We start from the raw sequence: 72,089 nt of genomic DNA on the forward strand, positions 1-72,089 counted from the left end.
AAACTCCCTAGAAAGGCCAGAACCTAGGAAGAAACCTTGAGAGGAACCAGGCTACGAGGGGTGGCCAGTCCTCTTCTGGCTGTGCTGGGTGGATATTATAACAGAACATGGCCAAGATGTTCAAATGTTCATAGATGACCAGCATGGTCAAATAATAATAATCACAGTGGTTGTCGAGGGTGCTACAGGTCAGCACCTCAGGAGTAAATGTCAGTTGGCTTTTCATAGCCGATCATTCAGAGTATCTCTACCGCTCCTGCTGTCTCTAGAGAGTTGAAAACAGCAGGTCTGGGACAGGTAGCACGTCCGGTGAACAGGTCAGGGTTCCATAGCAGAACAGTTGAAACTGGAGCAGCAACGGAGAATCATCACAGTGTTTTTAAATGCCAAAGAATGGGACATGTAGCTGTTGAGTGAAAAGATGTGCCAAGAGTGGTGGGGAACATGATTACAGTGAATGTTGGAGCAATGTGACGGTTAAGTGTTGCAATTGTGTGGAGGACACACAGAGCAGCATTTGGTGGATGCCAGGTGCAGAGAGATGCTCAGAGATATAGAATCCGTCATGATGTATCATATGCAGAGGCTGTAAGACAGACTGGTGGAACTACTGTCAGACTAATGGAGCTTCCATGGTTGGTCCCGTAGTAAGAGGACCTACTGTCAGACTGATAGAGCTTCCATGGCTGGTCCTGTAGTAAGAGGACCTACTGTCAGACTGATGGAGCTTCCATGGCTGGTCCCGTAGTAAGAGGACCTACTGTCAGAGCTGGTCTTTCTACTAGTCCTGACATGGTTTCGAGGGCTTTTCAGAAATCTTGCTCCCATAAATGCGCTGTGACAAAGGATACTTTAATATTGAATAAAATATACTTCATAGCTTTCATTGGTAAGGTCATCAACAACTTGGTTTGTGTAAAGGCATAGGAGGTCTGCATCAACAGACTTCAGTGCAGGTAGTGCCTCATCAGAGAGAGAACATTTCAGTTGCTCTACAGTTTTGAAGCTGAATAATGATTATCAGTCCTTTACATGTATACTAATATTCAGACACATTCAGTTGTTTCTATATTTATCTATATTTCAGGGTTTGCACAAGGGGCTTCAAGTAAATAAATATTAGCACTTGAAAAAGTACTTGAAAGTCCTTGAATTTGACTTGCCACTGTACGAACCCTGATAATTCTTACTATGGTGTGAACGGGAAATACAATTGGTTTTTGTGAGTGAAATAATACAGTGAAGACGAGGTTATTCAGGAAAATAGTACATAGTCCTGCCTACAACATACTGCAACCTTGTACTAAATGGTTTTTGAGTCATTTATACATTTATGTAAATTTAGGAAATCTACTATAGATTAAGTGCTCTTATGTTGTGCAATTTAAATCTGTACTTTGTGTCTAATGTGAATGAATGTTTTGTCAAGGATTAGCTACCTGATCTACTGAAATGAGATAATTGAACAAGAAAAAATAGAAAATATTTTTACATAATAAAGTGCCAGAACTGTCAAGAAAATAACTTTTGTGTCCGTTTGTCTTTATTACTACAGGCCGACTCAGATTAAGTCTGAGGCCGGTAACATCAACAGTGAGGACAAACCCAGCCTGCCACTCTCCTTCCACACTGAGTAGAAACCTACAGTCACTGGGTCCTGATTGTGACAGTGGAGCCCAGTTTGCACTGCAGGATCCAGAGATGGCATCAGTGAAGCTGGAGGACTGCAGTCAAACACTGGAGCTAAATGTCAACATTAAAGAAGAAGAGGCAAAGATTAGGACAACTGTTAGTCATGGTAAGAGCAGGTTCTATCTATAAGTTATCTTCATAAATTAGACCTCCATAAGTTATGACCAGTCTATTGCTAGGTTGAATTCTGTAATTCTGACATCACACATCCCTGAAAACCTCAAGACTTCACAGCGAAGCAAAACATTTTAAAATTTGTAACGCCTGCCTTTTCCCACACATTCTCTCAAGAACGTTGAAAATGTTTAATACCCTCAATCACCAAGTTAGGCATATCACATTTCAAAATAGGCCATGGCATCATCAATGTCAATATTGAATTATAATTTGTTTGCTGCACAGAATATCAGATCTCAACAACGATTGGAGAAGTGTTGAACATAACCAGTAGACTACCACATCCTGATGATATATATCTCATACATATATATTTAATATTTTATATATCAAGTTGTAGAAACATCTCAAGGATGATCAATGGAAACAGGATGCACCTGAGCTCAATTCAAAAGTTTGGGGTCACTTAACACCAGTCTCAACGTCAACAGTGAAGAGGCGACTCCGGGATGCTGGCCTTCTAGGCAGAGTTGCAAAGGCCAGTTTTATTGCTTCTTTAATGAGCACCACAGTTTTCAGCTGTACTAACATAAATTCAAAAAGGTTTTCTAATGATCAATTAGCCTTTTAAAATTATAAACTTGGATTAGCTAACACAACATGCCATTGGATCACAGGAGTGGTGATTGCTGATAATGGGCCTCTGTACGCCTATGTAGATATTCCATAAAATATCTGCCGTTTCCAGCTACAATAGTCATTTACAACAATAACAATGTCCACACTGTGTTTCTGATCAATTTGATGTTATTTTAATGGACAAACAATGTGCTTTTCTTTCAAAACAAGGACATTAAGTGACCCCAAACGTTTGAACAGTAGTGTATATTTAATATGTTTTATATATCAAGTTGTAGAAACATCTCAAGGATGATCAATGGAAACAGGATGCATCTGAACTCAATTTTGAGTCTCTTGTTTTTTTTTATAAATAAATTTGCGAAAATGTCTAAACCTGTTTTCGCTTTGTCATTATGGGGTATTGTGTGTAGATTGCTGAGGATATTTTTTTATGTAATTTTAGAATAATTCTGTAACATAACAAAATGTGGAAAAAGTCAAGGGTTCTGAATACTTTCCGTGGGCACTGTCAGACCCCTTCCCATTTTTCCCATTTTGGTACGTTACAGCCTTATTCTAAAATTGATTACATGTTTTTCCTCGTCAATCTACACACAATACCCCATAATGACAAAGCCAAAACAGGTTTTTAGAAATTCTTGCAAATGTAAAAAAAAAATTGATAAGATTTGCTTATTTACATACATTTTCAGACCCTTTGCTATGAGATGATCCTTGAGATGTTTCTACAACTTGGAGTCCACCTGTGGTAAATTCAATTGATTGGACATGATTTGGACAGGCACACACCTGTCTATTTAAGGTCCCACAGTTGACAGTTCATGTCAGAGTAAAAACCAAGTCATGAGGTGGAAGGATTTGTCCGTAGAGCTCCGTGACAGGATTGTGTCGGCACAGATCTGGGGACCCGGTACCAAAACATTTCTGCAGCATTAAAGGTCCCCAAGAACACAGAGGCCTCCATCATTCTACAATGGAAGAAGTTTTGAACCACCAAGACTCTTCCTAGAGCTGGCCACCCGGCCAAACTGAGCAATCGGGGGAGAAGGGCCTTGGTCAGGGAGGTAACCAAGAACCCGATGGTCACTCTGACAGAGCTCCAGAGTTCCTCTATGGAGATGAGAGAATCTTCCAGAAGGAAAACCATCTCTGCAGGTCTCCACTAATCATGACTTTATGGTAGAGTGCCCAGACGGAAGCCACTGCCTAGTAAAAGGCACATGACAGTCCGCTTGGAGTTTGCCAAAAGGCACCTAAAGGACTCTGACCATGAGAAACAAGATTCTCTGGTCTGATGAAACCAAGATTGAACTCTTTGGCCTGAATGCCAAGCGTCATGTCTGGACCATCCCTACGGTGAAGGATGGTGGTGGCAGCAGCTTGCTGTGGGGATGTTTTTCAGCGGCAGGGACTGGGTGACTTGTCAGGATCAAGGGACAGATGAACGTAGCAAAGTATAGAGAGATCCTTGATGAAAACCTACTTGAGAGCGCTCGGGACCTCAAACTGGGGTGAAGGTTCACCTTCCAACAGGACAATGACCCTAAGTACACAGCCAATACAACGTGGGAGTGGCTTCGGTACAAGTCTCAATGTCATTGAGTGGCCCAGCCGGAGCCCGGACTTGAACCCGATCAAACATCTCTGGAGAGACCTGGAAATGGCTTTGCAGAGACGCTCCCCATCCAATCTGGCAGAGCTTGAGAGGATCTGCAGAGAAGAATGGGAGAAACTCCCCAAATACAAGTGTTTCAAGCTTGTAGCTTCATACCCAAAAAGACTCAAAGGTGCTTCAACTAACTATTGTGTAAAGGGTCTGAATACTTACGTAAATGTCATATTTCAGTCATTATGGGGTATTGTGATGTCATTATGGGGTATTGTGATGTCATTATGGGGTATTGTGATGCCATTATGGGGTATTGTTTGTAGATTGATGAGAATATATATATTTTTTAATTTAACCAGCGCAAACTGGCTTTAACCAGAATAGTAAAAGGAGTGGGAGGCCCCGGTGCACAACTGGGCAATAGGACAAGTACATTAGAGTGTCTAGTTTGAGAAACAGACGTCTCACAAGTCCTCAACTGGCAGCTTAATTAAATAGTACACGCAAAACAACAGTCTCAACGTCAACTGTGAAGAGGTGACTCCGGGATGCTGGCCTTCTAGACACTATTCTGGTTAGAGCCAGTTTGCGCTGTTCTGTGAAGGGAGTAGTACACAGCGTTGTACGAGATCTTTAGCCATTTCCAGCTACAATAGTCATTTACAACATTAACAATGTCTACACTGTATTTCTGATCAATTTGACATTATTTGAATGGACAAAAAATTTGCTTTTCTTTCAAAAACAAGGACATTTGTAAGTGACCCCAATCTTTAGAATTTATTCATTTATTTCACCACTAATGGTAGTGTATTTATTTTAATTTATTTTTTTAACCTTTTTTTAACTTTCTTAGCATACTGGTTATTGTCCGGAATTTCAGATGACTGACGTGCCCAAAGTAAACTGCCTGTAAACTGCCCAAAAGCTAGGAGATGCATATACTTGATAGCATTGGATAGAAAACACTCTGAAGTTTCTAAAACTGTTAAAATAATGTCTGAGTATAACAGAACTGATATGGCAGGTGAAAACCTGAGGAAAATCCATCCGGAATGTTTATTTTGAGGTCACAGGTTTTTTCAGTGCTTGCCTATGGGATATACAAATAGATAGGACCCAGATTGCAGTACCTATGGCTTCCACTAGATATCACCAGTCTTTAGAATGGGTTTCAGGTATTTGTAGTTTTTCCAAGGTGTCCCCCATTAGAAAAGTAGTCATGTTGCGTGCATCAACGACAGTGCGCTCTTCGTTATTTATCTTCGCTATTAAACACACTATTCTCCGTCTACATATTATTGTTTATTTAGATATTAGAATACCCGAGGATTAATTGGAAACATCGTTTGACTTTCACTTTTTGGATTGGTTTGTGTGCATGTTGAATGAGTGAATTACTGAATCAAACGCGCCATCTAAACTGACATTTTTGGGATATAATGAAGGACTTTATCGAACAAAACGACCATTCATTGTGTAGCTGGGACCCTTGGGATTGCAATCAGAGGAAGATATTCAAAGGTAAGTGATTTATTTAATTGCTGTCTGATTTTGTGACACCTGTGCTGGTTGAAAAACTATTTTGACGTGGGGCGCTGTCCTCAGATGGTATGGAATGCTTTCTCCGTAAAGCCTTTTTCAAATCTGACAACGCAGTTGGATTAACAAGAAGCTTTTAAATGATGTAAGACACTTGTATTGTCATGAATGTTTAATATTACGATTTTTGTATTTTGAATTTTGCGCTCTGCAATTTCACCGGATGTTGTCGTAGGTGTCCCGCTAGCGTTTGGACATGCGCCCAAACAGGTTAACTAGGCAAGTCAGTTAAGAACAAATTCTTATTTTCAATGACGGCCTAGGAACAGTGGGTTAACTGCCTTATTCAGGGGCAGAACGACAGATTTTTACCTTGTCAGCTCGGGGATTTGATCTTGCAACCTTTCGGTTGCTCTAGCCACTAGGCTACCTGTCACCCGATATGACCAGAAGAGGAATGGTCACCGCTCTGAGCCTGGTTCCTCTCTACGTTTCTTCCTAGGTTCCTGCTTTCTAGAGAGTTTGTGGCCACTGCTTCTACATCTGCATTGCTTGCTCTTTGTGGATTTTAGGCTGGGTTTCTGTTCAGCACTTTGACAACTACTGATGTAAAAAGGGCTTCATAAAATACATTTGATTGACATGTATATCACACCAACTGACTGGTTCTTCTGATTTTCACACAGGATACCATGTTGAGACATTCTCTACATCCAGAGAGCAACAGCAGGAAGATCACAGAGCTAAGAGGTCTCACCACTGCCCATATTGTGGGAAAATTTTCCCATTTCTATCAAAGCTAAAACTACACCTAAGAAAACACACAGGAGAGAAACCTTATTCCTGCTCTGACTGTGTGGCGAGTTATTCTCTTCTGGGCACCTTAAAAAGACACCAACGTATACACACAGGAGAGAAGCCTTACGTCTGCTCTGACTGTGGAAAACGTTTTAAAACATCAAATGAGCTAAAATCTCATCAGAGAACACACACAGGAGAGAAGCCTTACGTCTGCCCTGACTGTGGGGCAAGTTTCTCTCATCTGTGCACCTTAAAAACACACCAACGTATACACACAGGAGAGAAGCCTTTCTTCTGCTCTGACTGTGGGACGAGTTTCTCTGAACTGTGCACCTTAAAAACACACCAACGTATACACACAGGAGAGAAGCCTTACGTCTGCTCTGACTGTGGAACTTGTTTCTCTCAACTTTCCAACTTAAAATCACATGAACGTGTACATACAGGAGAGAAGCCTTACTCCTGCTCTGACTGTGGAAAACGTTTTCAAACATACGCTCAGCTAAAGGTTCATCAGAGAACACACACAGGAGAGAAGCCGTATTACTGCTCTGACTGTGGAACTTGTTTCTCTCAACTTTCCAACTTAAAATCACATGAACGTATGCATACAGGGGAGAAGCCATACTCCTGTTCTGACTGTGGTGTGAGTTTCTCTCGACTTGATAACTTAAAAACACACCAACAGATACATAAAGGAGAGAAGCCATACTCCTGTTCTGCCTGTGTAAAATGCTTCAAAACAGCAACTGAGCTAATAGTTCATCAGAGAACACACGCATGAGAGAAGCCTGCTTTCGTCTTCCCTGACTTTTCGGTGAGTTTCTCTCACCATAGGAACTTAACACACCAATGTATACACACAGGGGAGATGCCTTACTCCTGCTCTGTGGAGGGGTGCGCGTGTAGGTCAAACGTCTAGCCAAATGCTGCGTGTTTGAATCTCATCAAGGAGGACTTTAGCATTTTAGCTAATTAGGAACTTTGCAACTACTTACTACTTTTTAGCTATGTTAGCATGTTAGCTTAGCATGCAACTACTTAGCATGTTAGCTAACCTTTCCCCTAAACCCATTTAACTCTACCTTAAACCCCTCACCCCTAACCTAGCTAACGTTAGCAACAACAAATTGGAATTCGTAACATGTCATACATATTACAAGTTCGTAACATATTGTATTAATAGCAATGCGTAAAATAACATACGAATTGTAATTCGTAACCTACGATGCGTCCTACAAGTCGTATTATACTGAACAAAAACAATTTCAAAGATTTACAGTTTTTATAAGGAAATCAGTCAATTGAAATAAATGAGGCCCTAATCTATGGATTTCACATGACTGGGCAGGGGCTCAGCCATGGGTGGGACTTGAGGGCATAGGCCCACTTGGGAGCCAGGCCCAGCCAATCAGCTTGAGTTTTTCCCCACAAAAGGTCTTTATTACAGACAGAAATACTACTCAGCCCCCCTCAGACAGGAGGTCCTGGGCTGCCGTGGTTACATGTGATCTGCAGTTGTGAGGCCGGTTGGATGTACTGCCAAATTCTTTAAAAGGACGTTAGAGGTGGCTTATGGTAGAGATATAAACATTGAGTTCTCTGGCAACAGCTCTGGTGGACATTCCTGCAGTCATCATGAGAATTGCACATTCCCTAAACTTGAGACATCTGTGATGTTGTGTGGCCTTTTATTGTCCCCCAGCACAAGGTGCACCTGTGTAACCAGCTTCTTGATATGCCACACCTGTCAGGTGGATGGATTATCTTGACAAAGGCTGAAATGCTCACTAACAGGAATATAAACAAAGTTGTGCACAACATTTGAGAGACATTAGCTTTTTGTGCATATGGAACATTGCTGGATTTTTTTATTTCAGCTCATGAAACCAACACTTTACATGTTTAGTTTATATTTTAGTTCAGTTTATATTGGTAGTCCAATGTAATGTAACCTAACATACTAAATGGAGTGGCATGGATGTTTTTTGTATAATATAATACGTTTTGCTCTGAGACCAGGTTGTCCCTCTGCAGTATTCTGTGGGAATGAGCTAGTATACACTTTTATTTATTTATTGAACCTTTGTTTGACTAGGCAAGTCAGTTAAGAACCAATTCTTATTTACAATGCTGGCCTAGGAACAGTGGGTTAACTGCCTTGTTCAGAGGCAGAACAACAGATTTTTACCTTGTCACCTCGGGGATTCGATCTAGCAACCTTTTGGTTACTGGCCCAATGCTCTAACCACTAGGCTACCTTCCGCCCCTAACATGTATCAGATATAGATGGTGTGATGATCACTTTTCACCACTTGTTTGGGGGGATTGTTTTACAACTTTATTTAATGAGACAAAGTTTATGAAATGAATACATTTCTTTATTAATTGTCTTTAAAACTAGATGAGTTATTTTAGTTACTGATCATGAATGTGTTTGGATAACTGCATTGAATCAAACTTTATTGATCTACCAATGAAAAATAAAGTTACATGAATATGTACTGGTCAACCTCTTCTTCTCTTTAGTATTCAGTTCTTCATATTAAATCTGACAGTATGAATGGTTCTTATGGTTGTATTCAGTTCTTCATATTAGATCTGACAGTATGAATGGTTATTATGGTTGTATTCAGTTCTTCATATTAGATCTGACAGTATGAATGGTTATTATGGTTGTATTCAGTTCTTCATATTAGATCTGACAGTATGAATGGTTCTTATGGTTGTATTCAGTTCTTCATATTAGATCTGACAGTATGAATGGTTCTTATGGGCTGAGTGCCGGGAGTGTTTTTGTATGACTACAGTCAGGAGTTCTCTCTGACCCTGTAATGTCACCAGCACATTAAGTACATTCATCTTATTAAGATAGCCAGGTGAGACAACCACATATCACAGTAAATACATTTCTCCTCAATTAGTCAGTGTCACATTATTATTTGTATTTTGGGGGGGGGGTACTCTTTAAAGACGTAGGGTTTCAGACCTTTTCGGGCAGATGGGCAGGGACTCTGCTGTCCTAGCATCAGAGGGAAGCTGGTGCCACCATTGGGGTGCCAGGACAGGGAGCTTGACCTCCTTTAGCAGTGGGACGGCCATGAGACCAGAGGTCGCAGAAATGAGTGCTTGGGTTGGGATACAGGGTTTGAACATAGCCTGAAGGTAGAGATGGGGCTGTTCTTCTTGCTGCACCGTAAGTAAACACCATTGTCTTGTAGTGGATGTGAGCTTCGGCTGGAAGCCAGTGGAATGTATGGAGGAGCGGAGTGACATGGGGGAACTTGGGAAGGTTAAACACCCAGACTCGACTGCAGTGTTCTAGATAAGTTCAGTGGCGACCCATCATTCAGGGCAGGTGAGCCACCTGTTTTGAGCCCCACAGTTTTAGCGCTAAAAAAGTGTGAAAAAAATGATCTGTTTGCAAACAATGTAAAAAAACATTTATAATTGAGTTATTAATAAAGCCACATACAAAAATGGTCTCTTTTTTGTTTTCTTGAGTTAGGCAGCTCCAAAATGCAGGTCTTTCAGCCTTGCTCAGTGCCTTCTGTGGAGGCCAGCAGAAAATATGGAGCGTTGTGCCGTGATTGGCTCAGTGTTCTGTCATTCATGGGGACAATACGTCACTGCCAAGTCTAAGGGTAGAACTTAAAATTCAAGCCGCTTGGGTGCTGCCATAGAGTTACATTAGAAGTGCCCATCCAAGAAGGCTCAAGGTCATTGTCCACAGAGAAAATAATGTGAAATCATGTTATATCTGCAGTCGCTTTGATTGGACTGATCATGTCAACATCATACTGTCAAAATCTGAGCTAGCAGTCATCATCATGAATCAAGTCGACAATCTACTGGCAAATCCTTTTTAATCTTTGTCATGTGAAGAGAAATCATGAGAAATTATAGATAAAACGTATCGCTTCTCATCGGCCATTGGATATAAACATTACACAACAAGTTGGAAATTGCAAATTCAACAATGAATGGTTTGGAAGGAATCAGTGGAGTGGCTGTGTGGTCCCAAGTCTAAGATTAAGGGTCTCTTTTCCTAGTTTAAAACTGTAAACATTTAACATTGGCCGTGCTGTCAATGAAGCTTGATTTGTGCCGCGCTCAAAACAACTTAACTCGGTTCTGCAAAATCTGACTTGAGTGAGTTCAAGACAACTGGGAACTCGGGGGGGAAACAATCCACGACTGGGAAAATACGTTTTAAACTTTCATCCAACTCGGAATTGTAAATTGGGAACTCGGGCCTCTTTCTACAGCTACGACCTGAAGATCACTGACGTCATCATGATTCCATTATTTTTACCTTTGAGTTGCCAGTTGTCTTGAAAGCACCATAAATCCAGAGAATGCCAGACTTTGATGACAAAGTTTGATGACAAAATATGCCCACGAAGGACTGCCGTGCTACCTTCCTGTTTAAGTGAGCACAACACAACAAGGTGAGTCAAAACATGTCTTGTCTGCTGTTGCATAAATGATGTAACATGCCAGGGAGATGTGTATACTGTAGCTAAGAAAGTAATACTAAGTGTATGTTGTGTAGTAAGATGTTAGTAGCCCATGTGCCTCACCCTTGTCATTTGGTCTATTTTCACCTCTTAATTTTGCCCACTGTTCTGACTTGGTGGTTCACATGTAGCCTATAACCTGTTTTTGAGAAATGTAATCATTGAATATTGTAAGGGTTTTCATTGTCTGGTTATATGCCCCTTTATTTAACCTACGGTTTTGACTTGGCATACAGGGAGAACACTGTAAGAACAGCCCATGTTCTGAATTCTGTTGCTGTACATTTCAAAAGGGCTTAACAAATAGTTATATTGACTATGTCCGTCTGAGCTCGCTCATTAATGTCTTAATAGAAATTACAGATTGCCTTTATCCACTTGTCGTCCCCTTATGCCATAGTTTGTACATCTCAATTGTCAGTAGAAACCACATTTGTTTAAGCAAGTCAGCCATGTTTTTTTTAAAGGCAGTGAATGAGGCTGAATGAACTGTTTCGTTGCCAGACAAGGCTCTGTTGATAGCCAGGTGTAGTGTAAGTTGTTGGGACTGCTGTTGGGACAGCTTTATGTAGGCCCTAACAGTTTGTGGGCACCGTTTTAGTGCAATTAATGTATTGTTTAGTGTCGTGTTGTGTCGTGGCTTTGCTGGCAATGCATCCCCCTTTTTTAAAAAGTGTTTTATTTAATCTTTATCTAGTCAAGTCAGTTAACAACAAATAGTTATTTAAAATGACGGCCAAACCCGTACGATGCTGGGCCAATTGTGCTCTTCCCTATGGGACTCCCAATCACGTCCGGATGTGATTCAGCCTGGATTCGAACCAGGGGCTGTAGTGATGCAGTGCCTTCGACCACTGCGGCACTCGGGAGCCCTTCAAAGGTTTGCGCCCAACGTGGGGCAAGAGTTTGACGGCACAAGCGGGGACCCCAGCCAACAGAGTGTCAGGATTTGGCCAGGATTGTTCCGGTTTTGGCCACTAGATGCCCCTATTGGGCTTTTTTGACCCTTTTGTTTTCCCTTGTTTCCAGTTATTATTTGCACCTGTGCCTCGTTTCCCTTGAATGTATATAAACCCTTAGTTTTCCTCAGTTCTTTGCTCTGTGTTTCAATGTTAGCTCCCAGCCCTAGCGATGCTGTTAACATTTGTTGCTCCAGTTGGACTCTTTTGAGGTACTCTGTTTTTGTTCTCGTTTATTTGGATTATCTTTTGAGGCTTTTCCCTGCTGTACCTACCACCTTGTAGATTTACCTTTTGACTTGGAGGATTACCTTTTTCTCTTGGAATTTCTTTTGACGTTGTGGATTTATATTTTTGCCTGAAGAACTTTCCTTTTTACTTTATTAAAACACCGTCTCAAGTACTGCTGTGTCTGCCTCATCTTCTGGGTTCTGCTGACTATTAGTGGCTCAGTTTGCTAAGTGACTGTTTCTCTCACCGAAGACCTGAGTTTGTAACCGGGTCCAGACACAGAGATTTGAGAAATGTTTTGGTTCTCTTCCCCAGATCTGTGCCTTGCCACAAACCTGTCTCAAAGCTCGACTGACAATTTCTTTGATTTCATTGCTTGGTTTTTGCTCTGACTTGCACTGTCAACTGTAGGTAGAGCAGTGGTTATCTCGGTATTAGTATTATCTCTGTATTGCCCACATTAAAACACCTAAGTAGAGCAGAGAGGACAGAGCATGTGGCTTTGTAACACACAGGTGTTACATCTACACACTGGGATGATTTTAACAGTGCAACGCCACACATTCCTCATGCCTCTCAGGTAGGAGGGTACCAGCAATAAATGAATAAAAAACACAAAACTAATAAAGGAACACACAGTTACCAACAATATATCCCTGGTGACAATACTTTCAACTGGCTCAGCTCGCTGTTACAGTACAGCACCACCAAATTCCATTTATTAAGTAACTGTCTGTCTCATGTAACCATAAAAACGTAATATATCATACTATTTTGAGAGTCCCTGATTTATATTTACTATGTTACGTCTAGTCTATGAGACGAGGCTGCACCTTGACCTACATTATGCACACGCAGGTCAAAAGGTGTGTTTTCCCTTCAGCATCTGCATGTGGCATAAGCTTACCCACCTCACAGCTTGAATCTAAAATGGTTAATAACTTTGGCTGTGAGTGAATGGAAAAAAATCTGACTCTTAAGGCAATTACTTGAATAATTCAATGAATGTTTTGTTAACAAACTTGATGATAAATGTTTTTTTTAAATGTGACTTCGCTATGGGGCCATCAATTGGGAATTGGGCCGTGCTTCAGCTGAACTGCAGTACGGAAAATGCCCTCTGAGCACAGTGGAAAGCATGCTTATAGACTGGAAGCCTGCCCCCTTGATCCGAGAAGGGTGTAATTGCAGACCGCTATTAGGGGCGTTCTCTGATATCGGGTGTTTCATGAAATCAAATTTACACCAATTGATGCTCCCCATTGGTCCGTGGCCGTTTCTTTTGCGTTGGGGACAACAGTTGTTGACAAATGTAACAAAACCATAACCCTTTTCCTAACCTTAATCTCAGTCTCCTAACCGCCATGTTAATTATCATAACCTGACACTAGTTTTCCAAACCTGCATGGTAAACAAATCCCTAACCTTCACCCTTTCCCAAACCTTAACCTCAGTCTCCTAACCTGCCACGCTAATTCACCTAACCTGCCACTTTAATTATCCTAACCTGCCCCTTTAATTATCCTAACCTGTTATGTATGCTATGTGCCTAGTTAAATAAATACTTCTATTTTTTTTACCAAATAGTCTCCATCAGTTTCATAACACCGGAACTGACCAATGGCATGTATCCATTTTTCTTATATCAGGGAACATCCACATTAATAAACTGTACAGGAGTTCTCCTACTGGGAGATGCGGGAAATAGTTGAAAGAGCGATTGGTGCTGAGGAAGCTATGGCAGTGGATGCCCCGCAGCCTGTTGAGATTCATAATGTCGTTTACCAGTTGAAGGATACCGATTGTAAAGATGAATTGTATGTGTGGCTGAAAGGTTTTTGGGAGTTCAGTTATTAACATTGGAAGCATTGCAGGCAGTGGTGGAAAAAGTACCCAATTGTCATATTTGAGTAAAAGTAAAGATACTTGAGTCCTTTACTGTAAAAGTAAAAGCCACCCAGTAAAACTACTTGAGTAAGTCTAAAAGTATTTAGTTTAACATATACATAAGTATCAAAAGTAAATGTAATTGCTAAAATATACTTACGTATCAAAAGTAAAAGTACAAATAATTTCAAATTCAAACCATACAGAACGATTTTCTTGTAGTTTAAATGTACGGATAGTCAGGGGCACACTCCAACACTCAGACTTCAATGCACTCTCGTCTGAGTGTGCCAGAGGGCAGAATAACTGATGATAAACGAACGCTCAACACCCCTTGAGTACGGCCGGTGTCAGTAAACGTCGGCAAAAACGCGTAATTAAATTGTTGCCTGTGTAAGAAATGCTGTTTTTATTGACCTTAACACATAGCTATAATATTGTTATAATGGCTTCCTTATTAAAGCAGACTTTGTTGTGACACTTTGCAGTTGAACACGTTCTGCCTTTAACAGATACTAACCTCACACCCACACACAGAGACAGATGGCTGACTCAGACCTTTCATGAGCACTGATAAGGCGGGGGGGCGCTCTGACCTCGGGCGCCAGCTGCTGGTTTCGGCGGCGGCGTTTTGTGGCTGCAGGGGCGCGCAGGCGGGCGTGCCACTGCACGGGCACGCACATGCACACACACACACACACACACACACACCCTTGTTTCAGGCTGGGTTTCCAAGAACAAAGAACAGTGCCAAGAACCAATGGGACATTGACACCAGCCTGGAGGGGACGGGCCTCCACTTACAACGACCAGTCAGGAGCACGAACTACCAGAATCTACCTACGTCATTCACTGTATAAAATGTACTGCACACCATGTTTCGGGGCTCTCTTCTGCTAGTTCCCTCTGAGCTAAATGAACGAGTCCGTGCACGCTTTGCCAGATATCTTTACCTCTGAATAAACTGCCTTTACTGTACCTTATCCACCTCGTCCAGCGTCTCAACTTGGTCTCATTTCTCAAGTAACGATTCATCAACACCTGTAGCACATTTAAAGTCACCAATGCTCTGGATAACACGAACACAGCCTAAACAGCTCTGCTAAGGCGAGTGAAATGGTCAGAGTTCTCTCATTTGTAGTGGAAGTAGCTAGCAAGCTAGCCAATGTTAACCAGTTAGCTTGGATGCTTGACTGCCGTTGTGAGGTCAGAACGCTTGAATCAACCCTACTCCTCCGCCAGAGCGTCCAGTGTGGCTCTGAACGCTCCGAAAGCGATACGAACTGACAATCTGACAACGCTCTGAATTTACGAACAGCCAAGCGCACTCTGACACTCCAGATTGAATTTAAGATCACACCCATAATTTACTAACAAAGCATTTGTGTTTAGTGAGTCCACAAGATCAGATGCAGTAGGGATGCGTGAATTGAACAATTTTCCTGTCCTGCTAATCATTCAACATGTAACGAGAACTTTTGGGTGTCAGGGAAAATGTATGGAGTAGAAAGTACATTATTTTCTTTAGGAATGTAGTGGAGTAAAAGTAGAAGTTGTCAAAAATATCTAAAGTAAAGTACAGATACCCCCAAAAATACTTATGTACAAATATTTTAAGTACTGCATAAGTAGTTTGCACAACTGATTGCAGGGAATACTGACTGAAGTTGTTCCTCCCTACGAGGCCCATGAGACTGTGTAGGGATGTGATTTGAATAGGACTGTGACTGAAGGAGTGGGATGTTTTCATTTATCTATTTATGTATTTTGTTTTGATGTCGTTGTTTCCGCAATGGACATGTATTTCTTTCTACAGTTTACTAACCGTACAGTAGGTGGCGGCAGACACGTTATATGTGTGTAAATGTAAGTATACCAGAGAAGAAGACGACGCCGTTGCATTGTCGTAGAGGGGAACAGGAAGTTCCGGGTAGAAAACGACAGAACTGTGTTATGTCGATAGTGGTTGTGTCCGTTTCAAATGTATTATTGTAGGTATGTAATAGCACGTTTACAGTTTATAATGTCGAAAGAATATATAATATGATAGGTAACAAATCCGTCAAGGTATTTTCACGTTTGGTAAAGGTTTTAATTGTATGTGTTATTTTGGGGTCAAACCGAGTGAGTGAAGAACGTGATTTAAAACGATTTTTTAGTCACGTAGCTAGACTTTGGATTTGTATGAGTGTATGTACATAATTTCGTCAAAGTAATTTCATAAAGATTCCACTTATTTGAGTTCGGTTTTACATGTTCTTGGTTTTGTGTAAAGTGTTGTTTATGAGCTGGTAAATAGCCTCGTCCGAACCGTCCTGATCTCGCGAGTTTACATACACTGTTTCGTTAATGTAAGCTCGCGAGATCAGGATGGTTCGGACGAGGCTAAGCAAATGGCGTCTTCAACGGTTTCGGTCGTCTGTCTTGGAGTTTGCTCGTGGTGAAATGGCGACATGAGGCTGTGTGATGGAGTGTCAAAATAGAGGGAAGCTAACTAAAATTTTCCTTCACCATTTGGAGAGAGAGGCCAACTGCATGGAATTGCCTCGATTAATGCGGATGAATCGGAGCACTTATCAAACTCATTCCATGGAGGACCAAGTGTCTGCGGATTTTCGCTCCACCCTTGTACTTGATTAATGAATTAATGTCACTAATTAGAAAGGAACTCCCCTCATCTGATTGTCTTGGTTTTAATTGAAAGGGAAAAAATAAAACCCGCGGAGACTCGGTCCTCAATGAAATGAGTTTGACACTCCTGAAACAATGGAAATGGAGAGAGTTTGAGAAGCAACAGCTGTGCTGGAATGCGATCAATGTGGGGGACAGTTCTGATGAAACGGAGTGGGAGGATGAGGGCCTAGAATGTGAATGGTCTGTAGTGGAAGAACAGAGATAATGATACTGGAAGCAGTGGTGCATGTAGTATAGAAACTCTAAAGAGGCCCAAGGTAGAGAGCTAGAGTAATAATGTGTCACAGTGGAAAGTTGGGATGGTGTTTGAGGAGACCACAGGGCCTCATTTACACCCTATCTGATTAACCAAGGCCATAAAAAGAGAGGTGAAGTTAAACTGGGCCGGATCCGTGTAAATGAGAACTTGTTCTCAACTAGTCAACCTGGTTAAATAAAGGTGAAATAAAACATTTAAAATGGTAGATTGTTAATATCGTGTGCTAGTCAGGTTCAGCAAGGGAAGATTATTCAATTGGAAAATCATAATGGGACGAAGCTCAGAAGCCATGACCCTGGAGTTTATGCAAAATTGAAGGGAGTAATCTCTGAGGTCCCAATATCTATGTCCATGGATGATATTGTTAAAGAAAATGTGAAGGAGACAGAGTGGTTGAAGCCTAAAGGTTGATCAGTAGGAAAGAGGGTTAAAGAAGTGAAAGCTTATCGGTGCTGTTGAGGTTTGAGAAGGTTTTGTCTGGAAAAGTACAGAATAGGATTCCTTAGCTTCAATGTCAGAGATTTTGACCCAGCCTCATCAATCAATCAACCAATCAAATGTATTTATAAAGCCCTTATTACATCAGCTGATGTCACAAAGTGCTGTACAGAAACCCAGCCTAAAACCCCAAACAGCAAGGTGTAGAAGCACAGTGGCTAGGAAAACCTCTCTAGAAAAACCTCTCTAGAAAGGCCAGAACCTAGGAAGAAACCTTGAAAGGAACCAGGCTATGAGGGGTGGCCAGACCTTTTCTGGCTGGAGATTATAACAGAACATGGCCAAGATGTTCAATTGTTCATAGATGACAAGCAGTGTCAAATAATAATAATCACAGTGGTTGTCGAGGGTGCAACAGGTCAGCACCTCAGGAGTAAATGTCAGCTGGCTTTTCATAGCAGATCATTCAGATTATCTCTACCGCTCCTGCTGTCTCTAGAGAGTTGAAAACAGCACGTCTGGTGAACAGGTCAGGCTTCCATAGCCGCAGGCAGAACAGTTGAAACTGTTAGCAGCAACGGAGAATCATCACAGTGTTTTTAAATGCCAAAGAATGGGACATGTAGCTGTTGAGTGAAAAGATGTGCCAAGTGGCTGGTCCTGTAGTAAGAGGACCTACTGTCAGACTGATGGAGCTTCCATGGCTGGTCCCGTAGTAAGAGGACCTACTGTCAGACTGATGGAGCTTCCATGGCTGGTCCCATAGTAAGAGGACCTACTGTCAGACTGATGGAGCTTCCATGGTTGGTCCCGTAGTAAGAGGACCTACTGTCAGAACTGGTCTTTCTACTAGTCCTGACATGGTTTCGAGGGCTTTTCAGAAATCTTGCTCCCATAAATGCGCTGTGACAAAGGATACTTTAATATTGAATAAAATATACTTCATAGCTTTCATTGGTAAGGTTATCAACAACTTGGTTTGTGTAAAGCAGAAATACCAGGTTGAAAGTTATCTTGTAAACTGCAGCAGAGTTGTTGGGGGTAACAGATGTTACTGTCGGTATGGTTTTTGATAAGCTGGATAACCTGGGGGTGGATGGTCTCAGCATGATATAGACCCCAATGTTTGCAAACACAGAAAGGGATCTATTGATAAAGTTTATTGGGGGTGTGGGAGGGTTTTTGGGGAAGGGGAGGGTGTGGTAGACGTTAAGAGGAACTTCTTGGTTTATTTTCTTAATACAGAATTAGACAGACATGGACCTTAAACATTTGTTTGCGGACCACCATGATACCAGAGGTCTGCATCAACGGACTTCAGTGCAGGTAGTGCCTTATCAGAGAGAGAACATTTCAGTTGCTCTACAGTTTTGAGGCTGAATGTAATGATTATCAGTCCTTTACATGTGTACTAATATTCAGACACATTCAGTTGTTTCTATATTTATCTGTAATTCAGGGTTTGCACAAGGGGCTTAAAGTAAACAAATATTAGGGCCTTAAAAAGTCCTTGAATTTGACTTGCCACTGTACGACCCCTGATAATTCTTCTGTACGACCCCTGATAATGTTGTGAACAGGAAATATAATTGTTTTTTGTGAGTGAAATAATACAGTGAAGACGAGGTTATTCAGGAAAATAGTACATTGTGCATAAAACATAAAACATACTGCAATCTTGTAATAAATCTTTTTTTAGTCATTTATGCATTTATGTGAATTTAGGAAATCTACTATAGATTAAGTGCACTTATCTTGTGAAATTTAAAATGTGTATATTGTGTCTAATGTGAATGAATGTTTTATCAAGGATTAGCTACCTGATCTACTGAAATGAGATAATTGAACAAGAAAAAAGAGAAAATATTTTTACAGAATAAAGTGCCAGAACTGTCAAGAAAATAACTTTTGTGTCCGTTTGTCTTTATTACTACAGGCCGACTCAGATTAAGTCTGAGGCCGGTAACATCAACAGTGAGGACAAACCCAGCCTGCCTCTCTCCTTCCACACTGAGTAGAAACCTACAGTCACTGGGTCCTAATTGTGACAGTGGAGCCCAGTTTGCACTGCAGGATCCAGAGATGGCATCAGTGAAGCTGGAGGACTGCAGTCAAACACTGGAGCTGAATGTCAACATTAAAAATGAAGAAGAAGAGGAGGAGAAGATTAGAACAACTGTTAGTCATGGTAAGAGCAGGTTCTATCTATAAGTTATCTTCATAAATTAGACCTCCATAAGTTATGACCCAGTCTATTGCTAGGTTGAATTCTGTAATTCTGACATCACACGTCCCTGAAAACCTCAAGACTTCACAGCGAGGCAAAACATCTAAAAACTTGTAACGCCTGCCTTTGCCCACACATTGTCTGAAGATCACCAAGTCAGGCATACCTCATTTCAACATAGGCCATGGCATCATCACTGTCAATATTGAATTATAATTCTTCGCGTTTTATCAGTGAAATGACCAAGCTGTTTCTCCATGCCAATCGTTCAATCTCTATCAATTTCATGGGGATATGCATTAAAATCGTCTTGAATTACTGTTTGGTTAGCAAATTAGAGCAGATGGTGTTAAATTATATAGACTTCCTGTATTTTGTTTTAATCAAAGCACATTCTGCCTAATGGCGCGCTGTTGAGTTTGAGACGATTCAGCAAACCATTCTAAAATCTCGTAAGAAATTAGGTGTTGTTTTTGTTTTAACAGTAATGTTATGCTATAATATTTGGTTATGTGGACTACTAATTAATCATTAGGTGATCGTCCAAGACATTGATCTACCTTTACTAAACAAACACCATTGTGGCGGCTCATCACTCTTGCAGCACTACACCCCTGCAGTCTGCTGCACCGAACTAGTGATTGATGCTCACCTAGCCTACTCTTTTGTCTCACACAGCATTATTTGGTGACGCAGAAACGATAGAACATGTTTTTATGAAAATCTGGGAATATTTGGCCAAGGAAACATTTCTGGTTGGTCTCAAGGAATGTCACACAGGGAGACTTTTTAAAACAGGATTGAGTGAAGTAGCAGCTAATGCTCATGGAGAGCCTCACAATGATTATTATTAACCTTTATTTAACTAGGCAAGTCAGTTAAGAACAAATTATTATTTACAATGACGGCCTACACCGGCCAAACCCGGACGACACTTGACCAATTGTGTGCCGCCCTATGGGACTCCCAATCACGGCCAGTTGTGATACAGCCTGGAATCTAACCAGGGTGTCTGTAGTGACGCCTCTAGCACTGAGATGCAGTACCTTAGACCGCTGTGCCACTCAGGAGCTCATAAGTTTGATGAAATTCCATTAACTTTCAGTCTAATAGGGCTATATCCTTACTTTTGTAGCTCTTCACCAGTTTCTTGTATGTTTATTGTACATAAATATTAACACAACATGCAACAATTTCAACGATTTTTCTGAGTTACAGTTCATATAAGGGGCTGCAGGTAGCCTGGTGGTTAGAGCGTTGGGCCAGTAACCGAAATGTTGCTAGATCGAATCCCTGAGCTGACAAGGTAAAAATCTGTCTTTCTGCCCCTGAACAATGCAGTTAACCCACTGTTACCCGGTAGGCCGTCATTGTTAGTAAGATTTGTTCTTAACTGACTTGCCTAGTTAAATAAAGGTTAAATGTAATGTGTCCTTTTATTGTCCTCAGCACAAGGTGCAGCTGTGTAATGATTATGCTGTCACACCTGTCAGGTGGATGGGTTATCTTGGCGAAGGAGAAATGCTCACTAACAGGGACGTAAGCATATTTGTGCACACAATTTGAGAGAAACAAGCTTTTTGTGTGTATTGGAAAATTTCGGAGATTTTTTATTTCAGCTCATGAAACATGGGACCAACACTTTACATGTTGCGTTTATATTTTTTTCAGTGTACAGTTGTGGCCAGAAGTTTTGAGAATTACACAAATATACATTTTCACAGACTCTGCTGCCTCAGTTTGTGTGATGGCAATTTGCATATACTCCAGAATGTTATAAGGAGTGATCAAATTAATTGCAATTAATTGCAAAGTTCCCCCCCAAAAAACATTTCCACTGCATTTCAGCCCTGCCACAAAAGGACCAGCTGACATCATGTCAGTGATTCTCTCGTGAATGTTGACGAGGACAAGGCTGGAGATCACTCTGTCATGCTGATTGAGTTCGAATAACAGACTGGAAGCTTCAAAGGAGGGTGGTGCTTGGAATCATTGTTCTTCCTCTGTCAACCATGGTTACCTGGAAGGTAACACATACCGTCATCATTGCTTTGCACAAAAAGTGCTTCACAGGCAAGGATATTGCCGCCAGTAAGATTGCACCTAAATCAACCATTTATCGGATCATCAAGAACTTCAAGGAGAGCGGTTGTTGTGAAGAAGGCTTCAGGGCGCCCAAGAAAGTCCAGCAAGTGCCAGGACCGTCTCCTAAAGTTGATTCAGCTGCGGGATCGGGGCACCACCAGTACAGAGCTTGCTCAGGAATGGGAGCAGGCAGGTGTGAGTGTATCTGCACGCACAGTGAGGCGAAGACTTTTGGAGGATGGCCTGGTATCAAGAAGGACAGCAAAGAAGTCACTTCTCTCCAGGAAAAACATCAGGGACAGACTGATATTCTGCAAAAGGTACAGGGATTGGACTGCTGAGGACTGGGGTAAAGTCATTTTCTCTGATGAATCCCCCTTCAGATTGTTTGGGGCATCCGGAAAAAGCTTGTCCGGAGAAGACAAGGTGAGCGCTACCATCAGTCATGTGTCATGCCAACAGTAAAGCATCCTGAGACCATTCATGTGTGGGGTTGCTTCTCAGCCAAGGGAGTGGGCTCACTCACAATTTTGCCTAAGAACACAGCCATGAATAAAGAATGGTACCAACACATCCTCCAAGAGCAACTTCTCCCGACCATCCAGGAACAGTTTGGTGACGAACAATGCCTTTTCCAGCATGATGGAGCACCTTGCCATAAGGCAAAAGCGATAACTAAGTGGCTCGGGGAACAAAACATCGATATTTTGGGCCCATGGCCAGGAAACTCCCCAGGCCTTGTGGTCAATCCTTAAGAGGTGGTTGGGCAAACAAAACCCACAAATTCTGACAAACTCCAAGCATTGATTATGGAAGAATGGGCTGCCATCAGTCAGGATGTGGCCCAGACGTTATTTGAAAGCATGCCAGGGCGGATTGCAGAGGCCTTGAAAAAGAAGGGTCAACACTGCAAATATTGACTCTTTGCATCAGCTTCATGTAATTGTCAATTAAAGCCTTTTACACTTGTAATTAAACTTCAGTTTTCCATAGTAACATCTGACAAAAATATCTAAAGACACTGAAGCAGCAAACTTGGTGGAAATTAATATTTGTGTCATTCTCAAAACTTTTGGCCACAACTGTAGTTAGGCATAACTGTCCTCTCCATGTTCAGCTGGAATTTAGCCTGAAAAGGATTTGAGAAATATGATATAGGCCTACGTCTCGTTTTGCGCCGCACAGAATATCAGATCTCAACAACGATTGGAGAAGTGTTGAACATAACCAGTAGACTACCACATCCTGATGATTTATATCTGATACATATATATTTAATCATTTTATATATCAAGTTGTAGAAACACCTCAAGGATGATCAATGGAAATAGGATGCACCTGAGCTCAATTCAAAAGTTTGGGGTCACTTAACACCAGTCTCAACGTCAACAGTGAAGAGGCGACTCCGGCATGCTGGCCTTCTAGGCAGAGTAGCAAGGGCCAGTTTTATTGCTTCTTTAATCAGCACCACAGTTTTCAGCTGTGCTAACATAATTGCTAAAGGGTTTTGTAATGATCAATTAGCCTTTTAAAATGATAAACTTGGATTAGCTAACACAACATGCCTTTGGATCACAGGAGTGATGGTTGCTGATAATGGGCCTCTGTACGCCTATGTAGATATTCCATTTTAAAAAATCATCAGTTTCCAGCTACAATAGTCATTTACAACAATAACAATGTCTACACTGTATTTCTGATCAATTTGATGTTATTTTAATGACGGCCAAAAAACTGCTTTTCTTTCAAAACAAGGACATTTCTAATTGAGCCCAAACTTTTGAAAACTTTTCTGGTTAGAGCCAGTTTGCGCTGTTCTGTGAAGGGAGTAGTACACAGCATTGTACGAGATCTTCAGGCGTTTCCAGCTTCAATAGTCATTAACAATGTATACACTGTATTTCTGATCAATTTGACATTATTTTAATGGACAAGAAATGTACTTTTCTTTCAAAAACAAGGACATTTCTAAGTCACCCCAAACTTTTGAATAGTAGTGTATTTTATTTTATTTTTTATCTTTCTTTTTTTAACCTTTATTTAACCAGGCAAGTTAGTTAAGAACAAATTCTTATTTTCAATGACGGCCTAGGAACAGTGGGTTAACGGCCTTGTTCAGGGGCAGAACCACAGATTTTTACTTTGTCAGCTCGGGGATTCGATATTGCAACCTTTCAGTTGCTCTAACAACTAGGTTACCTGTCACCCGGTATGGCCAGAAGAGGACTGGTCACCGCTCTGAGCCTGGTTCCTCTCTAGGTTTCTTCCTAGGGAGTTTTTTGTGGCCACTGTGCTTCTACATCTGCATAGGTTGCTCTTTGGGGATTTTAGGCTAGGTTTCTGTTAAGCACTTTGTGACAACTGCTGATGTAAAAATGGTTTCATAGAATACATTTGACTGACATGTATATCACACAAATTGACTGGTTCTTCTGATGTTGTTCACACAGGAGACCATGTTGAGACATTCTCTACATCCAGAGAGCAACAGCAGGAAGATCACAGAGCTAAGAAATCTCACCACTGCCCACATTGTGTGGAGATTTTCCCATTTCTATCAAAGCTAAAAATACACCTAAAAATACACACAGGAGAGAAGCCTTACTCCTGCTCTGACTGTGGGGCGAGTTTCTCTCGACTGGATACCTTAAAAACACACCAACGTATACATACGGGAGAGAAGCCTTACTACTGCCCTGACTGTGGGGAGAGATTCTCTCAAAAGACCAACTTAAAAGCACACCAACAAATACATACAGGAGAGAAGCCTTACTCCTGCTCTGAATGTGGAAAAGGTTTCTCCCGATCAGAAAACTTAAAATCACATGAACGTATACATACAGGAGAGAAGCCTTACTCCTGCTCTGACTGTGGAAAATGCTTCAAAACATCAACTGGGCTAACAGTTCATCAGAAAACACACACAGTAGAGAAGTCTTACTTCTGCTCTGACTGTGGAAAATGCTTCAAAACATAATCTGAGCTAAAAGTTCATCAGAGAACACATACAGGAGAAAAGCCTTACTCCTGTTCTGACTGTGTAAAATGCTTCAAAACATCATCTGAGCTAAAACTTCATCAGCGAACACACACAGGAGAGAAGCCTTACTCCTGCTCTGACTGTGGGGCGAGTTTCTCTCGACTGGATACCCTAAAAACACACCAACGTATACATACGGGAGAGAAGCCTTACTACTGCCCTGACTGTGGGGAGAGATTCTCTCAAAAGACCAACTTAAAAACACACCAACAAATACACACAGGAGAGAAGCCTTACTCCTGCTCTGATTGTGGGAAGAGTTTCTCCCTATCGGGTACCTTGAAATCACATGAACGTATACATACAGGAGAGAAGCCTTACTACTGCTCAGACTGTGGAAAATGTTTCTCCCGATCGGGTACCTTGAAATCACATGAACGTATACATACAGGAGAGAAGCCATACTCCTGCTCTGAATGTGTAAAATGCTTCAAAACATCGACTGAGCTAAAACTTCATCAGAGAACACACACAGGAGAGAAGCATTACTCCTGCTCTGACTGTGGAAAATGCTTCAAAACATCAACTGAGCTAAAACTTCATCAGAGAACACACACAGGAGAGAAGCCTTACTTCTGCTCTGACTGTGGGAAGTGTTTCTCTCACCATAGCAACTTAAAAACACACCAACGTATACATTAAGGAGAAAAACCTCATCAGTTCTCTGACCAGCTAAGAATAAAGTCACTCCATCACTTAATTCTCATCTCATAAAAGAAGTTGAAATGGATCAAATGAAGAAAGTGTAAAAAACTGTGCAGAGGAAAGGGAGCGTTCTAGAATGTTAGCCTCTGTTTACTGATCAGTGTGCACCTTGTCAGTTTTAGTGTGTTTTGTTTTGTTAGCTTCTACTGTAAATATTTGCCCTTAGTGTTGAATACCCTCTGTGAGGCTTCTCATTTTGAAAACTAACACTAGTCTGCCAATTGACTGGGTGGTACTGCTTCCCTCTCAGCCTGGTCTGACTCTGTCTGTGGGGAGAGTTTCAACTGGGCAGCTTAAAAACACACCAACGTTTACACGTAGGAGAGAAGCCTTACTCCTGCTCTGTGGAAGGGTGGGCGTGTAACTCAAACGTCTAGCCAAAGGATGCGTCTTTGAATCTCATCACGGACGTCTTTAGCATTTTAGCTAATTAGCAACTTTGCAACTACTTACTACTTTTTAGCTATTACTTAGCATGTTAGCTTAGCATGCAACTACTTAGCATGTTAGCTAACCTTTCCCCTAAACCCTTTAACTCTACCTTAAACCCCTCACCCCTAACCTAGCTAACGTTAGCAACAAAAAATTGGAATTCGTAACATATCATACATATTACAAGTCCGTAACATATTGTATGAATAGCAATCCTTAAAATAACATATGAATTGTAATTCGTAACATACGATACGTCCTACAAGTCGTATTATACTGAACAACAATCTAAACGCAACAATTTCAAAGATTTACAGTTCGTATAAGGAAATCAGTCAATTGAAATAAATAAATGAGGCCCTAATCTATGGATTTCACATTACTGGGCAGGGGCTCAGCCATGGGTGGGACTTGAGAGGGCTTAGGCCCACTTGGGAGCCAGGCCCAGCCATTCAGAATGAGTTTTTCCCCACAAAAGGTCTTTATTACAGACAGAAATACTACTCAGCCCCCCTCAGACAGGAGGTCCTGGGCTGCCGTGGTTACATGTGATCTGCAGTTGTGAGGCTGGTTGGATGTACTGCCAAATTCTCTAAAAGGACGTTAGAGGTGGCTTATGGTAGAGATATAAATATTGAGTTCTCTGGCAACAGCTCTGGTGGACATTCCTGCAGTCATCATGAGAATTGCACATTCCCTAAACTTGAGACATATGTGACATTGTGTTGTGTGGCCTTTTATTGTCCCCCAGCACAAGGTGCACCTGTGTAATGATAATGCTGTTTTATCAGCATCTCGATATGCCACACCTGTCAGGTGGATGGATTATCTTGACAAAGGCTGAAATGCTCACTAGCAGGGATATAAACAAAGTTGTGCACAACATTTGAGAGACATTAGCTTTTTGTGCATATGGAACATTGCTGGATTTTTTTATTTCAGCTCATGAAACCAACACTTTACATGTTTAGTTTATATTTTAGTTCATTTACTGTGATAGTCCAAACATACTAAATGGAGTGGCACTGAAGTTTTTTGTATAATATTAAACGTTTTGCTCTGAGACCAGGTTGTCCCTCTGCAGTATTCTGTGGGAAGGAGCTAGTATACCATTTTTTTATTTTTTTATTGAACCTTTGTTTAACTAGGCAAGTCAGTTAAGAACCAATTCTTATTTACAATGGTGGCCTAGGAACAGTGGGTTCAGATTTTTACCTTGTCAGCTCGGGGATTTGATCTAGCAACCTTTTGGTTACTGGCCCAATGCTCTAACCACTAGGCTACCTTCCGCCCCTAACATGTGTCAGATAGAGATGGTGTGATGATCACTTTTCACCATTAGTCTGGGGGGGATTGTTTTACAACTTTATTTAATGATACACAGTTTATGAAATGAATACATGTGTTTATTAATTGTCTTTAAAGCTAGATTAGTTATTTTAGTTACTGATCATGAATGTGTTTGGACAACTGCATTGAAGAAAACGTTATTGATCTGCCAATGAAAAATAAAGTTACATAAATATGTACTGGTCAACCTCTTCTTCTCTTTAGTATTCAGTTCTTCATATTAGATCTGACAGTATGAATGGTTCTTATGGTTGTATTCAGTTCTTCATATTAGATCTGACAGTATTAATGGTTCTTATGGTTGTATTCAGTTCTTCATATTAGATCTGACAGTATGAATGGTTCTTATGGTTGTATTCAGTTCTTCATATTAGATCTGACAGTATGAATGGTTCTTGTGGTTGTATTCAGTTCTTCATATTAGATCTGACAGTATGAATGGTTCTTATGGGCTGAGTGCCTGGAGTGTTGTATGACTACAGTCAGGAGTTCTCTCTGACCCTGTGATGTCACCAGCACATTAAGTACATTCATCTTAAGATATCCAGGTGAGACAACCACATATCACAGTAAATACATTTCTCCTCAATTAGTCAGTGTCACATTATTATTTGTGTTTTGGGGGGATACTCTTTAAAGACGTAGGGTTTCAGACCTTTTCGGGCAGATGGGCAGGGACTCTGCTGTCCTAGCATCAGAGGGAAGCTGGTGCCACCATTGGGGTGCCAGGACAGAGAAGTGCTTTGACTGGGCTGAGAGGGAGCTTGACCTCCTTTAGCAGTGGGACAGCCATGAGACCAGAGGTGGCAGAACTGAGTGCTCGGGTTGGGATACCGGGTTTGAGCATAGCCTGAAGGTAGAGATGGGGCTGCTGTTCTTGCTGCACCGTAAGTAAACACCATTGTCTAGTGGATGTGAGCTTTGACTGGAAGCCAGTGGAATGTACGGAGGAGCAGGGTGACATGGGGGAACTTGGGAAGGTTAAACACCCAGATGGACTGCAGTGTTCTAGATAAGTTCAGTGGCGACCCATCATTCAGGGCAGGTGAGCCACCTGTTTTGAGCCCCACAGTTTTAGCGCTAAAAAAGTGTGAAAAAAATGATCTGTTTGCAAACAATGTAAAAACAACATTTATAATTGAGTTATTAATAAAGCCACATACAAAAATGGTCTCTTTTTTGTTTTCTTGAGTAAGGCAGCTCCAAAATGCAGGTCTTTCAGCCTAGCTCATTGCCTTCTGTGGAGGTGGGGTAAGCCAGCAGAAAATACGGAGCGTTGTGCCGTGATTGGCTCAGTGTTCTGTCATTCATGGGGACAATACGTCACTGCCAAGTCTAAGGGTAGAACTTAAAATTCAAGCCGCTTGGGTGCTGCCATAGACTTACATTTGATGTGCCCATCCAAGAATGCTCAAGGTCATTGTCCACAGAGAAAATAACATCAAATCATGTTATATCTACAGTCACTTTGATTGGACTGATCATGTCAACATCATACTTTCAAAATCTGATCTAGCAGTCTTCATCATGGATCAAGTCGACAATCTACTGGCAAATCCTTTTTAATCTTTGTCATATGAAGAGCAATCATGAGAAATTATCGATAAAACGTATCGGTTCTCATCTGCCATTGGACATAAGCATTACACAACAAGTTGGAAATTGCAAATTCAACAATGAGTGGTTTGAAAGGAATCAGTGGAGTGGCTGTGTGGTCCCAAATCTGAGATGAAGGGGCTCTTTTCCTAGTTTAAAATTGTAAACATTCAACATTGGCCGTGCTGTCAATAAAGCTTGATTTGTGCCGCGCTCAAAACAACTTAACTCGGTACTTCAAAATCTGACTTGAGTGAGTTCAAGACAACTGGGAACTCGGGGGAAAGCAAGCTACGACTGAGAAAATAGGTTTTGAACTTTCATCCAACTCGGAATTGTAAATTGGGAACTCGGGTCTCTTTCTACAGCTACGACATGAAGATCACTGACGTCATCATGATTCCATTTTTTCCCCCTTTGAGTTGCCAGTTGTCTTGAAAGCACCATAAATCCAGAGAATGCCAGACTTTGATGACAAAGTTTGATGACAAAATATGCCCATGAAGGACTGCCGTGCCACCTTCCTGTTCAAGTGAGCACAACACAACAAGGTGAGTCCAAAAATGTCTTGTCTGCTGCTGCATAAATTATGTAATATGCCAGGGAGATGTGTATACTGTAGCTAAGAAGGTAATACTAAGTGTATGTTGTGTAGTAAGATGTTAGTAGCCCATGTGCCTCACCCTAATAATTTGGTCTATTTTCACCTCTTCATTTTGTCTCCTGTTCTGACTTGGTGGTTCACATGTAGCCTATAACCTGTTTTTGAGAAATGTAATCATTGAATATTGTAAGCGTTTTCATTGTCTGCTTATATGCCCCTTAATTTTTCCTACGGTTCTGACTTGGCGTACAGGAAGAACACTGTAAGAACGGCCCATGTTCTGAATTCTGTTGCTTTGCATTTCAAAAGGGCAAATAGTTATATTGACTCCGTCCTAGCTCGCTCATTAATGTCTTAATCGAAATTACAGATTGCCTCTTATCCGCTTTTCGTCCCCTTATGCCATACATCTCAATTGTCAGTAGAAACCACATTTGTTTAATCAAGTCAGCCATGTTTTTTTAGAAGACAGTAAATAAGGCTGAATGAACTGTTTCGTTGCCAGACAAGGCTCCGCTGATAGCCAGGTGTAGCAGTGGTAAGTTGTTTGGACTATGCTTTTCGGTCAGCTTTATGTAACAGTTTGTGGGCACCCTTTCTCACCGTTATAGTGCAATTAATGTATTGTTTAGTATTGTGTTGTGTAGTGGCTTTGCATCCCACTTTTTAATTTAATCATTATTAAACTAGTCAAGTCAGTTAAGAACAAATTCTTATTTACAATGACGGCCAACCCTGGACGATGCTGGGCCAATTGTGCGCTTCCCTATGGGACTCACAATCACGGCCGGATGTGATTCAGCCTGGATTCGAACCAGGGTTGGTAGTGATGCCTCTTGCACTGAGATGCAGTTTCTTAGACAGCTGAGCCACCCGGGAGCCGCTAAAAGGTTTGCGCCCAACGTCGGGCAGGAGTTTGACGGCACAAGCGGGGAGCCCAGCTCACAGAGATTTGAGAAATGTATTGCTATTCTTCCCCAGATCTGTGCCTCGCCAAAAACCTGTCTCGGAGCTCGACGGACAATGTCTTCCACCTCGTGACTTGGTTTTTGCTCTGACATGCACTGTCAACTGTGGGACCTTATACAGACAGGTGTGTTCCTTTCCAAATCATGTCCAATCATTTGAATTTACCACAGGTGGATTCCAGTCAACTTGTAGAAACATCTCAAGGATGATCAATGGAAACAGGATGCACTTGAGCTCAATTTTGAGTCTCAGAGCAAAGGGTCTGAATACTTATGCAAATGAGGTATTCATTTGTATAAATTTGCTAAAATATTTGCTTTGTCATTATGGGGTATTGTGTGTATATTGATGATGGGTAAAAAATGCATTTAATTAATTTTCAAATAAGGCTGTAAAGTATTAAAATGTGGAAAAAGTCAAGGGGTCTTGTATAATGCCCCGTATATGCTTTAAATTACACATTTACAGAACTGTAGTGATAAACACAATGAAATAATGGAAAATGCATGTCCAATGGATATCTCTGTATTAGTATTATCCACATTAAAACACCTAGGTAGATCAGTGGTTATCTCTGTATTAGTATTATCTCTGTATTACCCACATTAAAACACCTAGGTAGATCAGTGGTTATCTCTGTATTAGTATTATCTCTGTATTACCCACGTTAAAACACCTAGGTAGAGCAGAGAGGACAGAGCATGTGGCTTTGCAACACAGGTGTTTCATCTCCACACTGGGATGATTTTAACAGTGCAACGCCACACAGGCCTCATGCCGCTCAGGTAGGAGAGTACCAGAAATAAATGAATAAAAAACACAAAACTAATAAAGGAACACACAGTCACCAACAATATATCCCTGGCGTCAATACTTTCAACTGGCTCAGCTCACTGTTACAGTATAACTTTAGTACGTCCCCTCGCCCCGACCTCGGGCGCGAACCAGGGACCCTCTGCACACATCAACAACAGTCACCCACGAAGCGTCGTTACCCATCACTCCACAAAAGCCGCGGCTCTTGCAGAGCAAGGGGAACCACTACTTCTAGGTTTCAGAGCAAGTGACGTAACCGACTGAAAGGCTGCTAGCTCGCACCACCGCTAACTAGCTAGCCATTTCACATCCGTTACACTCGCTGTTACAGTACAGCACCACCAAATTCCATTTATTAAGTAACCATCTGTCTTATGTAACCAGAATAACTTACCTATCATACTATTTTGAGAGTCCCAGATTTATATTTACTTTGTTACATCTAGTCTATGAGACGAGGCTGCACCTTAACCTACATTATAAACACGCAGGTAAAGAGGTGTTTTTTCCCTTCATTATCTGCATGTGGCATAAGCTCACCCACCTCACAGCATGAATCTAAAATAGTTAATAACTTTGGCTGTGAGTGATGGGAGAAAATCTGACTCTTAAGGCAATTACTTGAATCATTCAATGAATGTTTTGTTAAAAAACTTGATGATAAAAATGTTTTTTTTTTTAATGTGACTTCGCTATGGGGCCATCAATGGGAGTTGGGCCGTGCTTCAGCTGAACTGCAGTACCGAAAATGCACTCTGAGCACAGTGGAAAGCATGCTTATAGACTGGAAGCCTGCCCTCTTGATCCGAGAAGGGTGTAATTGCAGACCGCAATTAGGGGCGTTCTCTGATATCGGGTGTTTCATGAAATCAAGTTTACACCAATTGATGCTCCCCATTGGTCCGTGGCCGTTTCTTTTGCGTTGGGGACAACAGTTGTTGACAAATTTAGCATTGTAGCTAAACCATAACCCTTTTCCTAACCTTAATCTCAGTCTCCTAACCGCCACGTTAGTTATCCAAACCTGCATGGTAAACAAATCCCTACCCCTCACCCTTTTCCTAACCTTAACCTCAGTCTCCTAACCTGCCAAGCTAATTCACCTAACCTGCCACTAATTCTCCTAACCTGCCACTTGAATTATCCTAACCTGCCACTTTAATTATCCTAACCTGTTATGTATGCTATGTTCCTAGTTAAATAAATACTTATTTTTTTTAACAAATTGTGTCCATCAGTTTCATAACACCGGAACTGACCAATGGCGTGTATCAATTGTTATTATAACAGGGAACATCCACATCAAGAAACTGTACAGTCGTGGCCAAAAGTTTTGAGAATGACACAAATATTAATTTCCACAAAGTTTGCTGCTTCAGTGTCTTTAGATATTTTTGTCAGATGTTACTATGGAATACTGAAGTATAATTACAAGCATTTCATATGTGTCAAAGGCTTTTATTGACAATTACATGAAGTTGATGCAAAGAGTCAATATTTGCAGTTTTGGCCCTTCTTTTTCTAAGACTTTTGCAATCTGCCTTGGCATGCTGTCAATTAACTTCTCGGCCATATCCTGACTGATGGCAGCCCATTCTTGCATAATCAATGCTTGGAGTTTGTCAGAATGTGTGGGTTTTTGTTTGTCCACCCGCCTCTTGTGGCTTGACCACAAGTTCTCAATGGGATTAAGGTCTGGGGAGTTTCCTAGCCATAGACCCAAAATATTGATGTTTTGTTCCCCGAGCCACTTAGTTATCTCTTTTGCCTTATGGCAAGGTGCTCCATCATGCTGGAAAAGGTATTGTTCGTCACCAAACTGTTCCTGGATGGTTGGGAGAAGTTGCTCTCAGAGGATGTGTTGGTACCATTCTTTATTCATGGCTGTGTTCTTAGGCACAATTGTGAGTGAGCTAATCCCTTGGCTGAGAAGCAACCCCACACATGAATGGTCTCAGGATGCTTTACTGTTGGCATGCCACAGGACTGATGGTAGCGCTCACCTTGTCTTCTCTGGACAAGCTTTTTCCGGATGCCCCAAACAATCGGAAAGGGGATTCATCAGAGAAAATGACTTTACCCCAGTCATCAGCAGTCCATTCCCTGTACCATTTGCACAATATCAGTCTGTCCCTGATGTTTTTCCTGGAGAGAAGTGGCTTCTTTGCTGCCCTTGACACCAGGCCATCCTCCAAAAGTCTTTGTCTCACTGTGCGTGCAGATGCACTCACACCTGCCTGCTGCCATTCCTGAGCAAGCTCTGTACTGGTGGTGCCCCGATCCCGCAGCTGAATCAACTTTAGGAGACGGTCCTGGCGCTTGCTGGACTTTCTTGGGTGCCCTGAAGCCTTCTTCACAACAATTGAACCGCTCTCCTTGAAGTTCTTATGATCCGATAAATGGTTGATTTAGGTGCAATCTTACTGGCAGCGATATCCTTGCCTGTGATGCCCTTTTTGTGCAAAGCAATGATGACACGTGTTTCCTTGCAGGTAACCATGATTGACAGAGGAAGAACAAGGATTCCAAGCACCACCCTCCTTTTAAAGCTTCCAGTCTGTTATTCGAACTCAATCAGCATGACAGAGTGATCTCCAGCCTTGTCCTCGTCAACACTCACAACTGTGTTAACGAGAGAATCACTGACATGTCACCTGGTCCTTTTGTGTCAGGGCTGAAATGCGGTGAAAATGTTTTTTGGGGATTCAGTTAATTTGCATGGCAAAGAGAGTGCAATTAATTGCAATTAATCTGATCACTCTTCATAGCATTCTGGAGTATATGCAAATTGCCATCATACAAACTGAGGCAGCAGACTGTGAAAATTTATATTTGTGTCATTCTCAAAACTTTTGGCCACGACTGTACAGTAGTTGGTGGCGCGGGGAATAGTTGAAAGAGCAATTGGTGCTGAGGAAGCTATGGTAGTGGATGACCCGCAGCCGGTTGAGATTCCTGACGTCGTTCACCAGTTGAAGGATACCGATTGTAAAGATGAATTGTACGTGCTGCTGAAAGGTTTTTGGGAGTTCAGGAATTAACATTGGAAGCATTGCAGGCAGTGGTGGAAAAAAGTACCTAATTGTCATATGTGAGTAAAAGTAAAGATACTTGAGTCCTTTCCTATCAAGGTAAAAGTGAAAGCCACCCAGTAAAATACTACTTGAGTAAAAGTCTAAAGGTATTTGGTTTAGGCGGTCAGATGCGGAACAGTTGCTATACCAAGTGGTGATGCAGCGTCAAAACGTCATCAGAGCGCGCAACAGGACATTGTACTGTCTACACTCGGTTTGTTGTTTACATTAAAACATTTTCATTAAATCAATTTTAATCCGAACAAACGTTTTGTTGCTAAGGATTCCACGACGCGGTTAGCCTTTACGGCTGGGACTGCAAGTTTGTGTTCCTTTGTTTTGCGTGGATTCAGTGAGTGCTAGCTGGCTGTACTACAGACACCTGTCGTCGTCGTGGGAAAGACTCATTGTTATCTTTTTGTAAAACAACTGGTTGCAGGAGATCCTGAGGGAAATCGACGAGTATCGACAGCTTTACGCTATGGAGGAACAACATACTCCTTCATGGAAAGATCCGACCACCTCACAAAATAACTTTAACCCGACAAAAAAAAGAAAAACAGATTAATCTACAGACACGGACGATTTACTTAGCAGGGCTGAGGGGGAGTTTGGAGATCAGCCAGTGTGTAATTCTCACGCTCCAAAGAGAAAACAAGACACTCACAGCCAAGGTAAAAATCCACGATTCCAACATGGATTGTCTACTCAGGGAAAACAGGGTGATGAAGGAGTCGCTACTAGACATGCGTGAAAATCTATTTTTTTCTGGGATTCCTGAGGACGCATCCAATAATCCAGAGGGCTCGATCAGAGAATTCATGCAATCAGCCTTGAAACTTCCTATAGAGTCTGTAAACAAGGTGGCTTTCCACCGAGTACACAGACTTGGAGCTCGGAGCGACAAGACCAAGGGTCCCCGACCGATCATCGCAAAATTTGAACACTACCAAGAAAAGGAGCTGATCAAAAGCAGAGGAAGGGAGTTTAAAGGGACCAAATTCGGTCTTAATGACCAATTTCTAAGGGAGATAAACGAACGTCGTAAGAGACTGTATCCGGTACAAAGACAACAAAGGAAGGATGGTAGGCGTGCCTTTATCATTGTGGACCAACTCTTTATAGATGGACAGCTATTCCGAGACAGCTCCATAACACCGTGGCTGTACTAAATTCTACAGGGACTTCAGGTTAATAGAAAAAAATAGAAGGTATGGGAACTGTAAAATTGTCTGAACATTATGAAGTGGATATGAACACACACATACTCAATTACATGCTTGCTTACACATACGGACTTATACATACACACACACACCTGATCTCGCTCTCCTCTCTCTCTCTCTCTCTCTCTCTTTTCTCATCTCTTCTCTCCCTTTCTCTCTCTTGTTGAGAACTGTTTTATAATTTAATGTGTTTATTGTTTGTCTATCTTTTTTATGTATTTGTCTACAAGTTTATATATGTTTACAACAAGCAAGGGGAAGATATCAGAATAGGGGCATTGGGGAATAATAACATATTGTATGGAATACATTTGTACTGTAGTGAAGTCGTCTCTAGAGTAATGCAAGGTCTCTTTCATGATCATGTGAAACGTCAACTGCTATGGAAATGCTGGGTTATATTTTTCAATTATGTTAAAGGTAATTATGATGCAACAATGATGGTGATATGATATGGATTACAATTATCATCATGAATATCAAGGCTATACGCACTACATGTTACACACATAGACACTCAACCATGCACATTGGCAGAGTTATTATTTATTTGGACATCACAGATTATAGTCTTACTCTTATACAGACATTGTACACACTCTCACTATATCCCATCCAATATCATACACATCAACCCACTCCGATTTGCCACACACATAATATCTTGTCTCAATTTTCTAACATCTGTGGCATTGGCTCACAGGCAAACAGGCAAGGGAATAAACAAATATTGATAGAACCTATTTCTTGAATTCTAAATATCAGACATTTGAAAGCTCTAGTTTTGACCTTCATAATACCTCTGATGGCAGTAACTTTACTAGCACTAATTATGGTCAATTTTGACTGAGAATAGTATCTAGTTACAGTAAGGGGTGAAATAAGTATAGCCAGTTATATTTGTAATGGTTTAGCAGATTATAAAAAAATATCAGTCTTTACATGGCTAAAAGAAAAGGAATATAACATATAGTGTTTACAGGAAACTCACTCTACATCCTTAGATGAAGTTGTGTGGAAAAAGGAATATAACATATACTGTTTACAGGAAACTCACTCTACATCCTTAGATGAAGTTGTGTGGAAAAAGGAATATAACATATACTGTTTACAGGAAACTCACTCTACATCCTTAGATGAAGTTGTGTGGAAAAAGGAATATAACATATAGTGTTTACAGGAAACTCACTCTACATCCTTAGATGAAGTTGTGTGGGAAAAGGAATATAACATATACTGTTTACAGGAAACTCACTCTACATCCTTAGATGAAGTTGTGTGGAAAAAGGAATATAACATATACTGTTTACAGGAAACTCACTCTACATCCTGTAGGAGTAATTGATACATATGTAGGTAGATATCACACTATTAAACAATAGACAGGTGTACACTAGAAAATAGGAGAAGAAGGCAGACGTGAGTGCATTTGCCATTCTGGTAAATACAGGAGACCAAAGATTAGCAGATGGCCAAAGTCATACGTGCTTTAAAGTGCATGTATGGAAAAAGCAGGACACCATTATGAAGATAAAATTGACAGGAACGGCCATAAGTGCTTAGGGTAAAGGCCATAAGTGCTTAGGGCAAGATAGACATATATTAATTTTAGGGGACAAGGGGGTCCTGCCCCCATTATAATCTAATCAAGAGCGGATACAGGCGTTATTGGGCGTAGACAAGCAGGAAGCCTGAAATGAAGGATAATGGTGGCAGATGACCATAGGAGAAGTAATTTAATTAATGTATGTAATGATCTCATGTGTGTGGATGTGTATAAAGAGCGAACCAGTGCTCTGGGAAGAGGTGTGTTCCGCGGGACATTCCAGATTGCTATACAATTGTATTAAAAGCATGTTTGATTTCACAAGTTCTTGTCAGCGTTATATTTGAACCGATTGTCCACAGACATAATTTGGCGAGCTTAGCCAGGAGGGACAGGGACTGCGGAATGGCGTTCAGGGCTGGAGATAGTTTCTTTGGACAATCTTGCAAACACTATGGCCACAACTATGAAAAAGGTAAGCTTGACAATCCTTAGATGAAGTTGTGTGGAAAAAGGAATATAACATATAGTGTTTACAGGAAACTCACTCTACATCCTTAGATGAAGTTGTGTGGGAAAAGGAATATAACATATAGTGTTTACAGGAAACTCACTCTACATCCTTAGATGAAGTTGCGTGGAAAAAGGAATGGGGAAGGGTGTGATGATATTAATTAACAATCATTTCGATCTGAATGTGCAAATAATCAGGAATGATTCTCAAGGAAGGTGGATCCTTTTGAATATGAAAGTGGACAAAAAAGAGATTTGGCTCATTAATTTATATTGTCCAAATCAGGATGATCCACACTTCTTCGAAAACATTTATACCAATTTATTGAACTGACAGGCAACAGATGATCTAATCATTATGGTAGGAGACTATAACACAGTGTTAAGTACCTCAATGGACTGTAAAGCTAATCACGACAAACTATCATCACCGTGCCCTTAAGGAAATCAGAAATATTATGGACATATTAGAAATAGTGGATATTTGGAGACTAAAAAACCCCGACCTAGTGAGATATACATGGAGGAGACTTAATCAAGCTAGTCGTCTTGACTACTTTCTTGTCTCTTTCTCTCTTGCATCAAAAGGTTTAAAAAGTTTTAATAGGAGACAGAATGGGATCGGATCATCATCTAATTGGCATTCACATAACTCTTATAGGTTTTCCACGTGGACGTGGATATTGGAAATTTAATCCAAGTTTACTGGAGGACAACATATTTTTAACTAAGACAAAAGAATTTATAACAGATTTTTTTCCAGTATAATATAGATTCAGCAAATCCGTTTGCTGTTTGGTATACCTTTAAATGTACCTTCAGGGGTCATTCAATTCAATATTCATCAATAATAAAAAATGCAGTTTCTGGCTAAAGAGCCAAGACTAACAAGGGAAATCCATGAACTAATAGTACAGGTAGATAGCAATAAAAAGGATACTACAGAGATACAAAATAAGTCAGAGGAAAAACAAAAAGAACTTGAGGAACTTATTCAAGAACGATCTAATGTAATCTATTACAAAAATGGAATATGGAGAAAAATGCACATAATTTTTCCTGATTCTCCAATACAGGAACGCTAACAAAAATAATTTGCAGAAACTCGTTACTGAAGACGGAGTCATCTATGATTCTCCGAATGATATTTTAAAAGAGGAAGCTAATTATTTTAGGCAGATGTTCTCTTTTCCATCACGTCCTCTCCCGCTGAATGAAGATTATGGTAAGGAATTCTTTACAAATAATATAAAAAATTAAAACTAACAAATGTACAGAAAGATCAGTGCAAAGGCCAAATTACAGAGGAAGAACTTTTTGAAGCAATTAAATCCTTTCAGTCTGGAAAAAACCCAGGGCTTGATGGCATACCTGTAACGATCGTCGGATGAGGAATAGGAAGGATCGGACCAAAACGCAGTGTGGTAAGTGTCCATGTTGATATTAATAAATAAACTGAACACTGCAATAACCAATAAAACAACCAAGAGAGTGAACGAAACGAAACACAAAACAACTACCCACATGGGACAAGAACATCCCTGCCGGCCAAACCCTCTCCTGGATTACACTGGGCCAATAGTGCACCGCCCCATGGGTCTCCCAGTCGTGGCCGGCTGTGACAGAGCCTGGACTCGAACCAGGATCTCTAGTGGCACAGCTAGTACTGCAATGCAGTGCGTTAGACCACTGCGCCACTCGGGAGGCCTGATATTTAGATTTTTTATTCACTACCGGTACTGTAGTTGGCAGCAATACACCAATAGTTGAAGTCTGCCATAAAACATTGAAGAAGAACTAGCACTAAAAGTGACGTTAGGATATATAAGTATCCTGTACGATACATTACGTTGTTACAGGTGTCAAGGTTATGGGCATGTGGCAGCAGTGTGTAGGAGGGAGGTTCCTGGGTGTGAGAAGTGTGCAGAAGGGCATGAGACAAAGGAATGTGTAGCATTGGGGAAAGTAGTGGTATGTGTTAATTGTAGGGGTGTCCATGGGGCTGGGGATCAGAAATGTCCCGTGCGAGAGAGGCAGGTTGAGGTTTCCAGGGTTAGTGTAGTGCAGAAGTTGTCATATGCTGAGGCAGTGAAGAAAGTAGAGGAAGATGTGTCAAGGGGGACGAATTCTGGGAGGAGCGGTGTGAGTAGTAGATTTGTACCAGTACAGAGGTGTTAAACCAACAAGTGATATATTTTTCAGTAAGATTGGATTTTTGTCATTTATAGCAATGGTTATCAACTGTACTGAAGGGATGGAATGTAGGTCGCAGAAAACTGAGGTTCTGGTGGCAGCTGCAGAGAGGTATTTGTGTGTGCGAGACTTGACATCAAAAGAGTTACAGGGTGTGTTAAGTGGTGGTGTCCCATCCTTTCAGGTTGTTGGCCTGAGATAGCACTAAATAGATTTAAATAGTGGAGTAGGGTGGTATAATTGTGAGTGTAGATAGTCGCGTATTTGTTTATTTTTCCAAGCGAAGTATTAACGAGTTGTACTCCAGTCTAGTAGGTGGCGGTAATGCAACATGCATCGGATGCCAACTGCCGTTAAAACCTCAGAAGAAGAAGGAGCACTAGAACTGTGCTATGAAGACGATAGTTTTTGTGTCCGTTTCAAATGTATTACTACATGTATGTAATAGCACGTTTACACTTTATAATATCGAAAGAACATGTCATAACATGTTAGGTAGCAAATCCGTCAAGGTATTGTCACGTTTGGTAAAGGTTTTATGACGTTTTTGTTGTGTCAAACCGAGTGAGTGAAGATCGTGATAAGTCACATCGTTAGAGACTGGGTTTGTCTGAGTGAATTAATATACATTATTTCGTCAAGATAAATTCATAAAGAATCCATGTATTTCAGATTTCTGAGTTCGTTTTACATGTTATTGTTTTGTTGTGTAATGTTTTTTTACGAGCTGATAAAATGGCGGCGGCAACTCTGAGTCAATGGACTTCAGTGCAGGCAGTGAGGTTGCATCAGAGAGACAATTTCACGGTTGCTCTACTGTTTTGAAGCTGAATGTAATGATAATCAGTTTTCTACATGTGTACTAATATTCAGAGACATTCAGTTGTTTCTATGTTATGTATTTTTGTTACTATGGTGTGAATGGTAAATACAAATGGTTTTTGTTTTTGCGAGTTGAATCACATTTTATTGGTCACATGCGCCAAATACAATGTGTAGACTTTACAGTGAAACTCTTCCTTCCAATAATACATAGTTAATAAATATAACAACTGGTAGACTTTACAGTGAAACTCTTGCTTCCAATAATACATAGTTAATAAATAAAGGGAAATATTTTCTAAAGAAAGTAATAGTAGCACAAGGAGTACCAGTACCGAGTCAATGTGCAGGGTGGTAATACAGGATCAATGTGCAGGGTGGTAATACAGGATGAATGTGCAGGGTGGTAATACAGGATCAATGTGCAGGGTGGTAATACAGGATCAATGTGCAGGGTGGTAATACAGGATCAATGTGCAGGGTGGTAATACAGGATCAATGTGCAGGGTGGTAATACAGGATCAATCTCTCTCTCTCTCTGTCCTCTCTCCCTCTCTGTCCTCTCTCTCTTTCTCTGTCCTCTCTCTCTTTCTCTGTCCTCTCTCTCTTTCTCTGTCGTCTCTCTCTCTGTCCTCTCTCTCTTTATCTGTCCTCTTTGTCTGTCCTCTGTCCTCTCTCCCTCTCTCTGTAATCTCTCCCTCTCTCCCTCTCTCTGTCCTCTCTCCCTCTCTCTGTCCTCTGTCTCTCTCTCTGTCCTCCCTCTCTCTCTCTGTCCTCCGTCTCTCTCTCTGTCCTCCGTCTCTCTCTCTGTCCTCCATCTCTCTCTCTGTCCTCCATCTCTCTCTCTGTCCTCCATCTCTCTCTTTGTCCTCCATCTCTCTCTTTGTCCTCCATCTCTCTCTTTGACCTCCATCTCTCTCTTTGTCCTCCATCTCTCGCTCGCTCTCGTTCTCTCACTCTCTCGTTCTCTGTGTGTGTGTCTTCCGTCCCTTTCCGTCCCTATCTCTGTCCTGTCTCCCTATCTCTGTCCTCCATCCCTCTCCGTTGGACGGTAGATAGGGATGGCCAAAGGCCAACATAACGCTAAATAATACAGTGAATATTATTCAGGAAAATAGTACATAGTACTGCCTAAAACATTCTGCAACCTTGTACTAAATGGTTTTTGAGTAATTTATGCATTTATGTGAATTTAGGAGATCTACTATAGGTTAAGTGCGCTTATTTTGTGTAATTTAAAGTGTGTACTTTGTCTAATGTAAATTCATGTTTTGTTGTCAATGATTAACTTCTACTTCCTCCCAATCCCGGATCCGGGAGCACCCCCATCCGTAAAAAAGCTGACTAGCATAGCCTAGCATAGCGTCACAAGTAAATACTAGCATCTAAATATCATTAAATCACAAGTCCAAGACACCAGATGAAAGATACACATCTTGTGAATCCAGCCATCATTTCTGATTTTTAAAATGTTTACAGGGAAGACACAATATGTAAATCTATTAGCTAACCACGTTAGCAAAAGACACAACTTTTTTTACTCCACCATTTTTTCCCTGCATAGGTAGCTATCACAAATTCGACCAAATAAAGATATAAATAGCCACTAACCAAGAAACAACTTCATCAGATGACAGCCTGATAACATATTTATTGTATAGCATATGTTTTGTTAGAAAAATGTGCATATTTCAGGTATAAATCATAGTTTACCATTGCAGCCACCATCACAACTCTCACCAAAGCGACTAGAATAACTATAGAGAGCAACGTGAATTACCTAAATACTCATCATAAAACATTTCTGAAAAATACACAGCGTACAGCAAATGAAAGACAAAGATCTTGTGAATCCAGCCAATATTTCAGATTTTTTAAGTGTTTTACAGCGAAAACACAATATAGCATTATATTAGCTTACTACAATAGCCAACCACACAACAGCATTGATTCAAGCCAAAAATAGCGATAACGTATAAACCAGCAAAATATATTAATTTTTTCACTAACCTTCTCAAACTTCTTCAGATGACAGTCCTATAACATCATATTACACAATACATCTAGAGTTTGTTCGAAAATGTGCATATTTAGCGGCACAAATCGTGGTTATACAATATGAATAGTAGCCAAAATGCAAACAAAATGTCGGGAGAAATCTTGGGAGAGGCACCTATTCTAATCGATAACTAATCATGAACTTGACTAAAAAATACAGGTTGGACAGCAAATGAAAGATACATTAGTTCTTAATGCAATCGCTGTGTTAGATTTTTTAAATTAACGTTACTACAACATACAGCGTGCGTTAAAGCGAGACCGCACCTAGATTAATGGCAGAATATGAGTTCTACATTTTTCAACAGAACAACGAATTAACATCATATATAGTTCTTTCTTTTTGATGAACTCCCATCAGAATCTTGGGCAAGGTGTCCTTAGTCCAAAAGAATCGTTGCTTGGTTGTAGATTGTCCTCTTCAACGTTCGAATTAGCAGTAAACATTAGCCATGTGGCAAAGACGTGTCCGACTCACTAAAACGCAGGACAAATAAATATCCGAAAATCGCAATATACCGATATAAACTGATATAACTCGCTTTAATATAACAACATTATGATGTCTTTAACACCTATATCAAATAAAAACAGAGCCGGATATATCTAAGAGCTATAAAGGGAGCTTTCTATCACGACAGCCAGAGGTCCTTCCTGCGTCAGAGCGAAGTGAACAAAGGCCGGACCCCACGTTCCCAGGCCATTTATAACCTCTCAGATCTGCCTAGAAACACCATTTCAATTCTCACTATTCACTGACATCCAGGGGAAGGCGTATGCAGTGCATCTCAACCAATAGAAGACAGGCAAATTAATAAACTGACCTGAGAACAGCTTGCAGAATTCAGCATTCTCACATCCTCATAGGAAAAATGCTCCAACTCGAGTTCTGTTTTACTCACAGATATAATTCAAACGGTTTTAGAAACTAGAGAGTGTTTTCTATCCAATAGTAATAATAATATGCATATTGTACGAGCAAGAATTGAGTACGAGGCAGTTTAATTTGGGAACAAAATTATTACAAAGTGCAAACAGCACCCCCTATTGAGAAGAAGTTTTAATTTACCTGATATATGGAAATGAGATAAATTAACAAAATCATTTTTTAATATATTTTGTTATAATAAAGAAAGTGGCAGAACTGTCAAGACAATAACTCTTTGTGTACGTTTCTCATTATATCTACAGGACGACTAGAATTAAGTCTGAGGCCGGTAACATCAACAGTGAGGACAAACCCAGGCTGCCTCTCTCCTTCCACACGGAGTCCAAACCTACAGTCACTCGGTCCTGCTTGTGACAGTGGAGCCCAGTTTGCACTGCAAGATCCAGAGATGACATCAGTGAAGCTGGAAGACTGCAGTCAAACACTGGAGCTGAATGTCAACATTAAAGATGAAGAAGAGGAGGAGAAGATTGGGAAATCTGTTTCTCATGGTAAGAGCAGGTTCTATCTAACTAAGTTTGTTGTTCATTCCAACTTCCCACTGTGCATGAAAAGTTGCAGTAGAACTGTTTCATGATGAACTGTTTCAATGAGAAGGTAGATGTTATTTCATGCTACTGAGACTTGCATGTTTTGACACCAGTATTGTCAGCATGTGTTTTATTCACTGGGCTGTCTGGAGTGATCAGAGAGGAGACTAAAGATGTGAAGTAGTTAAGTTCTGTGATACGGCTGTGTAGTTTCTAACTCTTGTGATAGTGAATGGAGGATGATATGGCTCATAGTGTTTGACTTTCGCCCCTTTTTAGTTTTTGACTCCTACCCAGTTTTAAAATAGTTTTATTCCCGTTCTGTAATTGTACAGCCGACTTACATGAATTTATATGTCACCCGGAACAGCCAGAAGAGGACTGGCCACCCCTCAGAGCCTGGTTCCTCTTTAGGTTTGTTCCGAGGTTCCTGCTTTCTAGCGAGTTTTTCGTGGCCACAGTGCTTCTACAACTGCATTGCTTGCTCTTTGGGGATTTTAGGCTGGGTTTCTGTAAAGCACTTTGTGACAACTACTGATGTAAAAAGGGCTTCATAAAATACATTTGATTGACATGTATATCACACCAACTGACTGGTTCTTCTGATGTTGTTCACATAGGAGACCATGTTGAGACATTCTCTACATCCAGAGAGCAACAGCAGGAAGATCACAGAGCTAAGAGGTCTCACCACTGCCCACATTGTGTGGAGATTTTCCCATTTCTATCAAAGCTAAAAATACACCTACAAATACACACAGGAGAGAAGCCTTACTCCTGCTCTGACTGTGGGGTGAGTTTCGCTCGACTGGATACCTTAAAAACACACCAACGTATACATACGGGAGAGAAGCCTTACTACTGCCCTGACTGTGGGGAGAGTTTCTCTCAAATGAGCAGCTTAAAAGCACACCAACAAATACATACAGGAGAGAAGCCTTACTCCTGCTCTGATTGTGGGAAGAGTTTCTCCCGATCGGATACCTTGAAATCACATGAACGTATACATACAGGAGAGAAGCCTTACTACTGCTCTGACTGTGGAAAACGTTTCTCCCGATTGGATAACTTGAAATCACATGAACGTATACATACAGGAGAGAAGCCATACTCCTGTTCTGACTGTGGAAAATGCTTCAAAACATTAACTGAGCTAAAAGTACATCAGAGAACACATACAGGAGAGAGGCGTTACTTCTGCTCTGACTGTGGAAAATGTTTTAAAACATCAACTGAGCTAAACCTTCATCAGAGAACACATACAGGAGAGAAGCCTTACTTCTGCTCTGACTGTGGGAAGAGTTTCTCCCGATTGGATTCCTTAAAAACACATGAACGTATACATACAGGAGAAAACCCTTACTCCTGCTCTGACTGTGTAAAATGCTTCAAAACATCAACTGAGCTAAAAGTTCATCAGAGAACACACACAGGAGAGAAGCCTTATTACTGCTCTGTCTGTGGAAAATGTTTTAAAACATCAAATGAGCTAAAAGTTCCTCAGAGAACACACACAGGAGAGAAGCCTTACGTCTGCTCTGGCTGTGGCAAGAGTTTCTCTCACCAGAGCAACTTAAAAACACACCAACGTGTACATTAAGGAGAAAAGCCTCATCAGTTCTCTGACCAGCTAAGAATAAAGTCACTCCATCACTTAATTAATCTCATAAAAGAAGTTGTAACGTTGAATTGGATCAAATGAAGAAAGTATAGAACACTATTGTAATCCTATTGTTTCGCACTGTGAGAGAACTGTCCAGAGGAAAGGGAGCATTACATAATGTTAGCCTCTCTTTACTTTACTGATCAGTGTGCACCTTGTCAGTTTTAGTGTGCTTTGTTTTGTTAGCTTCTACTGTAAAGATGTGCACTTAGTGTTGACCCTCTGTGAGGCTTCTCATTTTGATTTGAGATTTGTCAGACACTAGTCTGACAATTGACTAGGTGGTACTGCTTCCCTCTCAGCCTGGTCTGACTCTGTCTGTGGGGAGAGTTTCAACTGGGCAGCTTAAAAACACACCAACATTTACACGTAGGAGAGAAGCCTTACTCCTGCTCTGTGGTAGGATGGGCGTGTAACTCAAACGTCTAGCCAAAGGTTGCGTTTTTGAATCTCATCACAGAGGACTTTAGCATTTTAGCTAATTAGCAACGTGGTTACATGTGATCTGCAGTTGTGAGGCCGGTTGGATGTACTGCAAAATTCTCTAAAAGGACGTTAGAGGTGTCTTATGGTAGAGATATAAATATTGAGTTCTCTGGCAACAGCTCTGGTGGACATTCCTGCAGTCATCATGAGAATTGCACATTCCCTAAACTTGAGACATCTGTGATATTGTGTTGTGTGGCCTTTTATTGTCCCCCAGCACAAGGTGAACCTGTGTAATGATCATGCTGTTTTATCAGCATCTTGGTATGGATGGATGTTAATATGGAATATCTTGGCAAAGGCTGAAATGCTCACTAACAGGGATATAAACAAAGTTGTGCACAACATTTGAGAGACATTAGCTTTTTGTGCATATGGAACATTGCTGGATTTTTTAATTTCAGCTCATGAAACCAACACTTTACATGTTTAGTTTATATTGGTAGTCCAATGTAATGTAACCAAACATACTAAATGGAGTGGCATGGATAATATAATACGTTTTGCTCTGAGACCAGGTTGTCCCTCTGCAGTATTCTGTGGGAAGGAGCTAGTATACACTTTTTTTTATTTATTGAACCTTTATTTAACTAGGCAAGTCAGTTAAGAACAAATTCTTATTTACAATGATGGCCTAGGAACAGTGGGTTAACTGCCTTGTTCAGAAGCAGAACAACAGATTTTTACCTTGTCACCTCGGGCATTCGATCTAGCAACCTTTTGGTTACTGGCCCAATGCTCTAACCACTAGGCTACCTTCCGCCCCTAACATGTATCAGATAGAGATGGTGTGATGATCACTTTTCACCATTAGTTTGGGGGGATTATTTTACAACTTTATTTAATAATACACAGTTTATGAAATGAATACATGTGTTTATTAATTGTCTTTAAAACTAGAAGTTATTTTAGTTACTGATCATGAATGTGTTTGGATAACTGCATTGAAGCAAACTTTACTGATCTGCCAATGAAAAATAACGTTACATGAATATGTACTGGTCAACCTCTTCTTCTCTTTAGTATTCAGTTCTTCATATTAGATCTGACAGTATGAATGGTTCTTATGGTTGTATTCAGTTCTTCATATTAGATCTGACAGTATGAATGGTTCTTATGGTTGTATTCAGTTCTTCATATTAGATCTGACAGTATGAATGGTTCTTATGGGCTGAGTGCCTGGAGTGTTTTTGTATGACTACAGTCAGGAGTTCTCTCTGTCCCTGTAATTGAGTTGTTATTAAAGCCGCATACAGACATGGTCTCTTTTGTGTTTTCTTGAGTAAGGCAGCTCCAAAATGCAGGTGTTTCAGCCTAGCTCAGTGCTTTCTGTGGAGGTGGGGCAAGCCAGCAGAAAATACGGAGCTTTGTGCCGGGATTGGCTCAGTGTTCTGTCATTCATGGGGACAATACATCACTGCCAAGTCTAAGGGTAGAACTTGAAAATTCAAGCCCCTTGGGTGCTGCCATAGAGTTACATTAGAAGTGCCCATCCAAGAAGGCTCAAGGTCATTGTCCACAGAGAAAATAACGTCAAATCATGTTATATCTACAGTCGCTTTGATTGGACTGATCATGTCAACATCATACTTTCAAAATCTGAGCTAGCAGTCATCATCATGAATCAAGTCGACAATCTACTGGCAAATCCTTTTTAATCTTTGTCATATGAAGAGAAATAATGAGAAATTATAAATAAAGTATCGGTGCTGTCACGATCGTCTTTTGGAGAGAGTGAGGACCAAGGCGCAGCGCGTGGAAAGTACATCTTCTTTATTAACGAAAGAAGACGAAAACGAAACAAACACTATACAAACTACAAAAACAACAAAACAGACGACCGTGAAGCTATACAAACAGAAGTGCTGACACTAAACACTCTGACATAGACAATTCCCCACAAACAGCTAAAGCCTATGGTTGCCTTAAATATGGCTCCCAATCAGAGACAACAATAACCAGCTGTCTCTAATTGAGACCCAATTCAGGCAACCATAGACTTTCCTAGAACCTACACTCAACCATAGACACAGCTAGACACATTCACTCAACACAAACCTATACACTACACCCAACACCCCCTTTACCATATAACCACCCAAAAACCGACAAAACACAAACATTCCCCATGTCACACCCTGACCTAACTAAAATAATAAAGAAAACAAAGAATACTAAGGCCAGGGCGTGACAGGTGCTCATCGGCCGTTGGACATAAACATTACACAACAAGTTGGAAATTGCAAATTCAACAATGAGTGGTTTGTCAAGGAATCAGTGGCTAACTGCAAGCTTTGCAAAGCAATCATTAGCCTGCTATTCAGTGGAGTGGCTGTGTGGTCCCAAGTCTAAGATTAAGGGGCTCTTTTCCTAGTTTAAAATTGTAAACATTCAACATTGGCCGTGCTGTCAATGAAGCTTGATTTGTGCCGCGCTCAAAACAACTTAACTCGGTACTGCAAAATCTGACTTGAGTGAGTTCAAGACAACTGGGAACTTGGGGGAAAAACAAGCTACGACTGAGAAAATACGTTTTGAACTTTCATCCAACTCGGAATTGTAAATTGGGAACTTTGGCCTCTTTCTACAGCTACGACCTGAAGATCACTGACGTCATCATGATTCCTTTTTTTTTCTTTTTTTTCTTTCTTCGAGTTCCCAGTTGTCTTGAAAGCACCATAAATCCAGAGAACGCCAGACTTTGATGACAAAGTTTCATGACAAAATATGCCCACGATGGACTGCTGCACCACCTTCCTGTTCAAGTGAGCACAGCACAACAAGGTGAGTCCAAAAATGTGTTGTATGCTGCTGCATAAATTATGTAATATGTGTGTAATATGTATAGGTTACGTGTATACTGTAGCTAAGAAAGTAATCCTAAGTGTATGTTGTGTAGTAAGATGTTAGTAGCCCATGTGCCTCACCCTTGTAATTTGGTCTATTTTCACCTCTTAATTTTCCCTACTGTTCTGACTTGGTGGTTCACATGTAGCATATAACCTGTTTTTGAGAAATGTAATAATTGAATATTGTAAGAATTTTAATTGTCTGCATATATGCCCCTTTATTTATCCTACGGTTCTGACTTGGCATACAGGGAGAACACTGTAAGAACGGCCCATGTTCTGAATTTTGTCGCTGTGCATTTCAAAAGGGCTGAACAAATAGTTATATTGACTACGTCCGTCCTCGCTTGCTCATTAATGTCTTAATCGAAATTACGGTTTGCCTCCTATCCGCTTGTCGTCCCCTTATGCCATAGTTTGTACATATCAATTGTCAGTAGAAACCACATTTGTTAACTTCTACTTGGTACTCATCCCGGATCCGGGAGCACCCTCATCAGTAAAAAAGCTGACTAGCATAGCCTAGCATAGCGCCACAAGTAAATACTAGCATCTAAATATCATGAAATCACAAGTCCAAGACACCAGATGAAAGATACACATCTTGTGAATCCAGCCATCATTTCCGATTTTTAAAATGTTTTACAGGGAAAACACAATATGTATTTCTATTAGCTATCCACGATAGCAAAAGACCCAACCGCATATTTTCACCATTTTTTTACTGCATAGGTAGCTATCACAAATTCGACCAAATAAAGATATAAATAGTCACTAACTAAGAAACAACTTCATCAGATGACAGTCTGATAACATATTGATTGTATAGCATATGTTTTGTTCGAAAAATGTGCATATTTCAGGTATAAATCATAGTTTTACATTGCAGCCACCATCACAAGTCTCACCAAAGCAGCTAGAATAACTACAGAAACCAACGTGAAATACCTAAATACTCATCATAAAACATTTATGAAAAATACACGGTGTACAGCAAATGAAAGACAAACATCTTGTGAATCCAGCCAATATTTCAGATTTTTTAAGTGTTTTACAGCGAAAACACAATATAGCATTATATTAGCTTACTACAATAGCCTACCACACAACCGCATTCATTCAAGGCACGTTAGCGATAGCGAATAAACCAGCAAAAGATATTAATGCTTTCACTAACCTTCTCAAACTTCATCAGATGACAGTCCTATAACATCATATTACACAATACATATATGGTTTGTTCGAAAATGTGCATATTTAGCGGTACAATTCGTGGTTGAACAATGTGAATACTACCCAAATTGCACAAAATAATCCGGATATATTTCTGACACTCACATCATCTAATCAAATAACTAATCATATACTTTACTAAAAAATACAGGTTGGACAGCAAATGAAAGATACACTAGTTCTTAATGCAACCGCTGTGTTAGATTTTTAAAAATAACCTTAGTACGACATACAGCTTACGTTATAGCGATACAGCGCCCGAAATCTGGGCGGAATATAGTCTAAACATTTTCGACAGAAATACGAAATAATATCATAAATGGTTCCTACTATTTGATGAGCTTCCATCAGAATCTTGTACAAGGTGTCCTTTTTCCAGAATAATCGTTGTTCGGTTGTAGAATGTCGTCTTCATCTGTCGATTTAGCTAACAAAGCTGGCCATGCGGCACGGAAGTGTCCAACTCACAATAACGCATAACAAAGGAAATACCGAAAATCGCAATATACTGATATAAACTGATATAACTCGGTTTAAAATAACTACCTTATGATGTTTTTAACACATATATCAAATAAAATCAGAGCCGGATATATCTAACTTCTAAAACGAAAGCTTTTCAGAACGCAATGCACAGGTCCCTCTCGCGTCAAGCCAAACGGTGAAAAGACCAGACCCACCATTCCAAGAGCTCTTGTTCGGCCTCAGATCTAGCTAGACACCCCATTCCAACTCTCACTGCCTACTGACATCTAGTGGAAGGCGTATGCAGTGCATGTAGACCCATAGATTCCATGCAAATTAATAAACTGACCCTGGAACAGAGCCCTCGATTTCAGATTTCTCACTTCCTGACAGGAAGTTTGCTACAAAATGAGTTCTGTTTTACTCACAGATATAATTCAAACGGTTTTAGAAACTAGAGAGTGTTTTCTATCCAATAGTAATAATAATATGCATATTGTACGAGCAAGAATTGAGTACGAGGCAGTTTAATTTGGGAACGATTTTTTACAAAGTGGAAATAGCGCCCCCCCCCCTATTGAGAAAAGGTTTTAAAGCAAGTCAGCCATGTTTTTGTTTTTTAAATGAGGCTGAATGAATTGTTTCGTTGCCAGACCAGGCTCCGCTGATAGCCAGGTGTAGCAGTGGTAAGTTGTTGGGACTATGCTGTTCGGTCAGCTTTATGTAACAGTTTGTGGGCACCCTTTCTCACCGTTATAGTGCAATTAATGTATTGTTTAGTAATGTGTTGTGTAGTGGCTTTTCTGACATGCTTCCCACTTTTTTATTTAATCTTTATTTAACAGTTAAGAAGAAATTCTTATTCACAATGACGGCCAAACCCAGACGATGCTTGGCCAATTGTGCACTTCCCTATGGCACTCCCAATCACGGTCGGATGTGATTTAGCCTGGATTCGAACCAGGGACTGTAGTGATGCCTCTTGCACTGAGATACAGTGCCTTAGACCCCTGCGCCACTCGGGAGCCTTTAAAAGGTTTGCGCCCAACGTGGGGCAGGAGTTTGACGTCACAAGCGGGGAGCCCATGTAACGGATGTGAAATGGCTAGCTAGTTAGCGGGTACGCGCTAATAGCGTTTCAATCAGTTACGTCACTTGCTCTGAAACCTAGAAGTAGTGTTGCCCCTTGCAGAGCTTTTTTGTGGAGCGATGGGTAACGATGCTTCATGGGTGACTAGCTAGTTAGCGTCCGAGTTCGGGGCGAGGGGACGTACTAAAGTTATACTGTTACACCCAGCCAACAGAGATTTGAGAAATGTGTTGGTACACTTCTCCAGATCTGTGCCTCGCCACAAACCTGTCTCGAAGCTCGACGGACAATTTCTTCGACCTCATTGCTTGGTTTTTGCTCTGACATGCACTGTCAACTGTGGGACCTTATATATACAGGTGTGTTCCTTTTCCAAACATGTCCAATCATTTGAATTTACCGCATGTGGACTCCAATCAAGTAGAAACATCTCAAGGATGATCAATGGAAACAGGATGCACTTGAGCTCAATTTGGAGTCTCAGAGCAAAGGGTCTGAATACTTACCAAATAAGGTATAAATTTGCTAAAATTTCTAAAAACCTGTTTTCGGTTTATCATTATGGGGTATTGTGTTTATATTGACGAGGGAAAAAATGTATTTAATCAATTTTCGAATAAGGCTGTAACGTAACAAAATGTGGAAAAAGTCAAGGGCTCTTATATAATGCCCTGCATATGCTTCAAACTACAGATGTAAGGTTCTGAAATGGTAAACACAATGACATAATGGAAAATGCATGTCCAATGGTTATCTCTGTATTACCAACATTAAAACACCTAGGTAGATCAGTGGTTGTCTCTATTAGTATTATCTCTGTTTTACCCACATTAAAACACCTAGGTAGATCAGTGGTTGTCTCTATTAGTATTACCAACATTAAAACACCTAGATAGAGCAGTGGTTATCTCTGTATTAGTATTACCAACATTAAAACACCTAGATAGAGCAGTGGTTATCTCTGTATTAGTATTACCAACATTAAAACACCTAGATAGAGCAGTGGTTATCTCTGTATTAGTATTACCAACATTAAAACACCTAGATAGAGCAGTGGTTATCTCTGTATTAGTATTACCAACATTAAAACACCTACAGTGGGGAGAACAAGTATTTGAAACACTGCCGATTTTGCAGGTTTTCCTTCTTACAAAGCATGTAGAGGTCTGTAATTTTTTCATAGGTACACTTCAACTGTGAGAGACGGAATCTAAAACAAAAATCCAGAAAATCACATTGTATGTTTTTTAAGTAATTAATTTGCATTTCCACCTCCATGCTTAATAAATTCAATTTCTTAAGTAACCATCTGTCTTAGGTAAGTTTTTCTGGTTACATATCACACTATTTTGAGAGTCCCTGATTTATATTTACTATGTTACATCTAGTCTATGAGACGAGGCTGCACCTTAACCTACATTATAAACACGCAGGTCAAGAGGTGTGTTTCCTTTCAGCATCTGCATGTGGCATAAGCTCACCCACCTCACAGCATGAATCTAAAATAGTTAATAACTTTGGCTGAGTGATGGGGAAAAAATCTGACTCTTAAGGCAATTACTTGAATAATTCAAAGGATGTTTTATTTACAAACTTGATAACTAAATTGTCTTTTTTTTTATTGACTTCGCTATGGGGCCTTCAATGGGAATTGGGCCTTGCTTATGCTGAACTGCAGTACGAAAATGTCCCCTGAGCACAGTGGAAAGCATGCTTATAGACTGGAAGCCTGCCCCCTTGATCCGAGAAGGGTGTAATTGCAGACCGCAATTAGGGGCGTTCTCTGATATCGGGTGTTTCATGATATCAAGTTTACACCAATTGATGCTCCCCATTGGTCCGTGGCCGTTTCTTTTGCGTTGGAACAACACTTGTTGACAAATGTAGCATTGTAGCTAAGCCTAACCCTTTTCCTAAACTTAATCTCAGTCTCCTAACCGCCATATTAGTTATCCAAACCTGCATGGTAAACAAATCCCTAACCCTCACCATTTTCCTAACCTTAACCTCAGTCTCCTAACCTGCTAAGCTATTTCACCTAACTGACACTTTAATTATCCTAACCAGTTATGTATACTATGTGCCTACTTCAATAAAAATTTAAATTCCATCAGTTTGATAACACCGGAACTGACCAATGGCATTTATACATGTTTCTTATATCAGGGAACATCCACATCAAGAAACTGTACAGTAGTTCTCCTACTGGGAGGCGCGGGAAATAGTTGAAAGAGTGATTGGTGCTGAGGAAGCTATGGTAGTGGATGCCCCGCAACCTGTTGAGATTCCTGACGTCGTTCACCAGTTGAAGGATACCGATTGTAAAGATTAATTGTACGTGCGGCTGAAAGGTTTTTGGGAGTTCAGGAATTAACATTGGAAGCATTGCAGGCAGTGGTGGAAAAAATACCCAATTGTCATACTTGAGTAAAAGTAAAGATAACTTGAGTCCTTTCCTATCAAGGTAAAAGTGAAAGCCACCCAGTAAAATACTACTTGAGTAAAAGTCTAAAAGTATTTGGTTTAACATATACATAAGTATCAAAAGTAAATGTAATTGCTAAAATATACTTATGTATCAAAAGTAAAAGTATAAATAATGTAATAAATAAAACCCTACTCCTCCGCCAGAGCGTCCAGTGTGGCTCTGAACGCTCCGAGAGCGATACGAACTGACAATCTGACAACGCTCTGAATTTACGAACGCCCAAGCACACTCTGGCACTCCAGATTGAATTTAAGATCACACCCATCATTTACAAACAAAGCATTTGTGTTTAGTGAGTCCGCCAGATCAGATGCAGTAGGGATGTGTGAATTGAACAATTTTCCTATATATATCATACACTGTAGTTTGAATAGGACTGTGACTGAAGATGTTCATCCCTACGAGGCCCATGATAATGTGTAGGGATGTGAATTGAATAGGACTGTGACTGAAGGAGTGGGAAGTTTTTATGTATCTATTTTTGTATTTTGTTTGGATGTTGTTCCCCCTTCCCTTTTCCTCATTGGAGGTGTATCTTTTCCTACAGTTTACTAACCGTACAGTAGGTGGAGGCAGACACGTTATATTTGTGTAAATGTCAGTATACCAGAGAAGAAGATGACGCTGTTGCCATGTGGTAGAGGGGAACAGGAAGTTCCGGGTAGAAAACGACAGAACTGTGTTATGTCGATAGTGGTTGTTTCCGTTTCAACTGTATTATTGTAGGTATGTAATAGCACGTTTAAACTACCTAATGTCGAAAGAATATAAAATATGATATGTAACAAATCCGTCAAGGTATTATCACGTTTGGTAAAGGTTTTAATTGTATGTGTTATTTTGGGGTCTAACCGAGTGAGTGAAGAACGTGATTTAAAACGATTTTACAAGTCACTTAGGTAGACTTCGGGTTTGTCTGTGTGTATGAACATAATTTCGTCAGTCATTTCATAAAGATTCCACTTATTTGAGTTCGTTTTTACATGTTCTTGGTTTTGTGTAAAATGTTGTTTATGAGCTGGTAAAGAGCCTCGTCCGAACCGTCCTGATCTCGCGAGTTTACATACACTGTTTCGTTAATGTAAGCTCGCGAGATCAGGATGAGGCTAGTCAAATGGCGGCTTCAATGGTTTCGGTCGTCTTTCTAGGAGTTTGCTCGTGATGAAATGGCGACATGAGGCTGTGTGATGGAGTGTCAAAATAGAGGGAAGCTAACTGAAGATATCCTTCACCATTTGGAGAGTGAGGCCAACTGCCTGGAATGGCGTCGATTAATGCGGATGAATCGGATCACGTATCAAACTCATTCCATGGAGGACCAAGTGTCTGCGGGTTTTCGCTCCACCCTTGTATTTGATTAATTAAGGTCACTAATTATAAAGGAACTCCCCTCATCTGATTGTCTAGGTTATAATTGAAATGGAGATTAAAAAATTAACCCGCGGAGACTTGGCCCTCAATGGAATGAGTTTGACACCCCTGAAACAATGGAAATGGAGAGAGTTTGAGAAGCAACAGCTGTGCTGGAATGCGATCAATGTGGGGGACATTTCTGATATGGAGCGGGAGGATGAGGGCCTAGAATGTGAATGGTCTGTAGTGGAAAGACAGGAAGAACAGAGTAGTAATGTGTCACAGTGGAAAATTGGGATGGTGTTTGAGGAGACCACAGGGCCTCATTTACACCCTATCTGATTAACCAAGGCCATAAAGAGAGAGGTGAAGTTAAACTGGGCCGCATCCGTGTAAATGAGAACGTGTTCTGAACTAGCCTACCTGGTTAAATAAAGGTGAAATAAAACAGTTAAAATGGTAGATTGTTAATATCGTGTGCTAGTCAGGTTCAGCAAGGGAAGATTATTAAATTGGAAAATCATAAAGGGACGAAGCTCAGAAGCCATGACCCTGGAGCTTATGCTAAATTGAAGGGAGTAATCTCTGAGGTCCCAATATCTATGTCCATGGATGATATTGTTAAAGAACATGTGAAGGAGACAGTGGTTGAAGCCTAAAGGTTGATCAGTAGGAAAGAGGGTTAAAGAAGTGAAAGCTTATCAGTGCTGTTGAGGTTTGAGAAGGTTTTGTCTGGAAAAGTACAGAATAGGATTCCTTAGCTTCAATGCCAGAGAATTTGAGCAGCCTCATCAATCAACCAATCAAATGTATTTATGAAGCCCTTCTTAAATCAGCTGATGTCACAAAGTGCTGTTCAGAAACCCAGCCTAAAACCCCAAACAGCAAGCAATGCAGGTGTAGAAGCACAGTGGCTAGGAGAAACTCCCTAGAAAGGCCATAACCTAGGAAGAAACCTTGAGAGGAACCAGGCTATGAGGGGTGGCCAGTCCTCTTCTGGCTGTGCTGGGTGGAGATTGTAACAGAACATGGCCAAGATGTTCAAATGTTCATAGATGACAAGCAGTGTCAAATAATAATAATCACAGTGGTTGTCGAGGGTGCAACAGGTCAGCACCTCAGGAGTAAATGTCAGTTGGCTTTTCATAGCCGATCATTCAGAGTATCTCTACCGCTCCTGCTGTCTCTAGAGAGTTGAAAACAGCACGTCTGGTGAACAGGTCAGGCTTCCATAGCCGCAGGCAGAACAGTTGACACTGGAGCAGCAACGGAGAATCATCACAGTCTTTTTAAATGCCAAAGAATGGGACATGTAGCTGTTGAGTGAAAAGATGTGCCAAGTGGCTGGTCCTGTAGTAAGAGGACCTACTGTCAGACTGATGGAGCTTCCATGGCTGGTCCCGTCGTAAGAGGACCTACTGTCAGAACTGGTCTTTCTACTAGTCCTGACATGGTTTCGAGGGCTGTTCAGAAATCTTGCATGATACCATAGGCGGTCTGCATCAACGGACTTCAGTGCAGGTAGTCTCATCAGAGAGAGAACATTTCAGTTGCTCTACAGTTTTGAAGCTGAATGTAATGATTATCAGTCCTTTACATGTGTACTAATATTCAGACACATTCAGTTGTTTCTATATTTATCTATAATTCAGGGTTTTCACACGGGGCTTCAAGTAAATAAATATTAGTGCTTGAAAAAGTACTTAAGTCCTTGAATTTGACTTGCCACTGTACGATCCCTGATAATTCTTACTATGGTGTGAACGGGAAATACAATTGGTTTTTGTGAGTGAAATAATACAGTGAAGACAAGGTTATTCATAAAATGTTTACATAGTACTGCCTACAACATACTGCAATCTTGTACTAAATGTTTTTTTATGCATTTATGGATTTATGTGAATTTAGGAAATCTACTATAGATTAAGTGCACTTATGTTGTGCAATTTAAAATGTGTACTTTGTGTCTGTGAATGAATGTTTTATCAATGTTGAGCTACCAGATCTACTGAAATTAGATAATTGAACAAGAAAAAAGAGAAACTATTTTTACAGAATAAAGTGTCAGAACTGTCAAGAAAATAACTTTTGTGTCCATTTGCCTTTATTACTACAGGCCGACTCAGATTAAGTCTGAGGCCGGTAACATCAACATCAACAAACCCAGCCTGCCACTCTCCTTCCACACTGAGTAGAAACCTACAGTCACTGGGTCCTGATTGTGACAGTGGAGCCCAGTTTGCACTGCAGGATCCAGAGATGGCATCAGTGAAGCTGGAGGACTGCAGTCAAACACTGGAGCTGAATGTCAACATTAAAGATGAAGAAGAAGAGGAGGAGAAGATTAGAACAACTGTTAGTCATGGTAAGAGCAGGTTCTCTCTATAAGTTATCTTCATAAATTAGACCTCCATAAGTTATGACCAGTCTATTGCTAGGTTGAATTCTGTAATTCTGACATCACACATCCCTGAAAACCTCAAGACTTCACAGCGAAGCAAAACATTTGAAAACTTGTACGCCTGCCTTTGCCCTCACATTGTCTCAAGAACGTTGAAAATGTTTAATACCCTCAATCACCAAGTTAGGCATACCTCATTTCAAAATAGGCCATGACATCATCACTGTCAATATTGAATTATAATTCTTTGCGTTTTACCAGTGAAATGACCAAGCTGTTTCTGCATGCCAATCGTTCGATCTCAATCAATTTCATGGGAATATGCATTTAAATCTTCTTGAATTACTGTTTGGTTAGCAAATTAGAGCAGATGGTGTTAAATTATATAGACTTCCTGTATTTTGTTTTAATCAAAGCACATTCTGCCTAATGGCGTGCTGTTGAGTTTGGGACGATTCAGCAAACCATTCTAAAATCTCGTAAGAAATGAGGTGTTGTTTTTGTTGTAACAGTAATGTTATGCTATAATATTTGGTTATGTGGACTACTAATTAATCATTAGGTGATCGTCCAAGACATTGATCTACCTACTTAACAAACACCATTGTGGCGGCTCATCACTCTTGCAGCACTACACCCCTGCAGTCTGCTGCACCGAACTAGTGATTGATGCTCACCTAGCCTACTCTTTTGTCTCGTGCAGCATTTGGTGATGCAGAAACGAGAGAACATGTTTGGCTGTTTTTATGAAAATCTGGGTATATTTGGCCAAGGAAACATTTCTGGTTGGTCTCAAGGAATGTCACACAGGGAGACTTTTTAAAACAGGATTGAGTGAAGTAGCAGCTAATGCTCATGGAGAGCCTCACAATGATTACTATTAACCTTTATTTAACTAGGCAAGTCAGTTAAGAACAAATTATTATTTACAATGACGGCCTACACCGGCCAAACCCGGACGACACTTGGCCAATTGTGTGCCGCCCTATGGGACTCCCAATCACGGCCAGTTGTGATACAGCCTGGAATCTAACCAGGGTGTCTGTAGTGACGCCTCTAGCACTGAGATGCAGGACCTTAGACCGCTGCGCCACTTAGGAGCTCATAAGTTTGATGAAATTCCATTATCTTTCAGTCTAATAGGGCTATTTACTTCATTTTATAGCTCTTCACCAGCTTCTTGAATGTTTATTGTACATAAATATAAAACACAACATGGAACAATTTCTACGATTTTTCTGAGTTACAGATCATATAAGGGACGGCAGGTAGCCTGGTGGTTATAGCGTTGGGCCAGTAACCGAAAGGTTGCTGGATCAAATCCCTGAGCTGACAAGGTAAAAATCTGTCGCTCTGCCCCTGAACAATGCAGTTAACCCACTGTTACCCGGAAGGCCGTCATTGTTAGTAAGATTTGTTCTTAACTGACTTGCCTAGTTAAATAAAGGTTAAATGTAATTTAAAAAAATATATATATATATAATAAGGACATCAGTCAATTGAAATGAATTAGGCCCTAACCTGTAGATTTCACATGACTGGGCAGGGGTGCAGCCATGGGTGGGCCTTGGAAGGCATAGGCCCACCCACTTGGCAGCCAGACCCACCTCAGGTCCTGGGCTGACGTTGTTCCACGTGGTCTACGATTGTGAGGCCGGTTGGACGTACTGCCAAATACTTGTATACGACGCTGGAGGCAGCTTATGGTAGAGAACTGAACATTCAATTCTTTGGCAACAGCTCTGGTCGACATTCCTGCAGTCAGCATGCCAATTGCACGCTCCCTCAAAACGTGAGACATCTGTGGCGTTGTGTTGTGTGACAAAACTGTACATTTAAATTGTCCTTTTATTGTCCCCAGCACAAGGTGCAGGTGCAACTGTGTAATGATTATGCCGTTTAATCAGCTTCTTGATATGCCACACCTGTCAGGTGGATGGATTACCTTGGTAAAGGGGAAATGCTCACTAACAGTGATGTAAACATATTTGTGCATACAATTTGTGAGAAATATGCTTGTTGGAAAATTTCAGATGTTTTTTTCAGCTCATGAAACATGGGACCAAAACTTTACATGTTGCATTCATATATTTTTTCAGTGTAGTTAGGCATTACCGTTCTCTCCATGTTCGACTGGAATTTAGCCTGAAAAGGATTTGAGAAATATGATATAGGCCTACGTCTCGTTTTGCGCTGCACAGAATATCAGATCTCAACAACGATTGGAGAAGTGATGAACATAACCAGTAGACTACCACATCCTGATGATTTATATCTCATACATATATATTTTATATGTCAAGTTGTAGAAACATCTCAAGGATGATCAATGGAAACAGGATGCACCTGACCTCAATTCAAAAGTTTGGGGTCACTTAACACCAGTCTCAACGTCAACAGTGAAGAGGTGACTCCGGGATGCTGTCCTTCTTGGCAGAGTTGCAAAGGCCAGTTTTATTGCTTCTTTAATGATCACCACAATTTTCAGCTGTGCTAACATAATTGCAAAATGGTTTTCTAATGATCAATTAGCCTTTTAAAATTATAAACTTGGATTAGCTAACACAACATGCCATTGGATCACAGGAGTGATGGTTGCTGATAATGGGCCTCTGTACGCCTATGTAGATATTCCATAAAATATCTGCCGTTTCCAGCTACAATAGTCATTTACAACAATAACAATGTCTACACTGTATTTCTGATCAATTTGATGTTATTTTAATTTACAATGTGCTTTTCTTTCAAAACAAGGACATTTCTAAGTGACCCCAAACTTTTGAACAGTAGTGTATATTTAATATGTTTTATATATCAAGTTGTAGAAACATCTCAAGGATGATCAATGGAAACAGGATGCATCTGAACTCAATTTTGAGTCTCTTGTTTTTCTTTTTCTTTTCTTTTTTTATAAATTTGCAAAAATTTCTAAACTTTTTTTTAGCTTTGTCATTATGGGGTATTGTGTGTAGATTGCTGAGGATATTTTTTTATTTCATTTTAGAATAAGGCTGTAACATAACAAAATGTGGAAAAAGTCAAGGGGTCTGAATTCTTTCCGAGGGCACTGTCAGACCCCTTCCCATTTTTCCCATTTTGGTAGGTTACAGCCTTATTCTAAAATTGATTACATGTTTTTCCTCATCAATCTACGCACAATACCCCATAATGACAAATCGAAAACAGGTTTTTAGAAATTCTTGCAAATGTAAAAAAATATATAATAATTGCTTATTTATGTTTTTTAAGTTTTCAGACCCTTTGCTATGAGATAATCCTTGAGATGTTTCTACAACTTGATTGGAGTCCACCTGTGGTAAATTCAATTGATTGGACATGATTTGGACAGGCACACACCTGTCTATGTAAGGTCCCACAGTTGACAGTGCATGTCAGAGCAAAAACCAAGCCATGAGGTCGAAGGATTTGTCCGTAGAGCTCCGAGACAGGATTCTGTCGGCACAGATCTTGGGGGTACCAAAACATTTTTCCAGCATTAAAGGTCCCCAAGAACACAGAGGCCTCCATCATTCTTCAATGGAAGAAGTTTGGAACCACCAAGACTCTTCCTAGAGCTGGCCAGAAGGACAACCATCTCTGCAGGACTCCACTAATCAGGCCTTTATGGTAGAGTGCCCAGACGGAAGCCACTCCTCAGTTAAAGGCACATGACAGTCCGCTTGGAGTTTGCCAAAAGGCACCTAAAGGACTCTGACCATGAGAAACAAGATTCTCTGGTCTGATGAAACCAAGATTCAATTCTTTGGCCTGAATGCCAAGCGTCATGTCTGGAGCAAACCTGGCACCATCCCTACGGTGAAGCATGGTGGTGGCAGCAGCATGCTGTGGGGATGTTTTTCAGCGGCAGGGACTGGGTGACTAGTCAGGATCAAGAGACAGATGAATGTAGCAAGGTATAGAGCGATCCTTGATGAAAACCTACTTGAGAGCGCTCGGGACCTCAGACTGGGGTGAAGGTTCACCTTTCAACAGGACAATGACCCTGAGCACACAGCCAAGACAACGTGGGAGTGGCTTCGGTACAAGTCTCTGAATGTCATTGAGTGGCCCAGCCAGAGCCCGGACTTGAACCCGATCAAACATCTCTGGAGAGACCTGAAAATAGCTTTGCAGAGACGCTCCCTATCCAACCTGGCAGAGCTTGAGAGGATCTGCAGAGAAGAATGGGAGAAACTCCCCAAGTACGAGTGTGCCAAGCTTGTAGCTTCATACCCAACAAGACTCAAGGCTGTAATCGCTGCCAAAGGTGCTTCAACTAACTATTGTGTAAAGGGTCTGAATACTTACGTAAATGTAATATTTCAGTTATTTCTAAAAAACTGTTTTTGCTTTGTCATTATGGGGTATTGTGATGTCATTATGGGGTATTGGGATGTCATTATGGGGTATTGCGATGTCATTATGGGGTATTGAGATGCCATTATAGGGTATTGTTTGTAGATTGATGAGAAGGGAAAAAAACAATTTAATCAATTTTAGAAAAAGGCTGTAATGTAACAAAACGTGGAAAAAATTAAGGGGTCTGAATACTTTTCGAATACATTGTAGATCTATTTCATGCTACTGAGACTTGTATGGATGACACCAGTATTGCCAGCATTTGTTTTATTCACTGGGTTATCTGGAGTGATCAGAGAGTAGACTAAAGAAATGGAGTAGACAAACTGGCAGTGTTTTAAAGTTCTATGAAATGAGTCTGTGTTGTTACTAACCCTTGTGATGTTGAGTGGAGGATAATATGGCTGATCATTTTCACGACTTTTGCCTCTTTGTAGTTTTTGACTCCTACCCAGTTTTAGAATAGTTTTATTCCCATTCCCATACAGCCTACTGAAATGAATACATACACTACCGTTGAAAAATGTAGGGTCACTTAGAAATGTCCTTGTTTTTGAAAGAAAAGTAAATTTTTTAAAATAACATCAAATTGATCATTAATACAGTGTAGACATTGTTAATGTTGTAAATGACCATTGTAGCTGGAAACGGGTGATTTTTTAAAAATTGGAATATCTACATAGGTGTACAGAAGCCCATTATCATGTTGTGTTAGCTAATCCAAGTTTATCATTTTAAAAGACTAATTGATCAATACAAAAACCTTTTGCAATTATGTTAGCACAGCTGAAAACTGTGGTTCTGATTAAAGAAGCAATAAAACGGTCCTTCTTTAGACTAGTTGAGTATCTGGGTCATTTGTCGGTTCGATTACAGGCTCAAAATGGCCAGAAACAAAGACCTTTCTTCTGAAACTCGTCAGTCTATTCTTGTTCTGAGAAATGAAGGCTATTCTATGCGAGAAATTGCCACGAAACTGAAGATCTCGTACAATGCTGTGTACTACTCCCTTCACAGAACATTGCAAACTGGCTTTAAAGAGAATAGAAAGTGGAGTGGGAGGCCCCGGTGCACAACTGGGCAAGAGGACAAGTACATTAGTGTCTAGTTTGAGAAACAGACATCTCACAAGTCCTCAACTGGCAGCTTCATTAAATAGTACACGCAATACAACAGTCTCAACTAGAGGTCGACCGATTATGATTTTTCAATGCCGATACCGATTATTGGAGGACAAAAAAAAGCCGATACCGATTAATTGGCCGATTTATTTAAAAAATAAAAATAAATTTAATATATATATATATCTATCATACACACACACACATTTTTGTAATAATGAAAATTGCAACAATACTGAATGAACAATGAACACTTTTATTTTAACTTAATATAATACATAAATACGCACACAGCTCTGAAGTGACAATGATACTGAAGAGTCTGCTTAGGAGACAAATACTCTCAACTGTTTGAATAAAAATAGAGTTTAAGTTACCTGTGATGAATGGTGAAAACAAAAACTTTAATTTCTATATGCAGGAAATCCTATTTTAATAATGGGCATGGTAAGAATTGACAACCAAAGTGCGAGTCATAATTCCCATGACACCTAGCAAAATCTGAAAAGCGGTTCCTTCATTTATTCCATAGGATATTTTTAGATTCACTTAAAATAAGGTCTGTGTTTCGTGTAGGCTTACATCACCGTGCCAATTTTATAACTGTGTAGATATCCATAGGACAAGGTAACTCTGATCAATATTGGCTAAATGTAAGCGAAGATAAAAACATTTGTAGAGTGGACTTATGAAAATATGTTGACAAACGTTACCATATCCTAGTGAGATTTACACGGGTATCAAAACGTCGAGGCGGTTTAAGCCTGCACGAAACACAGACCTTATTTGAAGTAGATCAAGACATTCTCTATGGAAGACATGAACGGTAAAATAACGAAGGAACCCCTTTCAAATTCAGCCGCAAGTTACTACAGGAATTATAACGCGTCGACTATTTCTCTCTAAACCATATACCTTTGACTAATCCGGAAACTATCACCTCGAAAACAAAACGTTTATTCCGTTTCGTATTTTATCTAACGGGTGGCATCGATGAGTCTAAATATTCCTGTTACATTGCACAACCTTCAATGTTGTCATAATTACATAAAGTTCTGGCAAATTAGTTCGCAAAGAGTCAGGCGGCCCAAACTGTTGCATATACCCTGACTCTGCGTGCAATGAACACAAGAGAAATGACACAATTTCACCTGGTTAATATTGCCTGCTAACCTGGATTTCTTTTAGCTAAATATGCAGGTTTAAAAATATATACTTGTGTATTGATTTTAAGAAAGGCATTGATGTTTATGGTTAAGTACACATTGGAGCAATGACAGTCATTGATTGATTGTTTTTTATAAGATAAGTTTAATGCTAGCTAGCAACTTACCTTAGCTTACTGCATTCGCTAACAGGCAGGCTCCTCGTGGAGTGCAATGTAATCAATGCAAGATTGAATCCCCCGAGCTGACAAGGTTAAAAATCTGTCGTTCTGCCTCGTTCCTAGGCCGTCATTGAAAATAAGAATGTGTTCTCAACTGACTTGTCTAGTTAAATAAAGATTAAATAAAGGTGTAAAAAAATAAAATAAAATAAAAAAAATCGGCAAATCGGCGCCCAAAAATACCGATTTCCGATTGTTATGAAAACTTGAAATCGGCCCCGATTAATCGGTCGACCTCTAGTCTCAACGTCAACTGTGAAGAGGCGACTCCGGGATGCTGGCCTTCTAGACACTATTCTGGTTAGAGACTGTTTGCGCTGTTCTGTGAAGAGAGTAGTACACAGCGTTGTACGAGATCTTCAGCCGTTTCCAGCTACAATAGTCATTTACAACATTAACAATGTCTACACTGTATTTCTGATCAATTTGACATTATTTGAATGGACAAAAAATGTGCTTTTCTTTCAAGAACAAGGACATTTGTAAGTGACCCCAATCTTTTGAATTTATTCAGTTATTTCACCACTAATAGTAGTTTGTACCTTTTATTTAACTTCCTTGCCATACTGGTTATTGTCCGGAATTTCGGATGACTGATGTGCCCAAAGTAAACTGCCTGTAAACTGCCCAGAAGCTAGGATATGCATATACTTGATAGCATTGGATAGAAAACACTCTGAAGTTTCTAAAACTGTTAAAATAATGTATGTGAGTATAACAGAACTGATATGGCAGGTGAAAACCTGAGGAAATCCATCCGGAATTTTTGTTTTTTGAGGTCACAGGTTTTTTCAGTGCTTGCCAATGGGATATACAAATAGATAGGACACAGATTGCAGTTCCTATGGCTTCCACTAGATGTCAACAGTCTTTAGAAAGGGTTTCAGGCTTGTTTTTTGAAAAATGAACAAGTATTTGTAGTTTTTCCAAGGTGTCCCCCATTTAGAAAAGTAGTCATGTTGCGCGCATCAACGAGAGTGCGCTCTTCGTTTTTTATCTTCGCTATTGAACACACTATTCTCCGTCTTAAATATTATTGTTTATTTAGATATTAGAATACCTGAGGATTAATTAGAAACATCCTTTGACTTGTTTGGACGAACTTTACCGGTAACTTTTTGGATTAGTTTGTGTGCATGTTGAACGAGTGAATTACTGACTCAAGCGCACCATCTAAACTGACATTTTTGGGATATGATGAAGGACTTTATCGAACAAAACGACCATTCATTGTGTAGCTGGGACCCTTGGGATTGCAAACAGAGGAAGATCTTCAAAGGTAAGTGATTTATTTAATTGCTGTCTGTGATTTTGTGACGCCTGTGCTGGTTGAAAAAGTATTTTGACGTGGGGCGCTGTCCTCAGATAATCGCATGGTATGCTTTCTCCGTAAAGCCTTTTTCAAATCTGACAACGCAGTTGGATTAACAAAAAGCTTTTAAATGATGTAAGACACTTGTATTTTCATGAATGTTTAATATTACGATTTTTGTATTTTGAATTTCGCGCTCTGCAATTTCACTGGGTGTTGTCGTAGGTGTCCCACTAGCATTTGGACATGCACCCAAACAGCTTAACTAGGCAAGTCAGTTAGGAACAAACTCTTATTTTCAATGACGGCATAGGAACAGTGGGTTAACTGTCTTATTCAGGGGAAGAACGACAGATCTTTACCTTGTCAGCTCAGGGATTCAATCTTGCAACCTTTTGGTTGCTCTAACCACTAGGCTACCTGTCACTCGTTATGGCCAGAAGAGGATTGGTCACCGCTCTGAGCCTGGTTCCTCTCGGTTTCTTCCTAGGTTCCTGCTGTCTAGGGAGTTTTTTTGTGGCCACTGTGCTTCTACATCTGCATTGCTTGATCTTTGGGGATTTTAGGCTGGGTTTCTGTTCAGCACTTTGTGACAACTACTGATGTAAAAAGGGCTTCATAAAATACATTTGATTGACATGTATATCACACCAACTGACTGGTTCTTCTGATTTTCACACAGGATACCATGTTGAGACATTCTCTCCATCCAGAAAGCAACAGCAGGAAGATCAGAGAGCTAAGAGGTCTCATCACTGCCCACATTGTGAAGAGATTTTCCCATTTCTATCAAAGCTAAAAATACACCTACAAATACACACAGGAGAGAGGCCTTACTCCTGCTCTGACTGTGGAACACGTTTTAAAACATCAACTCAGCTAAAAGTTCATCAGAAGACTCACACAGGAGAGCAGAAGAAAGGCTTCTCTGACTGTGGAACTAGTTTCTGTCAACTTTCCCACTTAAAAACACATGAACGTATACATACAGGAGAGAAGCCGTACGTCTGCTTTGACTGTGGGGCAAGTTTCTCTCGTCTGGGCACCTTAAAAACACACCAACGTATACACACAGGAGAGAAGCCTTACGTCTGCTCTGACTGTGGAAAATGCTTCACAACATACACTGTGCTAAAAGTTCATCAGAGAACACACACAGGAGAGAAGCCTTATTCCTGCTCTGACTGTGGAAAGAGTTTCTCTCAACTTAACAACTTAAAATCACATGAACGAATTCATACAGGGGAGAAGCCTTATTCCTGCTCTGACTGTGGAAAATGTTTTAAAACATCAAATGAGCTAAAAGTTCATCAGAGAACACACACAGGAGAGAAGCCTTTCTTCTGCTCTGACTGTGGAAAATGCTTCACAACATCAAGTGATCTAAAACTTCATCAGAGAACACACACAGGAGAGAAGCCTTATTACTGCTCTGACTGTGGAAAACGTTTTAAAACATCAACTCAGCTAAACGTTCATCAGAAGACTCACACAGGAGAGAAGCCTTTCCTCTGCTCTGACTGTGGGGCGAGTTTCTCTCATCTGGGCACCTTAAAAACACACCAACTTATACACACCGGAGAGAAGCCTTACGTCTGCTCTGACTGTGGAAAATGCTTCAAAGCATCAACTGAGCTAAAAGTTCATCAGAGAACACACACAGGAGAGAAGCCGTATTGCTGCTCTGACTGTGGAACTAGTTTCTCTAAATTTTCCCAATTAAAAACACATGAACATATACATACAGGAGAGAAGCCTTACGTCTGCTCTGACTGTGGGGCGAGTTTCTCTCATCTTGGCAACTTGAAAACACACCAACGTATACACACAGGAGAGAAGCCTTATTCCTGCTCTGACTGTGGAAAGAGTTTCTCTCAACTTAACAACTTAAAATCACATGAACGTATACACACAGGAGAGAAGCCTTACGTCTGCTCTGACTGTAGAAAAAGCTTCACAACATCAACTCATCTAAAAGTTCATCAGAGAACACACACAGGAGAGAAGCCTTACTCCTGCTCTGACTGTGGAAAACGTTTTAAAGCATCAAATGTGCTAAAAGTTCATCAGACAACACACACAGGAGAGAAGCCTTACTCCTGCTCTGACTGTGGAAAACGTTTTAAAACATCAACTCAGCTAAAAGTTCATCAGAGGACTCACACAGGAGAGAAGCCTTTCTTCTGCTCTGACTGTGGGGTGAGTTTCTCTCATCAGGGCACCTTAAAAACACACCAACTTATACACACCGGAGAGAAGCCTTACGTCTGCTCTGACTGTGGAAAATGCTTCAAAACATCAACTGAGCTAAAAGTTCATCAGAGAACACACACATGAGAGAAGCCTGCTTACGTCTTCTCTGATTATTGGTTGAGTTTCTCTCACCATAGCAACTTAACACACCAATGTATACACACAGGGGAGAAGCCTTACTCCTGCTCTGTGGAGGGGTGGGAGTGTAAGTCAAACGTCTAGCCAAAGGCTGCTTGTTTGAATCTTATCAAGGAGGACTTTAGCATTTTAGCTAATTAGCAACTTTGCAACTTCTTACTACTTTTTAGCTATGTCAGCATGTTAGCTTAGCATGCAACTACTTAGCATGTTAGCTAACCTTTCCCCTAAACCAATTTAACTCTACCTTAAACCGCTCACCCCTAACCTAGCTAACGTTAGCAACAACAAATTGGAATTCGTAACATATCATACATATTACAAGTTCGTAACATATTATATAAATAGCAATGCGTAAAATAACATACGAATTGTAATTCTTAACATACGATACGTCCTACAAGTCGTATTATACTGAACAACAATCTAAACACAACAATTTCAAAGATTTACAGTTTCTATAAGGAAATCAGTCAATTGAAATAAATGAGGCCCTAATCTATGGATTTCACATGACTGGACAGGGGCTCAGGCATGGGTGGGACTTGGGAGGGCATAGGCCCTCTTGGGAGCCAGGCCCAGCCAATCAGCATGAGTTTTTCCCCACAAAAGGTTTTTATTACAGACAGAAATACTACTCAGCCCCCTCCCAGACAATCCTGCAGGTGAAGAGGTCCTGGGCTGCCGTGGTTACATGAGGCCGGTTGGATGTACTGCCAAATTCTCTAAAAGGACGTTAGAGGTGTCTTATGGTAGAGATATAAATATTGAGTTCTCTGGCAACAGCTCTGGTGGACATTCCTGCATTCATCATGACAATTGCCTATTCCCTAAACTTGAGACATCTGTGACATTGTGTTGTGTGTCCTTTTATTGTCCCCCAGCACAAGGTGCACCTGTGTAATGATAATGCTGTTTTATCAGTATCTTGATATGCCACACCTGTCAGGTGGATGGATTATCTTGACAAAGACTGAAATGCTCAATAACAGGGATATAAACAAAGTTGTGCACAACATTTGAGAGACATTAGCTTTTTGTGCTAATGGAACATTGCTGGATTTTTTTATTTCAGCTCATTTTAGTTCAGTTCATTTACTGTGATAGTCCAATGTAATGTAACCTAGTGGCACGGATGGTTTTTGTATAATATAAAACGTTTTGCTCTGACACCAGGTTGTCCCTCTGCAGTATTCTGTGGGAAGGAGCTAGTAGACACTTTTATTTTTTTTGTTATTGAACCTTTCTTTAACTAGGCAAGTCAGTTAAGAACAAATTCTTATTTACAATGATGGCCTAGTGGGTTAACTGCCTTGTTCAGAGGCAGAACAACAGAGTTTTACCTTGTCAGCTCGGGGATTTGATCTAGCAACCTTTTGGTTACTGGCCCAACGCTCTAACCACTAGGCTACTTTCCGCCCCTAACATGTATCAGATAGAGATGGTGTGATGATCACTTTTCAACACTAGTTTGTGGGGATTATTTTACAACTTTATTTAATGATACACAGTTTATGAAATGAATACATGTGTTTATTAATTGTCTTTAAAACTAGATGAGTTATTTTAGTTACTGATCATGAATGTGTTTGGATAACTGCATTGAAGCAAACTTTATTGATCTGCCAATGAAAAATAAAGTTACATGAATATGTACTGGTCAACCTCTTCTTCTCTTTAGTATTCAGTTCTTCATATTAGATCTGACAGTATGAATGGTTCTTATGGTTGTATTCAGTTCTTCATATTAGATCTGACAGTATGAATGGTTCTTATGGGCTGAGTGCCTGGAGTGTTTTTGTATGACTACAGTCAGGAGTTCTCTCTGACCCTGTGATGTCACCAGCACATTAAGTACATTCATCTTAAGATAGCCAGGTGAGACAACCACATATCACAGTAAATACATTTCTCCTCAATTAGTCAGTGTCACATTATTATTATCATTATTTGTATTTTTTTTTGGGGGGGGGGGTACTCTTTAAAGACGTAGGGTTTCCAACCTTTTCGGGCAGATGGGCAGGGACTCTGCTGTGCTACCATCAGAGGGAAGCTGGTGCCACCATTGGGGTGCCAGGACAGAGAAGTGCTTTGACTGGGCTGAGAGGGAGCTTGACCTCCTGTAGCAGTGGGACGGCCATGAGACCAGAGGTGGCAGAACTGAGTGCTCGGGTTGGGATACAGGGTTTGAGCATAGCCTGAAGGTAGAGATGGGGCAGTTCCTCTTGCTGCACCGTAAGTAAACACCATTGTCTTGTAGTGGATGTGAGCTTCGGCTGGAAGCCAGTGGAATGTACGGAGGCGTAGGGTGATATGGGGGAACTTGGGAAGGTTAAACACCCAGACGGACTGCAGTGTTCTAGATAAGTTCAGTGGCGACCCATCATTCAGGGCAGGTGAGCCACCTGTTTTGATCCCCACAGTTTTAGCGCTAAAAAAAGTGTAAAAAAAATGATCTGTTTGCAAACAATGTAAAAAAACAACAACATATATATAATTGAGTTATTAATTAAGCCGCATACAAAATGGTCTCTTTTTTGTTTTCTTGAGTAAGGCTTCTCCAAAATGCAGGTCTTTCAGCCTAGCTCATTGCCTTCTGTGGAGGTGGGGCAAGCCAGCAGAAAATACGGAGCGTTGTGCCGTGATTGGCTCAGTGTTCTTTCATTCATGGGGACAATACGTCACTGCCAAGTCTAAGGGTAGAACTTGAAAATTCAAGCCCCTTGGGTGCTGCCATAGACTTACATTGGAAGTCCCATCCAAGAAGGCTCAAGGTCATTGTCCACAGATAATATCACGTCAAATCATGTTATATCTACAGTCGCTTTGATTGAACTGATCATGTCAACATCATACTTTCAAAATCTGAGCTAGCAGTCATCATCATGAATCAAGTCGACAATCTACTGGCAAATCCTTTTTAATCTTTGTCATGTGAAGAGAAATCATGAGAAATTATAGATAAAACGTATCGCTTCTCATCGGCCATTGGATATAAACATTACACAACAAGTTGTAAATTGCAAATTCAACAATGAATGGTTTGGAAGGAATCAGTGGAGTGGCTGTGTTGTCCCAAGTCTAAGATTAAGGGTCTCTTTTCCTAATTTAAAATTGTAAACATTCAACATTGGCCATGCTGTCAATGAAGCTTGATTTGTGCCGCGCTCAAAACAACTTAACTCGGTACTGCAAAATCTGACTTGAGTGAGTTCAAGACAACTGGGAACTCGGGGAAAAACAAGCTACGACTGGGAAAATACGTTTTGACCTTTCATCCAACTCGGAATTGTAAATTGGGAACTTGGGCCTCTTTCTACAGCTACGACCTGAAGATTACTGACGTCATCATGATTCCATTTTTC

The 72,089-nt window shown here is 40.5% G+C and overlaps 2 protein-coding genes and 1 pseudogene across 2 annotated transcripts; all 3 read left to right on the forward strand.

The window, feature by feature from the left end:
- The first annotated feature begins 24,218 nt into the window (after nucleotides 1-24,218).
- Nucleotides 24,219-46,331, forward strand: LOC120033691 (annotated as a pseudogene).
- LOC120033477 (gastrula zinc finger protein XlCGF17.1-like) lies at nucleotides 29,321-45,779 on the forward strand. Its single transcript, XM_038979845.1, has 2 exons — nucleotides 29,321-29,358; nucleotides 44,832-45,779. Exons 1-2 carry the CDS (start codon nucleotides 29,321-29,323, stop codon nucleotides 45,724-45,726), a joined length of 933 nt encoding a protein of 310 aa, XP_038835773.1. The 3' UTR covers nucleotides 45,727-45,779.
- Nucleotides 46,332-64,374: 18,043 nt separating the features above from the next.
- Nucleotides 64,375-68,917, forward strand: LOC120033320 (zinc finger protein 658B-like; the record flags this gene model as incomplete). Its single annotated transcript, XM_038979621.1, has 2 exons — nucleotides 64,375-64,397; nucleotides 67,197-68,917. Coding segments are annotated over 2 exons (1,497 nt in total), but the record flags the coding sequence as incomplete, so codon positions are not given.
- Between the last annotated feature and the right edge of the window lie 3,172 nt (nucleotides 68,918-72,089).

The sequence above is a fragment of the Salvelinus namaycush genome, chromosome 40, assembly GCF_016432855.1.
Source record: "Salvelinus namaycush isolate Seneca chromosome 40, SaNama_1.0, whole genome shotgun sequence".
In the NCBI taxonomy this organism is placed as follows: domain Eukaryota; kingdom Metazoa; phylum Chordata; class Actinopteri; order Salmoniformes; family Salmonidae; genus Salvelinus; species Salvelinus namaycush.

Bases quoted from the DNA above. Each gene is read 5' to 3' on its own strand.
- LOC120033477 (XM_038979845.1), top strand. From the start codon at position 29,321: ATGCCCATGAAGGACTGCCGTGCCACCTTCCTGTTCAA. The intron at 29,359-44,831 runs GTGAGCACAACA...CTGCCCACATTG, and splicing joins CGTGCCACCTTCCTGTTCAA to TGTGGAGATTTTCCCATTTC.